This window comes from Dermacentor albipictus, chromosome 2, assembly GCF_038994185.2.
Source record: "Dermacentor albipictus isolate Rhodes 1998 colony chromosome 2, USDA_Dalb.pri_finalv2, whole genome shotgun sequence".
Classification (NCBI taxonomy): Eukaryota; Metazoa; Arthropoda; class Arachnida; order Ixodida; family Ixodidae; genus Dermacentor; species Dermacentor albipictus.
In genome coordinates, this window is record NC_091822.1 from 159,391,205 (window position 1) to 159,458,190 (window position 66,986).

General features: G+C 46.1%; 3 protein-coding genes and 1 long non-coding RNA gene across 4 annotated transcripts in view; 3 read left to right on the forward strand and 1 right to left on the reverse strand.

Annotated features, from left to right (window-relative positions):
* The window catches only part of LOC135897447 (ubiquitin-conjugating enzyme E2 Z-like), a 729-nt gene extending 480 nt beyond the window's left edge, over positions 1-249 (forward strand). The window contains exon 1 of the mRNA XM_065426057.1: positions 1-249. This exon is cut by the window's left edge and continues 480 nt beyond it. Coding sequence (XP_065282129.1) covers positions 1-249 — 249 coding nt within the window.
* A 10,060-nt stretch (positions 250-10,309) lies between these two features.
* Positions 10,310-12,369, forward strand: LOC135897446 (ubiquitin-conjugating enzyme E2 Z-like). The gene is made up of 2 exons (XM_065426055.1): positions 10,310-10,351; positions 11,680-12,369. Exons 1-2 carry the CDS (start codon positions 10,310-10,312, stop codon positions 12,367-12,369), a joined length of 732 nt encoding a protein of 243 aa, XP_065282127.1.
* Positions 12,370-23,598: 11,229 nt separating this feature from the next.
* On the reverse strand, positions 23,599-31,602 carry LOC135897449 (uncharacterized). Its single transcript, XR_010563040.2, has 3 exons — positions 31,494-31,602; positions 30,256-30,361; positions 23,599-23,685 (listed from the first exon to the last, which is right to left on the reverse strand). It is a non-coding gene; the product is annotated as an uncharacterized lncRNA (long non-coding RNA).
* Positions 31,603-55,784: 24,182 nt separating this feature from the next.
* Positions 55,785-56,513, forward strand: LOC135897451 (ubiquitin-conjugating enzyme E2 Z-like). Its single transcript, XM_065426060.2, has one exon. It carries the CDS (start codon positions 55,785-55,787, stop codon positions 56,511-56,513), a length of 729 nt encoding a protein of 242 aa, XP_065282132.1.
* The last annotated feature ends 10,473 nt before the right edge of the window (positions 56,514-66,986 follow it).

Genomic DNA, 66,986 nt, shown 5'->3' on the forward strand with positions numbered 1-66,986 from the left:
TGTCTACGAGAAGCATCCGAGTCTCCTATGCCACCGGCTCTGACTCAGAAGGTGCTCAAGTACTTCGCCGAAAACTACGCAAAGTACGAGGACGCGGTACAGGCGCAGATCAGTTCCTGGGGAGTACTCTCGTGGATTATGGGTGTGGCGTATGGCAGTTACGAGCCGCTCCTGAAGCGACTTCGCGACATCAAAAAGAGGATCGACGAAAAGAACGTGACGGCCAACGGACTACAACATAAGGAGTGACGCAACGGTTCCGTGTACCTCCCCCCCTTTTTTGTACAATGGAACACGTCAGCTGAAGAACGAACGCTGGGGCGGTCCGGCATCAGCCCATATTTCCGCGAAACGCAAAATTAAGCGCTCTTGAAGCAGCTCGCGAAATTGGCGAGATCGACAGCAAATATTAGACCGCCGCTGCAACATAGGAAGGCGGCGTTTCTCATGGTTGAGTAAAACACTCGGATGTGTCCTGGCTTGCGCGATATGGAGAGCTCGAATCTGTAAGTGCTCATCACCTGTCCCCATCGAAACGTTTGGTTAGACAGGTGAAGTCCTAAAGCGCCGCCTAGAGAATGCCATACCGCAACATTCTTTTTATCATATTGGTTCGCTGTTAGACAGAATAGGCGAAACTGATATGTCGTGGAACAGTGCAGGCAGGAGGGTAACTTCACTGCCAAAATCGACACACTCCTTACACAGCCTCGACTTAGCTGTCCACAGGAGAGAATCATTCTCTGCCTCCTTCGATTCAATGAGCCCAGAGACCCTTTCTTTCGAATTTTTTTTTTCGCTGCTTCTAATGTATATACAGACTTCCCTAGCACAAAGAAATTGCCGGGCCATATATATCCAATATATCCAGATATATCCAATAGTCCTGAATATTTTGCCACAAAGCTTGTTTCGATAGCCTAGCGACGTCTAAATTCGGCTAGAAGAGTTTTTTTATTTATTTATAATTTATTTATTTACCTCACAGGCTCCAGTAGGAGTACGATCTGAGGAGTATCATGTATTCAATTTGTCGTGGTAGTCTGTTCTCCCCGTTTGATGATCATCCAAAGCTACGTTGTTACAGTGTTACATTTTAAACCGTGTTTTTTGTAAAAGAATATGCCTCCAAGTTCCCACATTGGAGCATTTGGAGGCGGCCTTCGCCAACCCTGTCGTAAAGTACGAGCACGTCTTTATACGTCCAGCGTGCGAGGCGGCTGTCTCTCTGGCGGTCCGGAAACAGAAGGAAACCCAGAGCGACCCACACTGCTCACAAACAGAAGCCTTTGTAGAGCAACGACAAATCTTATTTTCTTTCTCTCTCTTTCTATAAAGCATATCTCGCTTCTGTACGCAGCAGCTGAATGCCTCCTGACGTCATGACTGTCCTTTCGCTTTCGTCCAGTGATCGCATGCCGCTTCCAGAGACGAGCACAACCAGGAGACATGACGCTATTGTCTGTATCTTGGGACCAACGTCATCAAACTAAACGGTAATTGCTACACGACGTCAGGGAGTTTTGGTATGTCAGAGCGTCCCGATAATGTCGATGATGCTGGGGTAGCACTTGGTGAGGAGCTGTACTGACAAATTACCAGGCATCACGATTCCCAACTTCCACCGTATGCACTCGTCAAGTCTCAGAATATACAACGCTTGCGGTGAACGCTTACCACAGCAGTTCTTGCGACTCTTGCGATATTGTCGGCGCACCTCTAAGCGGAAACTGTACCTTGGAATCTGTCATCTACATAGGTAGGAAAGTAGGAATTGCTGTGTTCAGCATCATCTCCATTGAACCTAAAAATGTACGTTGTAGTTGCAAGACAAAATATTTAAATTATGTAAATAAATAATAATTGGTAAGTAAATAGATAAATAAATGGTAGGTAGTACCCGCACATATACGATTCAAACACTGCTCACAGGTCGTTCTTCTAAAGCGGTGATAAGTCAATTTATCTAGGGTGTTTCTGAAAGTAATCTGTTAAACACTTTAGTGAATTTTTCTTCAATAGTTGATTATGCATTTCAATTTTTGCACAACTAGTGCCCGCGTCTTTGAGTCTTCGAGTTGACATTTTCTTTAAAAAAAAGTGTTTGCTTAAGCACAAAGTATGCTGAAAGTTCTAAAGCACTGTTTAGAGGAGCGTGTCACTGCAACAATGTTTCGCATTTCTTCTCTATTAGAGGGGATAGGCGAAATTGTAATCAAGTGACAAAATGCTGCCAGAAGGCGAGCTTCACTGCAAAACCGATCCTCCCTCCAACAGTCTCGGCAGTAGTATCCCCAGAAGACTTTCCTTAACTGCCTTCTCCGATACCTGAGCCAGGACCCACGCGAAGTCATGCGTCCCGACTTCTGGTGTTCTGACCGTCACTTATGTCCGGTATTTTTTTTTTTTTCGCATCCACCAATGATTCATCATCATCAGCAACAGCAGCCTGCTATTGCGTCCACTGGCGGCCGAAGGCCTCTCCCTGCCATCGCCAATTACACCTGCCCAGTTCAAGCTGATTCCAACTTGCGCCTGCAATTTTTTCAATTTCATCGCCCAACCTAATTTTCTGAAGTCCTCGACTGCACTTCTCTTGGCACACATTCTGTAACTCTAATGTTCTACCAGTTGTACACCTTGCACATTACATGGCCTGGTCAGCTCTATTTTTTTCTCTTGATGTCAATTAAAATATTGGCTACCCCGTTTTTTCTCGGATCAACACTGCTCTCTTCCTGTATCTTAACGGTACGTTGAACATTTTTCGTTCCATCGCTTTTTGCGCGCACCTTAATTTGTTTTTGGAAAGATTGGCTGCGCTTTGTAGACGATCACAAGGAGTAAGACAGGACAGGCTTCTTCCTTGTGACCAATCTTTGCAAATACAATGAACCTACTTGATCAACAATGCATTCTCCTTAACTTCTTCTCGAGGATTTTGTCAACCTCCAAGTTTCTGCGTATATGATAGCACTGGTACAATGCTATGATTGCAGATCTTTCTATTCAATGACAGTTGTCACGAGAAATGCCCTGTCAGTGTAAGGCAATGCCTGCCGTATGCGCTCCAGCCCATTTTAATTCATATACATATTTCCTTCTTGTTATGAGGATCCAGAGTAAGTAATTTACCAAGATAAACCTACTCCTTTACAGACTCTAGAGGCTGAACAGGCGATCATGAACTCTTGTTCCCTTGGCAGGATATTGAACATTATCTTTGTCGTCTGCATATTAATGATTAGAACTTTCCAAACCCTAAAAATAACAGGACCAGGGAAAAAGAATCCTGAATAATTGAGCACAGTGCTTCTTTCTACACGCTTAATTGACAGCCGCGAAATGTCACTTCTGTTTCGTAGCTAAAGGTGACTGGAATTACACAAAGTACTTAACTGATTGTAAGCGGTAGACGGTATCACATTCTGTATTTCTTTTGGTCAACGATTACCACAGAAGCGCCGGGCTAGATTATTTTGGATCACAACAAGTTAATCTCGTAGATTTTTAGCGCTTAGAAGGCTGCCTATTATCACGGCAATAGATAAAACCTAGTGCTCACTAATAGGAAGCTTTACGTAAAGCCCAACTCCAGCGCCGCCTATTCAAATACATGAAAAACACAATGTTTTTCTCTAATAACTCATAGACCAATTAAATCAAATGCGTTGTACATGAGCGAGAAAGTTAAGGTCTACAGAATGTTGGAATCAGAATCTTTATATATGGCTTGGAATCCTGTACAGACTATACCAAAGATTCGAAACTTTAGAAGCACATTGTTTCCAAATCTGTAACTGTGCGCCAATAACACATAACGTAATTCTGTAGGATGCATCCGTCAGACCATCTAAAGCGGATAAATTTGATATATGAATTTATCTCTTAAATGAATATGTTGCGATGTTTCCAAGAGTATTGTCCCGTTTAGTGAGGCAGTCGCGACAGTCGCAATGTGCAATCGCGGCAGTCGCAATGTGCCACTTAAACGACCTCGACAGGGTGAAGTGTGTTCTAACCGCAAAAATCAGGAGGCTAACTGCGAGTCGGCCTAGTTGGAACAAATTGATGTTAAAACTTTTTTGCGCAAACAAACAGGGACAAAGAATAGAAGAAACACAAGGACGAACGCTTACCAGAACTGCTGGGTTGTTTAAGCTATAGTTCGGACAAGTGGAAAGAGTGCCGGAAGAACTAGAAATGAACTGAAGCATTACTGCGAGTCGCGACTCGTAGTTACGCTTCATAACTAGCATAACTTATGAAGCATAACTGCAACTCGCAGTTATGCTTCAGTTCACTTCTAGTTCTTCCGGCCCTCTTTCTACTAGTACTAACAACCCAGCAGTTCTGGTAAGCGCTCGTCCTGGTGTTACTTCTATTCTTTGTCCCTGTTTGTTTGCGCAAAAAAGTTTTAAGATGAATGAGGAGACGGCGACGAAGTTGGGTATCGTGATCATGCGAAAAATAGAAGGAATGTATCCGCTTCACTGGTACGTGGTTGTGACTATCTGAGCGTCGTGCGGTTCTGCCCAACACGGGTGCCTGGACGGCGTTCAATACTCCCTAACGGTATTGTTGTGGTCGATGTCTCCTGGGGAAACTTGTGGAAGCTTCGGTGCTTTTGTCAGCTGGTGAAGTCAACGACCTCTTATCATTAGCGCCATCTCATTTTGGTCCTCCCTTTGGTGCCTGCTGTGGGCGTAGAGGGATGACGCTTTTTCGAGCATGTGGGACATCATCTCGACATGGGAAAGCACGCTTGAATGCTTCCAACACTTGAGAGCTCGAAGTATCATAACAGCCTTGTCGGGAACGACGGAAATCGTCACGACATCAGAAAGTGCGCTTGAATGTCTCCCACATTTCAGAGACCGATCAAAACACCCCGAAAACAGATTATCCACGCCAACGACAATATCGCGATGTGAAAACACGTATTGGGCAGCGCTCAAAAGTCCTATTAGGGACTATCCCAATCGTCAGTGTTTTTTTTTCTGTCGGAGAAATATATCTAAAAGTGGTAACATCAATAAAAGATAGAAATAAGCACCTTATAGGACCTAACGCTTCAATGAAAGCGTAATGGACCGAGGGTAGTTGCCGGTAGCAGCTGTGCAGACCCTTATTTTATTTTGTACTAGGCATGAATGGTTCGTTTGTTTAATGAAAAATTTAAATAAGAGCCTTATGCTATGCGTACAACGACACTGCAGCGCACAAGCTTTTTTATCAAAGCGTTGTGATTAAAGAGATACTCTAAAATAATTTACCTAGCTACCTTGAGACACCATGCAGTTTTTACAATGTAGTATGTCGTAGCGCTGAGGTAGCTGTTGGCTCCACCGATACTTGCAAGCTCCGCTACGCATTCTGAAGCTGTTCTAAATTTTGCTGCTCCCATAACGGTTGGTCAAAAAGTCTTTGGGCCACCACCGCCTGTCCATTTGTCACACAGCGTCACTAAAACAGTTAAAGCTCTCCATCTCATATGAATAATGCGCACTAATTTTGCGTGATTAGGCCGAACAGAACAAAAAGTGTATCGCATTCGGCACTTCTTGGGCATCAGCCGTCTGCTATTTATCAAAAGTGTTTTCGAGGTTCGCCCACTTTGTCTGTCACGACAAATCACAAAATCGCGACAAAATAATGTCGAAATGACGTGTACGCGTTCAAGAGAAAATTAATATGCCGCACCAATCTGCGTTTTTTCAATAGCCAGAGATATCAGCCTTGTCGGGAATGACGGAAATTGTCACGACATCAGAAAGTGCACTTGAATATCGCCCACACTTGAGAGACCAATCAAAACATCGCGAAAGCAGATTGTCGGTGCAACGACGATGTCGCGATATGAAAGCACGTATTGAGCAGCGCTTAAAAGTCCTATTAGGGACTATCCCAATCGTCAGTGTCTTTTTCTGTCGGAGGAATATACCTTAATGTGGTAACATTAATATAAGATAGAAATACGCACTTTATAGGACCTAACGCATCAATGAAAGCGTAATGGACCGAGGGTAGTTGCCGGTAGCAGCTGCTCGGACCCTTATATTATTTTGTATTGGGCATGAATGGTAGGTTTCTTTATGCGTAAATTAAAAAAGAGGTGCATGCTAGGTGTACAAGTACACGGCGGGGCACAAGCGTTTTCCTCAAAGTATAAAGATTAAAGAGACATTCTAAAATAATCTACATAGCTATCTTGAGACGCTATGCAGTTTTTACAATGTGATATCTCGTGGCGCTGACGTACGTGTCGGCTCCAACGATAGTGAGGCGCTGCAGACAGTCATCCAAAGCTATTCTAAATTTTGCTGCTCCAATACTGCAATCACTATTGGTCAAAAAGTCTTCGGGCCACCTCACCACTCTATCTGTCTGTCACACAACGTCCCTAAAACAGCTAAAGCTCTCCAGCTCATATGACTTTTGCGCACTAGTTATGCGTGATTAGGCCGAACAAAAGAAAAAGTGTTTCGTATTCGAAACCTTTTGGCCATTAGCCGTCTTCTATTTGTGAAAACTTTTCGAGCTGCGCCCACTTTGTCTGTCACGACAAATCACAATATCGCATCAAAGCGACCTGTACGCGTTGAAGGGGAATTAGTATGCCGCACCAATCTGCGTTTTTTTTAAACAACCAGAGACATCCCCCTTCTCCGAAAGGGATAGGAGATGGCTGCCGGCTGATCGCTCAAGTGCTGACTATTCGCACCTGCGGGAGGGCAGGGATTTATTTGCGTGACAGTATAACGTGACAGTAAATCATTAACCAGCCTTTTTGGCGAGTACACGACGTCGCTGTGCCAACGTTTTTGTGCTGAAGATCTGTTTGAGCGGTATTCTTAATCTTGCGTTGCACGCCACCGCGATTTCCGACCAATTACTGCAAGGAGAGAAGGGGCAGCGGACCAATCGGAGACGCCGGCACCACCCTCCTCATCCTGTTAACTATCATTAACTGCGCTGGCTCAGCACCTTGGAAACTCTCTCCACTTGAATGTGCACCTCACGTCTTGTCAATCATTTCGATAAGAAAAACCAATCAATATAGGCAACGCTATTCGTTTTCAAAGCAAACGAAAGAACCTCCTATAAAGCAAGAGAGCATTTGATTCGGCTGTTCTCACAACGCTGCTGGTCACCACCCGATACTTGCGTCAGTGTTTACGTAAATTTGACCTTAGGAGATTAGAATAAAATAGATTGGAATACTTTCACGTTATAGCGCCCCTGAAAGGTTTCTGCATGATTGAACACATAACAACACAGCGCCAAAAAGGGCAAGGACAAAGCAACGTACGTACACAGGACGGCCGCACTTTCTGTCAACTTACCGCTCTTCGTCCTTGTTTATTCTTTTTTTTTCGCGCTGCCCGCTTATGTGTTCTCGACAACCAGTCAGACCACGACCGATATCTAGCTCCTTGGACTTTCCATACAATAACTTTTCCACTTTATACTCATACGTTCCCTGTACAAAACTTTCGCAGAGACACATAAGACTTCATTAAAATTTCTTTCTGTGCGAGTTGGTGCATACTTGAAATAAAAACTGTTACCGCGCAAACACATCTAACCACAAAGTATAAAGGACAGACACATGTGTCCTGTCCTTTATACTTTGTGGTTGCATGTGTTTGCGTTGTAACATAAGACTCCTTACCTCTGAATGCCAATGGGTTTCAGTCCTTTTCGTGAACAACTATTTTCGCAGCTATGGCACAGATTTCTTAACTTCATGGTTCCATCTTTCTAATTTCTTTCCCGATTTCTAGCACTTCTTAAAGCATGCACCACCTCAACCAAATATCTGCTTTGAAAAGTCATTAAAATCTATTTGATTTATATGCAAAAAAGAACCTCATCAAATTTAGTGCAGTCGTCGCCGATAAAAACAATTTCTCGTTTTCCTAGTTTTTCGATAGGAGCCCCTGAGCTAAATCTTACACTTAAAACACATGTAATATATTACTGGATTAGAGCACTATATTACAGTGCTTATTATTATTACGTTACAATATTATGTATCTCTTGTAGAGTTGAGGTTTCGAATAGAGGCGTTCGCCGCGCATCGTCTTTGACTCTGCGATTTTAACACCAGTTGTTAACCTCGTCACTAATTTTAGGGCATAGCTCTCAGGCACGAGTTCCTGCGTTTTGCCTTGGCATCGTCCCTCGGCCTCCTCGCACCGCACAAGCGAGCGAAGCAGTACAGCGAAGGATGAAAGAACAAACGTGGAGCGCAATGGAGGATGAAAGACGGCGATAGCTAAGGGAGCACGAGGAGAAAAGCTGAGAGGGAGGGGGCAGCGGAACCATGAGGCTGAAAGCGGAGGAGGAGGGTATGGCGAAAGCGTAAGGAGAAAAGCGTAGTGCCGTGAAAGACGGTCTCTACGTCAACGACCGCTACGAGATGGCCCCAGAGTATGGCACCGTCATCTGTTCACCGATGACGCAACCGATAAAGCTTGCGGCGAGCGAATCCTCCGTCAGCATATATGGACACAAAGCGCTGCATGAACCGCGGTTTGTCTGTGGTGGCTGCTGTGATTCGCAGCCACGAGTCACCCGGGTGTGATCGCCCGATTAGCGAGGCAGCCGCGCCACGCTTCCCTCCGTTTGCCAATGTGCCGCTCGAGACATGGTCCGCGCCAGCCGTGCTACTCAGTGCGTTCTCATCCTAGTGTTAACCGTGTAACGATATGATCATAAGAGAATATATCTGAAGCCACACTTTTTTCATGTATAGAGCTGCGCTTAAATTTTGCCTTACGGAGTATCGTAATCATCTGTCATTTTCTTTTTGGTCAACTGCAAGCCCGCGTTGGTTACGAACGTCAACACTACCCTAAGGCGGAAGAGATGCATGTTGAGATCTGAGCTGAACAAAGCGATGTCACCGAGATAGCATAAACACGTTCTCCATTTTAAGTCGCGCATGATGTCCACCGTTGGTTCAAACGTCGCAAGCCAATTGCATAGTCCCAAAGCCATCACGTTAAATTTCTATCAACCGTCTGCAATAATACCTGCTAGTAGTGAGAGCGCCAATCCAAGGAGAAAACTGAGTACTTAGCAAGCTGTGCAGAGCTTCGTTAAGTTGAGGTCGAAGGTTTACCTTTTTTGTGTTATGTTATTAAGACTGAGACAATCGACGCAGAAGAGAATGCTCCCATCTTTTTGTGTGGCGATGACCACCGCTGATGCCCACGAACTATAGGAAGGTCGAATGACGAAACGTTGAAGCAAGCTGCATCGTGACTACTGACCACCTGGCACTCTTAGGCTGAGACATGGTAAAGGCACGGTCAATATGGCGCGTTGGAAAAAGTATCGACGTGTTGTTTGACGGTCGATGTGCGGCCCAGAAAAAAGGCTCAGTGACCTCGAAAGAAGAAGGAAACTAGCACAGCAGGTTCAGGACATATGCGCGTTGCTTTGAAATGAGGCCGCTCTCTATGAAAGAAGAGAATACGTCACTTGGTGACGGAGTACAAGCGAAATGTCAATGAGTTCAGCGAGTTCTGAGTCAGTGAGTTCTGAGTGGAACGAAGCATACGAACATCAGGCACGTCGATAGCAATGACATCACCAAGTGGCTGAACAGGGCTAAGCGCTTCGCCGGAAAACGCTATCATTCTTAGAGAAGCGGTTTGGAGACAACTATGGCTCAAATATGATGTGTAGCAACAAGGACCGGAGTATCTTTGCAGGTCGTGAAGAGCCCCGTCGGAGTGAAAAGGTGAAAGCTTTTGGAGACTCTGCCGCAGAATACGGGAACAACGGCAGACGAGCAGGGTGGTATTGCGATGTCTTCCCGAAGGACCAGCTTACCATGAGGACAAGTGGCGGTGGTGACGGGCGCACCCGAGAGAGGCGATAGCTCGACATCAGCACAGTTGATGGCGCTGTTTATTCGTGCGAGAAAGTCCCGGCCAACAGTAACATCGCGAGAGAAGGACGGGAGAAACACAATCACGACAATGTAGAGAATCCCATGCATAACAACTCTTGTGCATGCGGATGAAGGCTGAACTGGCCGGGCGCTTGTTGTGCCGAGAGAAAACCCAGAAAGTGGCGTCGTAACTTCTTGCAGAGAGCGAGGCACGCGTTTCTTCTGTGGAGACATGGCTGATCCATTATCAGTTAGCGCAAGGATATGGACCATGTCAACATTAAAATAGACAACGTTCGAAGGTGACAATGGAGGACTTGTACAGATAGAAGGCGACGCAGTTCCAGCCTCCTGAACTGCGGCGTTGAGTTTTCCTCTTGCGTGAATGAAAGCCGCCGACGCATGGGAGACAACGACCGATGCCGCAGGGAACGTGAACCAGGTGTAAGTAACAGGCACACTCCTGGTGGCCTTTTCGACTGCCGACTTGGATAAGCGTGGTGAATAGGTTGCACGTCGGCGTGGCGAGGTGTCTGCAAAAAGCCGTTAGAGTGCAACATGCGGCGGCGAGAACGTTGTGCAACATGTCCGGCTATACCACAGGCAAGTAATATCGGCCTGTTGTCCTTCGTACGCCAAGGATTTACAAAGGCGGGAGCAATTCGACTAACAGGACGAGAAGCGGGTGGAAGCGACCGTGGAAGAATCGCCACAAGTGGTCGGCGACGACAAGCGAGTTGATCGGCAAGAAGGTGATGCTGATGCAGCATTGTTAGCGCCTCAGGAAATTGCTCTTCAATAATCAGCTGGAGCTTCGGGGGCGCGCAATGTATAGGGGGTGGTTGTGGCAGCGGCTCCAGTTGGAGAAGTTGCGTGAACGGTCGCCGAGAAACCTGACGTGCGACTTGCTCTCGCACTAATGCTTGGGTTTGTGTTAACAAGGGGAGGGATTAGGGAGGAGGGCCATAGCAGAGGGGGCCTCATCAGCCACTGCATGATGGGCGGCATGCCGATTCGCACGGCCTCCTCATCTCGTTGTAGCTTTGGCAAAACTTTATGAACTCCGCTTCGATACACGCAGACTCTACGCGATCAACACGTGAGAAATGTCGCCGGTGATGTCCTTCAATGTCTATTTCACCTTTCTGTTTTCGGGTATAGAAGCATCAACACCTTTGCAGAGGTATAGATCATCTCCAATATAACTGGTGAATGTTTGACCCAGTTTTCACCCTGTCCTTCCAAACCACTGCTCGGCGAGCAACTTGCGATCCCAAATCTTCAGTGTAATTTCTTGAACGCTGACCAGGACAGAAAGTCAACTTCTTAATTTCTATCCGCCGATAAACCAGGACCACGAAGTAGAAGGTATTGAGGTATCCTTTAATTTTGATATCTATGGTGTGACCACGTAGTCGTTAACTTCCGACGGTTAAGCGACCTTTGTATATGTCCTTGTTAATATGATTTGCACTGAATAAACCATGGCTATTCAATAAATAATATTTGTACAATATTTTCTTTAAAAGAGAGTTTCTTCATCCCTTTGTTAAATTCCTGTAAGTATAAATATTGCTTCGTGCCAAACACAAAATTCTACGCTCATTCCCTGTAGAGGGTAAGTACCATAGACGTGTTTAGAACACATCATTATCAATCACCGCTGCCGTTGAGGACCTTCGGGTCATCGACATCTGCTCTGGAGTCCTCGTCGTCGCGAAAGTTTGACAAAAATGGCCTGACCAACGCAACATTACTGGGACACCGTTAAGAACGAGCAGCCGACGCTACAGTGCCTGCAGAGGGTGCAGCGGGACCTGGTGGAGTTACACGCCGACGCTACACCGGGAGTGTTCGTCGTCCCGGAAGAGAGCGAAGTGAGCGTGCTGCACGCCATCCTCGTGGGCCCCTGGGGCACGCCTCTCGAAGGCGGCCTCTTCCACCTGCAGTTGAAGTGCCCGGCCGACTACCCTATGCGGCCGCCTCGTGTGCGTTTCCTGACTGGCGCTGGGAAAGTGTCCTTCAACTCGCACATCCGCGGCGAGCACATCTGCCTCAGCCTACTAGGCACGGCTCCTAATGGACCGAGTTGGAGTTCCGCCCTGAGCATCGGCAGCCTGCTCGTCTCCATACAGTCCTTCCTGGCCGACGGTGCTATGGAGAGCATGCGCCACCACGCGATTAGGGTCGCGGTATGTGACACGCTCGAAGACTGTCTACGAGAAGCATCCGAGTCTCCTATGCCACCGGCTCTCACTCAGAAGGTGCTCAAGTACTTCGCCGAAAACTACGCAAAGTATGAAGATGTGGTCCAGGCGCAGATCAATTCCTGGGGAGTATTCTCGTGGATTTCGGGTGTCGCGTACGGCAGTTACGAACCACTGTTGAAGCGACTTCGTGACATCAAGGAGAAGATTGACGAAAAGAACGTGACGGCAACCGGGCAACAAAACACGGAGTGACGCAATGCTCCCTGGTTACTCGAGTCCACGATCACAGCGACGATTCTGCATGTACCCAGGTGCCCTCTGAACATAAAATTATGGACTCTTGATCTGTTACAGACTTTGGCTACATATTAAATGACGATAGGTTTGGCCGCTGCCGCTACTAAGGAAAGCGTGTTTCCCAAAGTTGGAATAAAGCCTTCGGATGTTCCCTTGGTAGCGTTGTGAGATAGATTGAAAATTTTCGTGCTCATCACTGGGCCCCATAGGAAGTTTGGTTAGACAGTTGATGTTCTGAAGCACAGTGTAGAAAGCGCTTTATTGTGAGATCCTTTTTCTTCTAATTTTGTTGTCTCTTGGAAGGAATTGTCGAAGCTGATATGTGCCGCAGTGCCAGCAAGGAAACTTCACTGCCAACATCGACGCTCTGCTTACCAGAGCCTCGACTTCAGAGTCCACATAAGACGATCTTTCCCTACCTCCTTCGATACAATGGGCCAAGGGACCTCTTTTTTTTTGCTTCAAATGAAAATTTAGACCTGCTCAACACAGACCAATTAGCGGGCCATGTTAAATAATCCATATAAAGTTTACAACAGTCCTTCATTTATTACCTACTGACCAGAAATAGCGGGATAGTCGATTCCGCGGTTCTCGTGGTTGTCTGTTCTCCCGTTTTATGTCCTAGTCCAAGGCTGCGTTGTTCGATTGTTACATTTTCACTCGTGTTTTACAGGTGCATATATATATATATATATATATATAGATATATATATATCCACCTGTAAAACACGAGTGAAAATGTAACAATCGAACAACGCAGCCTTGGACTAGGACATAAAACGGGAGAACAGACAACCACGAGAACTATATATATATATATATATATATATATATATATATATATATATATATATATATATATATATATATATATGTCAAAGCCTACTTTCGAGAAAGGTTCAGTTGGAACCTCAATTGGATGGAGCCCCGACAGGTGGCATGGTAGGTTTCTTCCAGCGCTGACACTTTTTGCAAGTTGCGGCATAACGAAGCACAGAGCGGCGTCGCACGCGGTCTCCATGCATGCATGCATACATACATACCTAAACATCCATCCATACATACATACATACATACATACGTACGTACGTACGTACGTACGTACGTACATACATACATACATACATACATACATACATACATACATACATACATACATACATACATACATACATACATACATACATACATACATACATACATACATACATACATACATACATATGGGTGGATGGATGGATGGATGGATGGATGGATGGATGGATGGATGGATGGATGGATGGATACAATTTTCTTGTACGTCCGGCAAGGTTTAATGCGACCCGGGCTCAGGTCTCCCACGGGGGAATGTCAAGGCCCTGCCTCAACGCCGCCTCATGGGCTTGCTGGACTGCCCACGTCTGGATTCCGAGGTCTGAGCTGCGCAGAGCGGCGGCCCACCTCGACGACAGGGTCTCCGGAGTAACTTCCATTCCTCCTGTAACTACATTGCACTCCCATAGCATGTGTTTAGGTGTTGCTGGTCCTTCCTGGCACAATTTGCACGTGTCGTCCTGATGCTTATCTGGGAAGATACGTTTCAGACGGAATGGATTAGGGAATGTGTTCGTCTGGAGTTGTCGCCAGGTGACGGCCTGCCTCCTGTTCAATTTGGGACTCGGTGGTGAGTATATCCTTCTGGCGTTCAAATATGCATTTGTTATGTCGTTGTATCTGGTGAGCCTGTCCCGTTTTGCTCGAGAAGCGTTCGCTATTGTTCCAGAGGCATTGCCCTGTTCGGCGCGGCGGGTCATGTCTCGGGCCGTCCGGAGCGCCGTCTCGTTTAGGTTCGGGAGTGCGTCACCTTCCGTGGTGACGTGCGCGGGGAACCATATGATCCTCGAGCTCGTGGTTTTGGATCTGCCCGCTTTGGCCAGAATGGACAGGGCTTCCTTGGAAATTCGACCTTTGGCGTAATTCTTTACTGCTGTTTGCGAGTCATTAGTACGACTTCGCATTCCTGTTCTGTGAGGGCCAGCGCAATCGCTACTTCCTCTGCTATTTCCGAGTGTTTGGTGTATACACTGCATGTGGTTCTGATTTTGGACTCTGCGTCTATGGCTACAGCTGTGTATTTTTGAGCGTTCGCATATTCGGCTGCGTCGACAAAGAGCGCGTCTCTCTCCCGGATGAATGAACGGAGCAGAGCCTCGGCTCTTCCCTTTCTTCTACTTCGATTATAATCGGGGTGCACGTTTCTTGGGATGGTTGCCACCGTAATGGTCTCTCTGAATTTGTTGGGGATTTGCATTTTCTGGCCGTGCTGGTTGTGGTGCGTTATGCCGAGCGTGTTCATAATGTACCTTCCCGTCGTGGTGGTCGACAGGCCTTCGAGCTTCGAGATACGTTGTGCTTCGGATATTTCTTCTAGGGCGTTGTATATGCCCAGCTGAGGAAGGAGCTCGGTGCTCGTCAATTCCGGGAGGCCCAGGGCTATCTTGTACGTTTTCCTTATGAGGGTGTTGATCTTGTTCTTTTCCGCGATGTACCAGTTGTGGTAGGCGGCTATACGTAGGCGATGTGGCTGACAACGAATGAGTGGATCAGTCGAATGACGTTTTCTTCCTTCATGCCCACGTGTCTATTGGTTATTCTCTTTATGAGTCTCATGGCGCTGGTGACTTTGCCTTCGATATTCCTCACGGTTTCGCCATTAGCTCCGTTTGCCTCAATGATCATTCCGAGGCTTTTGATCTTGTTTACTTTGGGGATTGCGTTTCCGTCTTGCGTGTACAGGCCGATTTCCTCCTACTCCCGGGGTCCTGTGTAACTCTGTTGGCCTGCCTCTGCGCGGGGGCCGCTAGAGGAGCAGTTCGGACTTGCTCGGGGAGCATTTGAGGCCCGTTCCTTGGAGATGCTCTTCGACTTTGTGAATGGTCGTTGTTAGTGCGCGTTCAATTTGCCCGTCACAGCCGCGGCCCGCCAAAATCGTTACGTCGTCTGCGTATATAGCGTGGTGGATTCCTTCGATTTCCCGTAGTTTGCTGGGGAGACCCAGCATGACTAAGTTGAAAAGGAGCGGACATATAACTGAGCCCTGGGGGGTACCTGTACTTCCCTGGGTTCGTTCTTCGGACTCGAGGTCGCCAACCGTCAGGGTGGCTTTGCGATCGTGCAGAAAGTCCCTCACGTAGTTGTAGGCCCTTTCCCCCAGGTTAAGATTAGACACTTGTTCAAGGATCGATTCGTGAGCGACGTTGTCGAATGCTTTCTCCAGGTGTAGTCCTAGGATGGCTCTGGTGTTTCTTGTCTTGTCGTTAAGGATCTGGTTATCTAGCTGTAACATGACGTCCCGCGTGGACAGGCGGGATCGCAAGCCTATCATGGTGTGGGGGTAGGCTTCCGTCTCTTCTAGATGGCTATTGATATGGTTCAGGAAGGCGTGTTTCAAGACCTTACCACGCACTACGTGAGAGAGTTTGGGCGTAGGTTCTCCAAACTCAACGGCTTTTCGTGCTTGGGTATGAGGATAGCCTTGGACCTCTTCCGTTGCTCCGGGATCCGGTCTTCTCTCCAGCACTTATTCATATAGCCCGTGAGTTTGGTGACAGATTTGTCGTCCAGGTTTTTGAGCGTTTTGTTGCTAACCTTGTCCGGTCCTGGGGCTGACTTGCCGTTGAGTCCTTGGAGTGCCGTTCTGGTTTCCGCTTGACTGAAGTCTTCATCTAACTTGGGACTAGGACTGCCAGTGAACCGGCCGTGCTCGACCCTGGGTCGATGACATTTTTTTCCTTTCATGAACATTCCTCCCGTTTACAGGCTTCCGCAGGGGTTAGCGTCCGCGCCAACCGCAATATAGCGATATGAAAGCACGTATTGAGCAGCGCCCAAATGTTCCATTAGGGAGTATCCCTATCGTCAGTGGTTTTTTATATCGGAGGAATATACCTACAAGTGGGCACATCAATAAAGAATACAAATACGCGCTTGATACAGCCTACGCACCAATAAAAACGCAAGGAAACGAGGGAAGTTGCCGGTAACAGCCGTACAGGCCCTTTTTTTTTATTTTGTATTGTCCATGGGTGGTAGTTATTTTTTCATGCGTAAAAGAGGTTTATGCCACGTGTACAACTAGACTTCCTGGCACAAGCTTTTTCCTAAATATAGTAAGGTTACACAGGTATGGTAAATTAATCTACGTAGGTACCTTGAGACGTTATGCCGTGTTTAGAAAATGGTATGTCTTCGCGCTGAGTTAAGCATTGGCTCCAATGACCCTCGGAGTGCGATCTTCACCATAAGTTTTCCTACTCTAATACTGCAATCACGATTGGTCAAAAAGTTTTCGGGCCTACATCTCATATGACTTATACGCACTAATTATGCGTAATTAGGCCGAACAAAAGAAAAAGTATTCTTTCGTATTCCGCATATTATTGGCCATATTCGTCAAAAGTTTTTCGAGCGGAACCCACTTCGTCTGTCACGCGAAGTCACAAAATCGCGTCAAAGCGATGTGTACGCGTTGAATGGGAATTATTATGCCACAACAATCTGCTTTCTTTTGAAATACCCAGGTACATCTGCATTTTCCGAAAGGGATAGGAGATGCCTGCAGGCCGATCTCTCAAGTGCTGACTACTTAGCCCGGCGTGAGAGCATGGTTTTATTGGAGTATAATAAAACATATATCGTGACAGTATAACGTTAACCAGCCCTTTCGGCAATATGGGACATCGTCATACCAACTTTTGGCGCTGAATATTCGTTTGAGCGCTATTCTCAATCTTCCGATGCATACAACCGCGATTTCCGACCAATTACCGCAAGGGGAGAAGGGGCAACGGACCAATCGGTGACGCCGGTACCACCCTCCTCATCCGGTTACCTATGTTAAACTGCGCTCGCTCGGCCTCTTGGAAACTCTCTCCACTTGAGCGTGCATCTCATGTCTTGCCAATCATTTAGATAAGAAAAACCTATCAATGTAGGCAATGCTACACGTTTTCAAAGCAAACAAAAGCAACCTCCTATAAAGCAGGAGAGCATTTGATTCGGTTGTTCTCACAACGTTGCTGGTCATCGCCCGATGCTTTCATCAGCGGTTACGTAAATTTGACCTTAGAAGATTAGAATAAAATAGGTTTGAATAGTTTCACGTTATAGGGCCCCCTGTGAAGTTTCTGCATTTTTTAACACATAACAACACAGCGCAAGAAAGGGCAATGACACAGAAACGTACGTATACTGGACGGCCGCACTTTCTGTCCACGTACCTCTCTTCGTGCTTGTTTATTTTTTCTTTCGCGCTGCCCTCTTATGTGTTCTAGACTAGTAGTCAGACCGCGACCAATGTCTTATTCCTTGGACGTTCTATAAAATTAAGTTTGCACTTCGGCAGAGACACTGAAGGCTGCTCACTTGTGGAATTCCAATGGGTTTCACTCCTTTTCGTGAACCGGTATTTTAATAGCTGTGGTACATATTTGTTAACTTCATGGTTTCGTATTTCTAATTTGTTACCCGATTTTCTGCACTTCTTAAGACATGCACCACCTAAACGAAAAATCTGCTTCGAAAAGTCATTACGGTCTATCTCATTATATGAAGAAAAAAAAACCCATCAAATTTGGTGCAGTGGTTGCCCATAAAAACGATTTCTCGTTTTCTTAGTTTTTACATACGAGCTCCTGTGCTAAAGGTTACTCTTAAAACGAATGTAATAAATTACTGGATGAGAGCACTGTATATAATATATCTCTTGTATAGTTGCGGTCTCGAATGGAGGCGTTCGCCGCTCATCGTATTTGACTGCGCGGTTTTAACACGAGTTGCTAACCTCAACACTAATTTTAGGGCATAGCCCTTAGGCGCCCGTTCCTGCGTTTTGCGTTTGGCGTCGTCCCTCGGCCTCCTCGCACTGAAGAAACGAACGAAAGAATACAGTGAACAATGAAAGAGCAAACGCGGAGAGCAATGGAGGATGAAAGACGGCGATAGCTAAGGGAGCACTAAGAGAAAGGCTGAGAAGGAGGGGCAGCGGAACCATGAGGCTGAAGGCGTAGGAGGAGGGTATGGCGAAAGCGTAAGGAGAAAAGCGTAGTGCCGCGCAAGACGGTTTGTGCGGTGACGACCCCCACGAGATGGCGCCAGAGTAGGGCGCCGTCGTCTGTTCACCGATGACGCAATCGATAAGGCACGCGCCGCGCGCATCCTCCGATACCGTATATACACCAAGCCCTGCGTGAGTGGAAGTCTGTTTGCGGTGGCTGCTGTGAATCGCGCCCACGCGTCACCCACGCGCTGCCTCTCGTGGTGACCCGATTAGCGAGGCAGTCGCGCCACACTTCGCTCTCTTTTCAATGTGCTGATCGAGACACAAGGCCCGCGCCAGCCAGGTTACTTTCAGAATCCTCGTGCTAATATAAACCGTTTAGCTAGATTATCATAATAGAAAGAATTGGCACGCAGACTTCTTTCACGGATACAGCCCCGCTCAAATTTCGCACTAGGGAGTATCGTAACTGTCGGTGATTTTTCTTCTATTTTTTGGTTAGATTGCAGGCCTACGATGGTCAATCAATTTGGAGATGCGTGTTGAGATATTGGGTGAATTCAACGATGTGATCGATGTTGCATAAACACGTGTTCCATTTTAAGTGGCGAAACATATTATCTTTCATTAGTTCAAACGTTGCAGCGCATTGCGTATGCCGAAGGCCATCAGGGTAAATTCGTATAATATGATGATATCTAGTGTTTACTGGCGCAAGGGCCAAGTGTGGCCAAGGAGCGCCAAGGCAGTCGAACGAAGTCGGAGACTGACTACAAGAAACATCCGAGCCTCCTACACACTAAACAAAAATAACGCGAAACGGGAGTAAACCGCTCGTCCTGTATCGCATTCCCGTTTCTGGGTTTTTTTTACTACGTACCAGTCGAGGTAAAAATTTACTACCATGCTGACCAAGGTTTTTGTATGTAGAAACGAGAGTAATTTTTTAATCTGTGGGAAGGTTTTTAGGGACGATAGTGGGACTATATTTTTACTGCCATCACGAAGTTCTAGAGGCTATTCCTGAGAGTTATTTTTCAAGCCCATTCGCGAGTTTCTTGGTTCTGATGTGGGAGTATTTTTTTACCTCATTCATACAGTTTTCTATGCTATTCCTGGGAGTTATTTTTAGGCCTATTCTCGAGTTTGTTGGTACTGATGTCGGGGTATTTTCTTACCTCGTTATCAAGGTTTCGTAGCTCTACCTGAGAGTAATTTTCCAAGCCCATTCTGTGGTTTGTTGGAGCTGATCTCGGAGTATTTTTTCACCTCGTTCATCAGGTTTTCTCGGTTCTTTCCGAGAGTAATTTTTCAAGCCCGTTCTGGAGTTTCTTGGGCCTGATGTGGAAATGTTTCGAAGACAATTGAAAGATTACAAAGACGATTTCATGGATCCCAAGCATGAGGGATTGTTTATTAGTTCTGACATGTTTCTCATAAAAAAAGTCAGGCATGAGTTAATCATCACAAAACTATACCCTTATAAGATACTGTGATAAGCATAATAAATATTTGTACTAACACACAGACTGGGGGCCGGTAACTGCCCATTAGATCTCTCATAGCAAAATAAAATACATCACAACACATTCAATGTGCAATCCCACTAAAGTACAGTGAAAACAAGCAACATACAATATAAAATCTAACTGATAAATATACAGTCAGTACTAGAGACGTTCACATAAAACTCACTGAATATGCAGGCCATTCCTTCAAACAGGCAGTTGTCCAGAACATGGGTGTGCAGTGCATTCAATGGATTAGTATGAACATAACTATGCAACATAAAAATATTGCACTTAAGGCCAAATGGCATCTGCTGCTAATGTCCATTACTGCGCTAGACAAAATGAAACAACCATGTGGTAAATACAGCAAGCATTCGTACTATCATATTAGTGCCGGCCACTGCCCACCATATCTCTCACTGCAAAAGGAAAACTATCAACGCATTCACGATGTAGTGAAACTAAAGCACAGTGAAAACAAAATGACACACAATACAAAATCTAACTCACAAATACAGAGGCAGTACTAGAGATGTTGACATTAGACACACTGAATATGCAGATCATTCCTTCGAACAGGCAGTTGTCCAGAACATGGGTCTGGAGTGCATTCAATGGATGATTATGGACAAAACTATGCAACATAAAAATATTGCACATAAGGCCACATGACATCTGCTGCTAACGGCCACTAGTGCCTCAGACGAAATAAAACAACCATGTGGTAAATACAGCAAGCATTCGTACTATCACATTAGTGCCGGCAACTGCCCACCACATCTGTCACGGCAAAATAAAAACTATCACAACACATTCAAGATGTAGTGAAGCTAAGTCAGTAGTAGAGATGTTCACATTAGACCCACTGAATATGCAGACAATTTCATCAAACAGGCAGTTGTCCTCAACATGCACGTGCAGTGCATTCAATGGATCATGAACAATACTATGCAACATAAAAACATTGCACTTAAGGGCAGCTAGCATCTGCTGCTAATGACCATTAGTGCCCCAGCGAAATGAAACAATCGTGATAAATACAGCAAGCATTCATATTATCACATTAGTGTTGGCAACTGTCCACCATATCTTTCATTGCAAAATAAAAACTATCACAACACATTCAAGATGTAGTGAAACTAAAGTACAGTGAAAATTAACAAGTGACACAATATACAAAACTCTTCAGTATTGCAACAAGCAAATGAGAGGGCACTAGAGATTACCATTAGACCCATCGATAGCATACTGACCTTCAAACAGCTAGTTGCCCAAGACATGGGTGCGCAATGCAATGAATGGATAGTTAGGAAGAAAACTGCAACAACCATGAGCAACATGTTCTATAAACTTTCAAACTTTCTAAAAAATGACCTCACTCAGATAAGGAAAATGGTGATTGCTAATACACACGACAAAACATATATATGAAAACAGCCATTAACTGATACTAAAGCCCCTCCATACACGTTTCCGCCGACCAGGTTAAGTACCGCCAACCTACCCTCTTCCTCCACGCTCCTCTGCCACTCACCCCCTTAGCTTCCGGTGTCAAGCGGAATTTCCGTAGCTGCAGCTTCCTGTTCCGAGTGGAAGTAACGCTATGTTTTTCTTAACGTTGTTTACTTTCGCGTCGATGGAGAGGCTTTAATTGCACCAGTTGCGGTTTAAACTGTGAATGCGATTCCATCCAAGTACCACCGCCTATTGCAATCAGCGATCTGATCGTGTTCGCTGTTTCGCGTCAACCTGCGACGGCTTGAGCCACGAGAGACAACGTACAGTGGAATGTAGTGCCTGGGCGCTTGGAGACCACTGCAGTTTTTCGTGCATTTAGAAAACAGCGACCACGAATTACTACTTCAGCGGAATACAACAGCTTGTCGCCTTTGCATTCTTCTCATGGTGACTCCCACAGCTCTGCTAAGCACGCGTGGGCGTCTCACCATCGGCAGTCAAAGCGGAAATTCCCGCAGCACAACTTCAGGAAGCGGTAACGCCGGAACCGGAAACTTTTAAACTGGAAATGCTGGAACCGGATTTGGTGTGAGGGGAAAAGGCGGCGCACAACAAAGGTTGTCGCTACTTAAGAAAGCGGCAGTGGCACGTGGATGGAGGGGCTCTAACTGATACCACTCCCCCTTGTGCTCAAAGAAAACATATGCAGCCCGTTTTCCACACAAGAGGAACACGTTGCACAACTGTATTGCAGTACTTATGGGTACAAGCCAGATTTCAATTTCGTTGCCTAAAAATTGTAGTGCTTCTTAGATAGACTAAAAGGGAATTGAGCGTGTTGCCCTTGTCCGTTTCTAGGCATGCAGTTGTGATGGATGCCACATGCTTGTGTGACAAATTGAACATGGTGCTATAGGTACGACTACAAGGATGTATATTTGTAGCTGCCCTCAAACCCCTTCATGTTGCCAGTCAGCATCTATGGTGTATCTTTGTATTGCTCATCTAACACTGTTTACACACAGAAGGCATGTCTGAATACCAAACCACCTTATTCTTCACAGTTACTTTAAAGTGAATGCGTTGTGACAAAGTGTAATGTGAGAAGTCCATGATAAAGAAAAAAAATTGCTAATTCGACTCCCTCCTGAATTACCAATTTCTGGGCCATTAAGTTTTGCATAATACACTTGTGATTAACACAGAGCCACGTTGGCCTAACCCTAGTGGCACAGGATATCCTTCAAGTTATCAGTTGGTACAGAATCATTGAGCATGCTGCTGGTGCTTTTGCCCCCGCTGAGAATACCTGTGGAATACTAACACACATTTTGTTGCTGAAGGTCCATTACAGAAATACTAAAGTGAAACAGTAAATCATTTTAGACTGATAAAACAATCTTTCAGAACTGTATTCATGAACATTGTGGCAATAAGAGGATTATTAGAAGAGAAAATGAAGATTTAACTTTCATTTTTCAAGTTTTATGCAGTGCCCGCACATCCGTGTGGAGTCATACTTCAACTAAGTATATTCTTTGACACCTTTACAACATAATTCATCAATATTGGCCAGTAGAACATTAGCTAGACCCGAACAGACACCGTCAAATTCCATATCACAGCGAGCTGGTGCAGGAACTATAAGGTGGTGGTGGCGACACCAGTTTTCGTTTTTGCAAGTTATCTGGCTTATCAAGCCAATTCTCATGGTGGGAGTTGTTTTTTCGGTGTTGTAGAAGAATGATTTCATAAAGCTCAAATAAATTTTCTTTTTCGTGTCCCTTTAAAGCAAGCACTGTGCTACATGGCTTGGGCAACCTGTCAGCCACAGAACCCACGAATGCTTTTGTTAGGCAAAATAATTTTGACAGAAACTTTCTTGAGGATATGCATCTGAAAATTTTTTTGCCTAGCAATAGTTCTTGTAAAAATTGACTAAATCCAATGCTTTCACCTGCGGCTTTGTGTAGCAAAAATCCAGAAAGCAGTGCTCAATAAATGTCAAAATCCTGTGGGCCTTTTTCGAGTAGATAACGTGGAAGACCCAGAACAAAGCGAAAAGGCAGGCCAGGCCTGCCAGCAGTGACGCTGTCACAAACAATCGCTGCGCATCCATGTGTAGCGCCTCCCTTCAACCTCTTCTTTTGTAAAACGAGCCTTAAGGAGGCCACCCGCAAACTGAAAGCCCGAGTTGTTAGCATCCAGGCGCAGCCTCTTCAGCAGGCCCTTTTCAACATATACACCGTCGCCGATGTCTACCTGTGAAACAACAGAACAAGCACAGATTAATTTTCTACACTTTTGATCAAGGAAAGGTTAGGAAATAAGGTAAGGTTTGCAAAAACGGAAGTAGCTGCTTCTTGTTGATACGGTTTAAAGAACAAAGTACCCTTACGTATACCATACATGCGTTGTGCTGAGCTGTGTACTTTCACCTAAGACTAGAAAGTATTGGGAACTTCAATGCAAAAGAAAGACATTCATCTGCCTAGCTCTAAGCAAATGCGTTCCACCCCTTGGCACAGAATGAAATCTGGTGCTGTTCTAGCGGTTAGCACACATTGAAAGCTTCAAGCCTGATTTAGTATTAGGCCAAGGGTCAAGCTGTGCTCGATTATAGTCGGATACAACTTTAGAAAAACAGGGGCCTTTACTCCTCCGAGGCGGATGCACACGAGCATCCACTAATGGGTGCGCACTCTGGACTGACGTCATGCGCCGGACGGCCGGTGGCCCGCCGTCGAAGATGGCCGCCCGGGCTTCGAACTGGGCCAAGTCGCGTCAGCTGTGCGTGTCAATGCCTCGTCACAGTGAATTCCCAATCTGTTTGTCATTGTCTATCATGCCGGAAATATTACTGCGAGCTTACAATGCGACATCTGTGCCGCGTGCGTTTATTCTAAGCCGTGATCCGGCGAAGAAACATTGCAGCGAGCATCGCTGATGCTGCGCTACGCTTTGTCTGAAAATAGGATGCCTCGGTGATTGCTGCAAACACACATCCTGCTTGTTTGTTTCATGTCTTTTTTATTTCGCTCCTGAGTGAAGTTAAGACAAGAAAAGTTTGCCAAAGTCTGGTGCCCGCTGTCAGCGGCAGTTGAGTTCGTGTACCATGTCGCTGCATTTTTCGTCGGACGGGGTAAAGTGATGGAGCAAAACCATTCTGAGGAGAAATTAGAAAAGTGTGCGCGCGTGAAACAAACCTACGAGCGTCTCAACAGAAAATACAGTGAAAGCTCGTTAATTCGAACTTCATTAATTCGAATTTATGGATAATTCGAACTGTACGATTTGGTCCGGCCAAGCTCCACAGAAGTCTATGTATAAAAAAGTCCGTTAATTCGAACGCGAGAAGGTTCCCTCACAGATAATTCGAACTACGCTCGCATGGCACACGGCCAGAGAAATGCGCCTACGGCCTACACACAAGGCTGCGTTGCCTCCTAAACGGAGAGAACGGCGAGAGAAGGCAAAATCGGAAAAAAATCTAACCGACGCGGGGTCAGCCAGAAGGCAGCGGCGGCTGCCGCCTCTCCGTTCTACGTAACCCCCGAGACTTCTTGCCCGTTGCGAATCTCGGAGGCTTTGCAAATCTTGTACAGCTGCTAATGTTGTGCGAAGATGGCACGGCAAGCGCCAAAACACAGTGAATCAAGTACGTCGCAACTGCGCTTGCAATCAAGAACCAACGCATCAGGGCCTTCGCCACCTCCACATGTTCGGCGTCTTCGTCTCGGCAGTCTTCATCGGTTGTGTACCTCTGTTTTCAGCTTAGGAGGTATCGGCCGTCGCGATTCATTGTGATGGTGTTAAGCCTCGGCTAACATTCGTTTCTGTGGACATCGGTGGTGTGGCACAGTCGGACCCAGAGCTTCGACTTGAAGATGGCGTGTGCCCGCGGCACACGCCATCACTTTCTGACATGCCAAATTTCTGACATTCCCTACTGCTTCCAAATCGCAGTGTACTGTTGCTCTCCTTCACTTTCGTTAGTTCGAACTTTCGTTAATTCGAACTGAAGCGGCTTTCCCATGCGGTTCGAATTAACGAGCTTTTACTGTATTTGACAAAGAAGCCTCCAATGCAAAGATTTGTCGCCGTCAACTTAGCGTGAGTGATCGTTGTCAACAGTGAGATAGCCGAGCGTCTAATGGCGGTGTTCGAGCATTGTGTATAGCACCGTTGATTGATTTCTTTCCACCAGTGCTCACAGCGCACGCAAGCTGTAGAATGCGTGCTGTGGCACAGTCACGCATAAGTTGTGTTGCCAGCGTTCCTGCTACCATGCGTGTTTGCACTTACTCATATTTGTCCTTTTATTTTATATTAGCATTTGTTTTTGATAGTTTTCGTTCAGCAAAGTCCTTACACATTTTCATTAGACAATCTCATTCAAAGCACTAACTCCTGTACACTGCAGGACTGGCCTCTTCCATCTCATTAAAACCTTTCTCACTGGTCTACCTCGTCTTCTCAATCTGCCTACTCGCTGCGTTTTCTGTCCTTGTTTCTTGTATTGTTCCTGCAATGTGATTAACCAACTTGCTCAAAACATATTTTGATCGCCTATCAAAACAGAAAGGTTTAGAGATACATTTTCTTAAAAGCGCCATGTGGGTTGCACAGCAACTTTGCCTCTTACCTCTGCTCACGTTTATGCATCAGTGCATGTGGCAGCTAGCCAGAAGTGCACATGAAAGGCTGCATATTGTGAAACACCTTGCTATGCTGTTGCATTTTTCATGCATTCAGTCTTAGTAAACAAACGGTTTCGCTGCCTATCACATATGATGGCGAAAATTTTCAGCACGAATAACAATGTGCAGCGGGGTGTGATTTCTGTCTGACGCTTTCGCCGTTGCAAAGACATTCTTCAGTGAATGGAGCCCAGCAAAGCAGTGCACTGAGAGCTTTTGCAACTTTCACCATTTATTACTTCACAAATGACATTGTCTGAACCTGGCCGTTGATCGACATGCCGATGGCTTGTAAATTAAATAATTGCCTCAATAAAACAAATTCAACTTCACTCAGCATTTTTTAGCACAATGCTAGCAGAGCTATTCAGGGTGAATAATTGTGCTTACATTGGTGTTACTAGCCCGGTCAGATAAATAAATACAACAATGACTGCGGTATGACTGTGATTTGACGTGCAGACTGCTAATGGTGCCTATCAAACGTGCCCTCGACTACTGCTATTAATAGCTACCCGACTGAGTATATTGGGCCTAACTAAGCTAATGATGTTTGATAATTGTTCTTATTCGCATTACTTGCCTAGGCCAGGTAACCAAAATAAACAATGCCACCACATGAATGTGTGTTTGCATGCAAGCTGCCAACAGTGGCTGTCACTGTCGCATTGGTTGCTGCCGTTTCACCAACAGTGGTGACGGCTTGACAGGGCTTTGACGTGCAGACTGCTAAAGGTGCCTTGGAAGCGTGCCCTGATGACTGTTATTTCATCACAGGGCCCGTCATGCTCATAGGTGGCTGCCCACTAGAGTATTTTGGGCCTTCTGACATTGGCATTATTCATCTCAACGGGCTGGAAAAAACAGTAGGGGCAGCACAACTGCACGCAAAGCACAATGTGCTTTGGCGTGCAGGCTGCTAAGAGTGGCTGTCAATTTCATTCAGGTTGACTACTGCTTTTTCGTGTGAAGCTGGACAGTGGCTGCCCGAATGAGCATTTCGGGCCCCACATAGTTATTCAGAGTTAATAACTGCATTTGCATTCAGATTTTCCGGCATTTCAGCACGTTTCCATGCCAACGCTTATATTGAGCATGATCTGTGCAGGACGTTGCTTTTTCAGAATTGGGCTTCCATTAGAAGGAATATGTCATCAAATGAACCGCTTATTTGAGAGGTCACGGGAGAATGCTTGGCTGCTGTGCTTGACACACAGTACACCGCTTCAGTGATGGGAGATCCATTGTTGCGTTTGCCGAGGTATGTGTGGCTGGCAGGAGGTCTGGACCTCGCTTCACGCAGTCAGAGACGAGGAGAGTTTTCTCTGCGAATAATTCTTTATACAATGTTTACATGTTGTCGTCATTATCAGGACAGAGACCAACAGAGCAGCTGCAAGCTGCTTAAATAACACCCCTCAGTCCAAAGATCCCCCAGACAGTCCCCAAGGACGAAACAAGGCCGTAAGAGAGAGGGGCTGGGCAGCCTCCGGGGTCCTAACGCCGCTCTCGGTGGCCGGCGCTTCCTTGAACCGTGCTGCGGCGTCAGGACGATTTGGCAGTTGGTCAGAATGGTGAGCCGGGCAAGTTTTATGGCCCGCATAGGACAAAGGGAACCAACTGCAAGGCACCGGGTCGAAACACAGCCCTCCTTTGGAAACTGTCCCAAACACAGCGGGAGTCGTTTGTGGTGTGGGCGCCGCCGGAGAAAGGAGGGGGGGTTTGCATTGCTGCCGGGACAGGGAGGGGCCGAATAGCAGTCCGTGATCCGCTGGCTGCTTCCATCGTGGACGCCGTGCAGCCGCGAGGAAACACGAGCCGTGCACGTAGTCGTGTCCGAAGCAGGCAGGCACCGTGCGGGGATGAATGCTGCCTCGACGGTCGACAAACCATAGCACTGGCCTTCCGTCAGGCAAATCCTAGGGCACAAACATAACACAATATACGCTTCGAGAACTCGTTAGTGATCTTCTCGATCGTCGGTATCTCGTTGTGGTGAAAGAAATCGTGCACACGACCTCAGCGCACACGTGTCCTACTTCGTGCTGCTTCTTTTTTTCTCCACATTTTGTGGGCGTTTTCGTGAGGGCGTCATAGTTTGCCACCCAAAATATGCGAAGCTTTGACCTCCCTCCTCAGCTTTAACACGGTGCTTTCGCTGACACTGAGCATCTTGGGCTTGTAATGGTAGCGATAAATACATTGTTTTATATAAGTACTTGTTCAGTAGCAGCTGATTCATTTGAAGCTCGGAACAGGAGTAGTAAATGTGCCGTGTACATGTAAACAAGCACAAGTGCCATGCAGAGTTGCTCTTTCTACTTTTGCCACTTGCAATGAAGCTAAAGAGCAGACGACGGGCAGCGTTGTGGAAGGCACGGGGTTATTTTTCTGTTGCGATCTGGCATGTGCTGTAGCACATGAGAGCTCCACTAAACCAGTCATCAAAGTCTTTATTTATACTGGGAATTGCGCGTTTCCTAAGCACGATTTTTTGAGGGATTATTTTAGTCGCGGAGGCAATCGGACGTCGCGCTTCATTCACCTGGGCGGGGCCTCCCCTTTTTTCTAAATTTGTATCGGACTATAGTGACGCACAAGTGCTCGAGAACTATTGAACAAGACGCAATTGTTTTCGATTTGCTGACTGCACTTGGGTGTAAAACTTCTGTCTGAGAAATGAATAAACCACATACACAAGCAGCATTTTCTTAGTTAGCGCAGTCTTTAATAGGTACTGATACCTTCAATTTAGAAAGCCCTGTATATTGGGCCTCATCAAACTAATTTCATAAAAGGTTTGGCAAGGTAGAAGCATAGAATTTTAGTCATTAGAAGACAGGTGAAATGAGTTATTTATTGCAATTATTACTCAAATTTAAAATTCAGACCACTCATCCCAATGAGAAATTGATGCAAGCAGTTTGTACATGCCACATAAGCATTTAGATATCAAAAATACGGATTAGAGAAAACCTTTTCTTGGAGGTTCATTATTGCAAGCAGTCATGCCCTCGAGGAGAAATAACTTCTTTTTCTGTAGGCAGAAATGAGGCTCGAGTATTTTATTGACACATATATATGCCCATGCATATATGTTATCTCTGTTGTAAACCTTTTTTTCATGTATATGCAAGGTGTGTGTGTAACATCTCATTGTGCACAAAATCAAATCCATAAGAGCCCGACAAGAAGCTAAACAAACAAGAGAGCAATCCCAGTGACAAGCTATGTTAAACCAACGAGGTAGCCATCTCAGTAACAAACCGTATCAAAAATTTTACTGACATGAATTCTGACCTTTGAAACATAACATGTGTATATGAATACTATCTACATTAGAGCAATGGGCAACTTTAAGCAATGGCTACGCCAACATCAGAACGATGTGGATGAGAAAAGAGTGGCATCAAATGCTTTGGCAGAGCATGCAGCAATGACTAAACACAATAGTGACTGGATAGTGTCTAGCATAATCGGCCAGGAAAGAAATTGGAAGCCATGCCTGTACCCGGATTCCCTGGAGATGCAATCAACAGGACACACGTTTATCTGAAACCAAGGAGCCCACGCCCATCTTATGCTAAAACTCACTTAATTAAATATGCACTTCCACTTTTTTTAGCCTTATTGTGAACAAGGCTTCCATATGGAAGCCAAAATGTATTGCTTTTAATGTTGTATTTGGTTGGTCTATGTCTGTCTTTGTCATGTTTCATACTGACCACACAGGCTTCTCTGAAACTCTTGATGATACAACTTTTGTGCGAAAGCATTGCTTAAGGTACTTTTCAGTAAACCATGTCTTTAGGTGGTAGAACGCATTTTTCTAGACACTCTAGAGTACATTATTCAAGGCACGAAACCTCAATTCATGGTTCTTAAAAAGGCATTTTGGCTAGATTAATATAGTCTATATGGAGTTATATAAGGCATAATTACTCAAGCACCCAATTGTATTTAACTCAGAGGAGGCTACTTTAGGTAAATTCATTAAACTGAGGGCACTCCACCAAAACATAAAATTCGTGATCAGCCACTAGAAATCCTGAAAATGGCAATACAGTAAAATGATTGCATATAACACAAATGTATCCTACAACTCGAAAGGCAGCACCAGTTTTGTACGCACCTTTGAGAAAGCGCACAGATCACGTGCTTTATTGTCGTGCTGTCCAGCTTCCAGCAGTGCAGCAGGTTCCTGCTCGATGCAGGGATGCCTCCAGAATCCGCATAGCCTTCAAAAGTAGGAAATGTTTAATTTATTGTGCTGTGAACCTGGGAATTTGTGATTTACCAGTGTCATGTGGAATTGCAAAGAGAGCCTCACACAGCCAGCTGCATGAATTTGCGCCTGGTTGCACAAATGTCTCTTTGTTATATCTAAGGAGGTTACACTGATATTTTGTAACAAGTGAAGTTTCAGGAAGGAACGAAATCAGCAACAACAGGCTACCAGGACAATCAAAAACAAAACTCATATATGCAGTAAAACGTGGCGCATTAGATTAAAAAAAAATATTGAGCACATGAAAAGCATTCTGAAAGCTAGATCTCGATTTTGTAGCGATGCTATTCCTTTTCGTTATTCGTTAGTGGTCTGACCGCCGCCCCGGCCCGTGCTACGTACTGGAACAGCCGGCCGTTTGCGGTGGGCGACAAGAGTGCTATAGAATCGAGGGGTAAGTATCGCTACAAAATCGCAGTCCTTACTTTATTACGCACTACCGTATAACCTACGATTGCAAGAGCTGGCATCCCGTTCGTAAGAATTGGTTGGTCTATGTCTTTCTTAAAGGCCGGTGTCTGAAATGTCTGGATTAAAAATAAACTTCGTTACTGTAATATCGGCCTATGTCGGGTTTGCAACATAGAAGACAAATACGCGAAGACACTCAAAAACATAAACAATACACAGGTTCTCGCGACGTGGTCCTCCAAACCAAACTGTATACATACAAAAATCTTCATACAAGCTTCTATCCGCTTAAGCGTCAAACATAGGAATCGCGTGCCAACGCGCGAAGCCCATGATACATCGACGGATACATTACACATGTACCGTACTTGCGGGAATGCATATATAACGAATAACTTCTTGCCCGAAAACTACCGAACGAACAGCAACTTTCAGTGTTTTCATAATTGTGTGCCCATTCAGGCATAGCAATCAAGGCGGGTAGCATATATTTTACAGCAGAATGCAAGTACGCTGTAACATCAGAGGAAGCCTTCGTGAAATTGCTTGCTAAATGTGCACAGCAAGACGGCCAACCTACGATCAGAAAGCGCTTTGCTCTAGCTAGTTACACAACGTTCATTACGTAAATCATAAGTTCAAGAATGCGCGCAAGGGCCAAACTTGCTTACCTTTCAAAAAGACTTGGCCAACGCTCCTTCGTCTCAAAGGTACCGAGGCACCGACGTCTTTCTGGCGCAAACACTGTAGAACTTCCGATGAACTCCAGCTCCACAAAAGCACAACCTTCAACAGCCTTCCATACACTACGATTCGAAGCTCCAGTACCAGACTTCACGAGAGCGCTGGCAGGCAGCTCGGCAGAACAAAGGCAGCTCGGACGGGCGCTGTAGTAAGACACTCACTGTCGACACTGATAGATCGCACGAAACACACGGCGAACTAACGGCGTTACACGAGTCCGGAGGGTTTGCGATGGTTACTGCACACGACAAGGAGCACATTTTGTCTAGGCACTTCTAAAATATACCTCAAGTACCGCCTTACTGCATTCACTAGAACCAACGTGGTACGTCGACCAAACGAATACTGCAGTGGCGCCACTCTGCGGTTTTTAGAAAAATCTGTCGTAAATGAGAAAATTACGTGTGTTTTCCTAACAACAATCGGTAGGGACACTTTAACAAATTTCTTGAGTCCAAATATGTTAACTTTGTATAAATATGCACTTTTTTATACGAAGTTTAAGAAAATGTACTGTATATGTATAAAAAAAAACGAAGCGGATGTCGCCTTCAAGATTCGCAACCGCTTCAGTCGCATGCAGTTTGCAAAAGCACGGCCTTCGAAATCAGACTTTGTCGCTCAAACGAAATTGTAGCTGGGAGGAGGGCAGGCATTTAGACCCCAATTGTTGGGTTTACAGTGCCTAGGTAGGCTTCCTTATTTATAAAGAATATACAGGGACTAACGCCGAACCATGAGCGAGCTTTAAGCAGGGGACACACGGTACGATTCGGCGTCCGATCCAACGTGCGTGTATCCGAACGGTCGAGCGGCGCGTAAGCTCCGCCCAGATCTAGCCCCCCTCCCTCCTCCCCAGCTTGAGTTTAGATTCACGTCGAGAAACGCAATATAAAAACTCTGCACAACACTGCTTCGCTTTACGTGAACACTGTCAATAACATTATGCCCCTTCAAGTGACAGAACACTTCACGACGGCGCGTTGTCCACTGACGGCTCCGGTAACAGCCAGCGATACGGCCGGCAGGCATAGCTATGCGGACGCTGCGGCCGACGGCGCTTGTTTCAGCCCGAGCTCGATGAAGAGGGCTTATTTTTGCCAAAACAATTAACGGTGTGCACTTAGGTAGCCCGTAATCAAATACAATTGGTTTACTCGACGCAGTCGTTGCGAAGGGCAAACGTGCAAGCGAAGCGAGCAGCCTCGCTCGGACGGTCGGTGCATAGAGATCGGTGTGTGCTGTTTGTCCGCGGAAAGGCCCTCGCGTCGCGGCTCCCGATTTCGACGGTAGCTTAGTGCTAGTGTACTAGGCGCTGTTTTGCATCATAAGCACATGTTCGAGATAACTTTATTGAACTGGTAACTATTTCGTGTCGGCAACAAACTGCAGCAGGCAAGGGAAAAAAAAAAAAGACGGCGAGAAACCGGCCTGCCAGCGCCGCCTCCGTGGAGGGAACGTCAGAGAACGTCACATCAGCTGCGGCCAAACGACGCTGCGGAGTGTGCGGTTGTCGGACACATCGGACGATGAAAATTTGCCCGGTTTGTCGCACGCCGGACGTCCGATCCGGCGCTTCGGCACGGCAAAACACCTCGATTCCGGCTGCCGTTCAGGCGCGTCGGACGCCGGATCGGACACCGAATCGGACCGTGTGTCTCCCGCTTTAGTTGGCGAACACGAGCCCATCAGCGCGCCGTCCGTGCACCTCCGTCTGCTTGCAATGGTGGATGGCCTACGGGCTTCTTTGACGCCTACTGAGCACAAATTCATGATCACCGCTCGTATACATGCTTCCTACAGCGCTAGCTGTCGTGTTTACGAGATTATGTGCCCTCACCTTGAATTGGCGAGACCGCTCGACATGATCGCATCTATTTCTAGTGCGTGAGGCTTTCCATTGACTGTCACTACAACTAACCAACGTTTTGTTTATTTTGTGCTACAGTGGGTCGTGACGATTCCGTTCACAGCTTCAAAGTGGACAAGAGACAGTCGTTTTCTCCCTCGTAGAAGCATGAAAAAGTGGGCTTGTGCTTGGCAATGAACTTTGACCGACACGCTTGCTTCTGGCCGGAGCAGCAGACGCGACAACTCGCCGTTTGTAGGCTGCCGGCCGATGGCGGTATCCCTCGCGAACGGCAAGATATTTACCTGCCGTAGAGAGGATCGGTCCAGGAACGATTCTTGAGGCGATTTTTGTCGCTGAATGCGAGCATGGCCACGCCGGTTCGCCGTGCAGAGCGGAATCGGAACATTATTTTTCGATGAGTTCGCACTGACGCAATGCTGTCGATGGGCTCGTCGGTCGTGCAACGGGCGGCGCGCCGGCAGGAAGCCGCGTCCATTTGAGACACCTCTTACGCGACGTATGTAGTATACATACGTTCCAAGTTTCCAACGTTCTGCCGTTCCGGTGGTGGATGCACCGCCACGGCATCGATCTTTGCCATTCCTGCCGCGGCCGTGCCTGTCACCGAGCGTAGGCTTAACCGGATTGGGCGGAGCTTGCAACGTTGGGGAGTAAAGTGGTAGTATTTAATCACGTGACCTTCAGGTTGGTTCCAGATCACGTGGTTTTAAACTCTCAATAGATGGTTTTTGGTCACGTGATCTAAAACTCTGTACGTCGTAAAGCCGGCTCATGACATCCTTTTACTACGTTTCCCAGAGATGGTAGTAAAACGATGTAATGTAACGCATTTTACTGCCTCATGCCAGAGTAATTTTCTGGTGCAAGGTAGTCTTCAAAGCTCATGAGCCGCAAAAACCCCAATGTCGGCTAACTTTTGCTTACAGTGTATGCCACCGGCGCTCAAGCAGAAGGTTCTCGGGTATTTTGCGGACAACTACGCAAAGTACGAGGGCGCGGTTCAGCCGCAGATCAATTCCTGGGGTCTACTTTCGCGGATTTTGGGTATGGCGTACGGCAGTTACGAACCGCTGCTGAAGCGACTTAGCGACATCAAGAAGAAGATCGACGATAGGAACGTGACGGCCATCAGACTACAAAATAAGGATTGACTCAACGGTTCCATGTACCTCTTTTGTTTTGCTTTTTTGTATTGCGGAACACGTCAGCTGAAGAACGAACACTGCGTCGGTCCGGCATCTGCCCATATTTCCGTGAAACGCAAAATTAGGGACTCTTGAAGCAGCTCGCGAAATTGGCGAAATCTTAAGCAAATATTAGACGGCCGCTGCAACATAGGAAGGCGGCGTTTCTCGTGGTTGAGTAAAGCATTCGGGTGTGTTGTAGCTTGCGTGAAATGAAGAGCTTCATCTATAAGTGCTCATTTTTTTTTGCTTCTAGTGTAAATACAGACCTGCCGAACACAAATTACCGGGCCATATATATCCAATACATCCATTTATATCCAATGGTCCTGAATAATTTACCTCAATGCTTCTTTCTATAGCTTAGCGGCGTGTCAATTCGGCTAGGTGAACTATATTTATTTATTTATTTATTTATTTATTTACAATAACCTCAAAAGCTCCATGCAGGAGCATGATGTGAGGAGTATTATGCATTCTCCGATTCTCGTGGTTGTCTGTTCTCCCGTTTTGTGTTCTTCGTACAAACGACGCTGTGACAGTGTTACATTTTAAGCCGTGTTTCTGTAAAGCCTTGAGCCTCTAAGGTCCCACATTGGGGCATTGTGAGGCGGCCTTCACCAACCCTGTCGTAAAGTACGAGCACGTCTTTATAGGCCCAGCCTGCGAGGCGGCTGTCTCCATGGTGGCGCGAGAGCAGAAGGAAATCAAGAGTGACCCGCACTGTTCACAAACAGAAGCCTTCGTAGAGCAACAATAAAGTTTACTTTCATTATGTATACACATAAAGCATGTTTTGCTACCTTACACAGGAGGTGACTGCCTCATGACGTCATGACTGTTTTTTTGGTTCCGTCCAGTGATCGCTGCAGCTTCCACAGGCGAGTACAACTAGGAGACTCGCACAAGGCTCTATTGTTTGCATTTCATGACCAACGTAACCAAGCTAAAGGCTTATTGCTGCACGACGTCAGGAAGGTTTGCAATGTCAGAACATCACGATAATGTCGATGATGCCCGGGTAGCGCTTTGTGATAAGGTAACTGTTTTCCATTAGTGACCCCGTTAAATATTGCCACCTGCAGTGCTCTTCTCTTGCCAGAGTGGAAGAGAAGAGGCAGGAAGGAGAAGAAGGAAGCAGGGCACGTGCTACCCCGCCCGCTCGATAGCCAGGTCCCACTGCCGTGTTTTTCAGGAATCAGCTGCCATCATTAAACGTCGCCAGTCCTCTTTGAAGACATGTGACACTATCATGACGTCATTACTTCCGCTTTCTACTTCCAAGTTCCCAGGAATTTCGCGAAAGTCTTGCTCACGTGGCGAGCTCTAAAGTCTACAATTTTGCGCTTTGGTGAGCGGTAAACAGTGATTTCTATTTAATGCAAACTATTACAGACACTTGAGTATCTCAACTTGTAACTAAACTCATACTCTGATATCATATCTATAATGAAACCCATGAAGTTAGTGCTGTACTATTTCTTCTACATTTTTCTGATTTATTTTGAATTTCGTCTGTGGTCGTGTCAGTGATTTCTAATATTTAAATGCGAAGTATTTCTTGGTGAACATTTGCCACTTTGCCGCCAACGTATTGGGGTCTCATGGTCGTAACATTAACTTGGTATGTGCCGAAATGAACATGGCATGACAAAAGTGCATGACGAACACAAATGATTTGTCATAACGTGAAGATAATCACATGTGTGTCACGTAGGTCATGAAATAGCCGTCTACTTCGTGGTGCTGTCATGGTCGTTTCGTAAACTTTGTATGTACCAAAATTGGCATGGTACGACAAGAGAGTATGACGAAAGTAGAGCATAGGTCATGATATGAATGCTACGGCAAGCCTATCATGTAGGTGGTGGAACAGCCACCTACGTCTTGGTATACACAGAAATTGGCATAATTTGAGAAGAGTGCATGACGAACATAAATTAGAGGTCATGACAGGAATGTCAAGACATACGTGTCATGAAACAGCCGCCTATGTGATGGTCATTTCATTAGCTCAGTAGGCTCCCAGCACAATTCTTCGAATAACATCGATTCCCACAGGGTGTAGGATATGACGGCTTTTCCTAATATTTCTATTTATTTATTTATTTATTTATTTATTTACTTATTTATTTATACACTACTGCCTCCAGATGAGGCTGTAAGCAGGAATGGGTGACATAAAGAAACAAAGCAGAACAAAGTGTCCATGCATAAAAGAAATCAAGAGACGACAAGCGTGTTACACAAAGTGACAAGAAGTTAAAAAACGCACTTACGGAAACACCTGCTACAACGTTCTGTCAAAAGAAAAAAGAATTAAACCACACGCGCAGCGTTTGAAGCACTGACGATTGCAAGTGATTGCAAAAATTAATATACCAGAAGCGCTTGCACAAATGTACCTTAGGCATTCCAATATGCTGGATGGTAGTTGGTTCCATTCAAGAATGGTCCTCGGAATGAAAGCATTTGTGGATGTTTTAGTACGACAGGAATATTCCTTTAATTTTTTTTTATTATAATGCAATCGCATAGTTCATCGGGACACTGGCTCCATGCATGTGGGTTTGCGTATACCATGTTTGCCGTTCAATATCAAGTGCATGTACGTCAATCGGTCACATTGGCATCGCTTTTCTAAAGAATCTAGACCTTCTTTTTTTTTTTACATGAGCATTCGCAGAAGTACGCCAACTATATGAACGGTATACAGGCCCAGCCACTTTCTTTTTGGCAGATTATAGGTTGTTTATGTAGCCTCGAGTGCGGGGATTCCAAACAATTGATCCATATTCTATTACATGGTGAACTAAAGGTTTATGTGCAATTAGTTACTCTCGTGTGTGCACTGTTGCAGGGTTCTTCGTAAGTAACCAAGTTTCCGCATGGCCCTATTCACAAGTTCTGATATCTGATCATTGCACCTTAGATTCGGTGTTACGATTACACACAGATATTTATAACTGCTTACGCCTGCGAGCGGGTTGCCACCTATGCATGTAATAAACTATCTAATGAAACCCATGAATTTTGTTCTGTCCTATAATTTTTTTCTTATTTGATCTATTCTGAATGTTGTCTCCGGTCGTCTCACGGATTCCTAATTAATCCTAATTATTCCAGACACTTCAGTAACTCATCTTGCCACAAAGCTTATGTTCTGATATCATATCTACAACGAAATTCATAAACTTTGGACTGCACTGCTTTTTTTTCTATTTTTTTCTGAGTTATATTAAATTTCCTCCCCGGTCGTCTCAGCAGGCGAACGGGAAGTGCTGCGCAAGAAACTAGAGTGTCACTCGATGCTCGTGCCACTAAATAAACACACACAAAAAACAAAGAAGTCCAAAGCTCGATGTTGTTTTCACCTTAGTGTCAGCGAAGATTGCTCCAGCTGCGTATGTATGTGTTGACGGCATGCGTGTCACGTGATCTCTGTACCGGCACACGTGGCGCAGTGTGCCACTCCGGCGGCCAAGCCAAATCTTCATTTTCTCATCAAAGCCAGTAGTGCTGCCGTTCTCGTAATCGCTCCTATGCGCAGATGTATTGGAGGTCGCCGTGCTTCCAGTAGCCTGTTGTACAGAAGCAATTGCCTCGTATTTCTTTGTCTTTTCTTTTTTACGGAAGAGGCAATTACGCTGTTTTCACGACCATCGCTGACACTCGACCCCGGCTGTCGTCGTCGTTGCGTGGAGCACGGTGGCCGGGAGCGTCTTCGGCTAACTCGGTTACGTCGCGTTTTCCATTAGTTCTAGATCGTGCCTGCACCGTTAAACCCGTGTTTGAGAGCCGAGTAAGACATCGCTTAGGTCCCCCGTCACGTGGTGCGTTGCAGATGAGCCAAGCTGAGCGAGTAATTCGATTTCGCCGAGAACGGAAGCACGAAAGGACGAAACGTTCGCTCTCGTTTTCTTACCGCACAGCTTTGGTAGCAGATCGAGTCTCATTGAACCTTGATGGAGCAAAGGAAACACCGCAAGACCATTTCGCTACGTTTGCTGTCATCAAGTATCATGAGGATTGCGTTGTCGTTGTTGGCGCTGCTGTCTTTTGGTTTTGTTTTGTTTTCTTTGCTGTCGTCGTCGGAAGTCCTCCTTGTATCGTTCGGTGTAGCATAGACGGTGACCCTTTAGCTCTTTCATCCTATCGTCCCGAAGACGCAAAGAGCGCTACGAAGGACTCTCCGTGACATGCTGGAACTTCCTCGGATGGCATTTCGGATGCCATGCTGTATCAGCACGGCATCCGAGATTTCGCAGGGGCACGCGGCACGCACCATTTGATCTCAAAGGCCGTGGTATCACGCGACACTGATAGGCCAACGATAAAGCTGTTCAAGTTGTCTTTCAGCATGTGCTTTAAAAGGAAGCTTTACCTCCCAAGCTCCTAGATAAATTCATCGGAATGGGCAAATCGTTTTGCTCGAGGATCCACTGCACCGAATTTGATGAGGTTCGTTCGCTCATACAGGCTACCTTTATAACGAAACGGGATATAACGAAATATTTGGACATAACGAAGTAAGTGAAATTCCCCTTCAAATGCCTATGAAGGCACGTAGTCCAGTACATGCAGTAATAGATATTCCGAAGTGATGGATATACTGAAGTAATTCTGCAGCTTTCCCTTCTACTACGTTACGACATTTTAATGGGCGAATTTCAAAGAAGTTATTATCTACCTACTTATGCGACGAGGTTCTTGCTTCAGGCCATCAACGATGCTTTCCTACATAAAGAATGACTAAAACTGTAAAACTAAATAGTAAAAAGAAATTTGTGGCGACTTAGCCGTAAATGGGAGGCAAATGCGTCAGCATTAGGTCGCGTTTTTTTGAGGCCCCATATGGAAGATTTCAATCGCGTTGTAAAGTGTTGTTCAGGAGCTCACTCTATACAATGTCTGCTTCCTCAACGAGCTAAATGCAACTGATATACGTATATATGTACGCGTACATACATACATACATACATACATACATACATACATACATACATACATACATACATACATACATACATACATACATACATACATACATACATACATACATACATACATACATACATACATACATACATACATACATACATACATACATACATACATACATACATACATACATACATGCATGCATGCATGCATGCATGCATGCATGCATGCATACATACATACATACATACATACATACATACATACATACATACATACATACATACATACATACATACATACATACATACATACATACATACATACATACATACATACATACATACATACATACATACCAGTGGCGTAGCCAGAAATTTCGTTCGGGGGGGGCTCACTTTGCAGCTCGGCCTGCTCCTTCTAATATTAGTCGAGGGATCAATATATATATATATATATAAATATATATATATATATATATATATGTCTGTCTGTCATTCAACAACCTTGTTTACATTTTTGTACATATGCAACGACCAGGGGAAAATCTCAATGACGCTTTCCTTTGTTAGAATGTATTGCGCAGGAGCAGCTGGCACCGGTTGTTCATTGCGAGTAATTGCTCCGAAATTACAGTCGCAACAGAGAGCACATATAAAAAGCAGGAGTTCTGCAACATATACGAGGGCGAGTCAAATGAAAGTGAGCCAATTAGAATATATGACAAACGGGGTATTTTATTTAAAAGTAGTCACCATGAGTATTTAGACACTTGTTCTACAAACAAGTCGCGTAATTCCCGTCTCATAAAACTCCTTGGGTTGCTGCCTCAAAAATCTGTAAATGACTACAGGTCATCTTTCGACACGAATCTGGTTCCCTTGAGCAGTTTCTTCAAATTTTACCAAATGTGGAAGACGCAAGGCAACAGGTTTGGGCTGCATGAGGGATGTTGCAGCGTTTCCCGCTTGAACTTTGCCAGTTTTGTATTAACCACATCAGCGACGTGGGAACGGGCAATGTCGTGAAGCAAGATGTCTGCGATGCTCAATTTTCCACGTCGTTTGTTCTTAATTGCGACACGCAGCCGATCCGATCTTTCACAATATCTGAAACGATTTAGAGTCTCTCCAGGTTTAGAAAATTCGATCAATAGTGGCCCCTAACGATCTAAAAAGAAGTCAACGCTTTTTCGGCATAACTGTCGGCCTTTGTTTTCCTTGGGAGCGGTGAATTCAAATGTTTCCACTGTAAGATTTGCCGTAGTGTTTCAGGCTAGTAGTAGCGGCACCATGAGTCATCCCCGGTCACAATTACAGACAAAAAGTCGTCACCCTCATCTGGGGTTCGTTGACGTGCACCTAAATCTAAGTACACGGGTTTTTCGCATTTCGCCTCCATCGAAATACAGCCGCTGTGACCAGGATTTGATCACGCGACCGCGTGCTCAGCAGCCGAACACCATAGCCACTGAGCAACCACGGCCTTTTCAATTGTGTTGGGGGTGATTGCACGGTGGCTTTGGCCCGGCCATGGATCGTCTTTGTAACTTTCATGTGCTTCTTTGAACAGTTTGTTACAACGCTTCTTAGTGGCCAATGAAACGCAATGTTCAACGCATACGGCAGCCATACGGCGAATAATTTCTTTTTGGGAAACATCTTCATTTGTCAAAAACCTCACGACACCAAGCTGTTAAACTTTTGAAGTGTCCATAATGTCACGCAACCATGTTAAACCCCGTGTATGAGAGCATTAAAGAACATTTAACCTCACCTCTGCATGTCACTTGTAAATGAGATGCGTATGTGCTACGCGCATGCCTCGAAAATAATGAACCGAACCATTATTGCACCGGGCGGGTTGTCTCACTTTCATTTGACTCGCCTTCGTTCATTAGAAATGCGAAGATACAATGGAATACACAAATGTGAAGATACAGCTTGACACAGGGCAAAAAATTGTCACTGGAAACAATGTTCACTGCGCATATGCACGAAACCTCGCAACAAGATATTTAAATATACGCATAAGTCACCAATAAATCTACGTACCTAAGAAAAAGTCACTATATATAATGCGTCGAACAAGGCAAATAAGCAGGTTGCGCAACCACAGATTCACAGATCACAGCACCTCCCCCTCCCCTTCCCTCCACTCCCAAAATGTATCGCGTGCGACGGAAGGCGGCGCGCTTCCTTCCCGCTTTTCTCCCTTGCGCACACAAGACTCAGCCACCATCGTCGGCTCGCCACCTCCCCTTCCCCCCCGCACGCTTTCACTCGCACATAGAGCATGCGGAGCGCGGTCACAATGTTATCGCCCTTGGCCTTTATTTATACGCAACATGAGGGCAATGACAGGAATGCGCCTGGAGTCTTCATAGAGCTGCTATCGCAATAATAAAATAGTATCCGGCAACTGAAGCGTCCCGTCGCCCATTACTTTTTGCAAAAGAAGTAACAAAATCGAACTTTCACCATGCGAAAATTCGCTGCGCCGCAGTAATGTCTTCTTCTTTTTTTGTGGGCGGGGGGCAGCGAAATAGTATAACGCAAAGGAAAGCATGTTGGGTACAATCGAATGCCTACTTTGGGCACCTAGTGTGGCTACCGAACGATTATCGAAGAAAACGTGTGAAGCTTGGTCCACAGAAAACCATACGCGTACTGCTCGGTATCCTACACCGGCGAGACAAAATTTTCCGGAGAGGTTGCGCTCATGCGAACGCGTTGCAATCCATCGAGTCCCCGCAGTGCTGGCGGCGAGCGACTATGCATTGTTTCTTTTTCTCGTCTGCTAGCCGGTAAGCGTCCAAAACTCTGCTAGGCGAAAATGCAGTCGGCCAGAGAAAAACAAACGCGCATCCAAGTGCGCCGCGCGGTTATCGATGCAGCACGAGAAAAACGCATGCGCTCTGGCTGGATCGGCAGCCCGCGGGTTGCGAGAACAAAAAAAAAAGAATGAGAAAGAAAGGAGAAAGAGGCTCAATATATCCTCGCGAATAAAAGTCTAGGTAGAAAAATAAATAAGAACTTAGTTACAATGGCGGCTTTAGTGTCTTGACATGGATGCTTTGGCGCAGGTGAAAAAACAAAATGTTTATATTCTTTTCTGTGACCTGATGGCACAAATGAATCACCAGAACGCTTTCTCTCATGGGACCTCGCTTCGTGCTTTGTCAACTTGTCTGATAGTATGTTGATTTGGCTTGTCTCGTTGTATGGCCCGATGTACGACTTTAGAAAAGTCGATGCACCTTTGGCGTCAAATGTTTACAACAGCATTAAACCCAAAAAGTTCCGGAATAGAAAATCTAAAGCACGACTTTGAAAATGTCAATGGACCTTTCGCATCAAAATGTTATGAGAACTTCACACCCACAACGTTTCAGAATTGAAATCCAAGCGCTCCGTAGATTCCGCGGCCTCCGCGAGATGCCGAGACGACCCCGCTCGCCTTCAAAACGTCCTTGAAATTTTGTGCCCGGTGGGGCTCCTTGCGTTACGATATGTGACTCCCTATGCGTGGGCGTTGCCCCGAAATCCAGCCCGATTTAGCAATGTTCGCGCTAAAATGTCTTTTCGGGCGTGAATTAATGACATTCTAGACAAAATCGAGCATGATTTCTGGCGCCGGGAGTTGTTTTGGTCGGCGGCACATGACAGCACGAAAAAATTTCGGGGGGGGGGCTGAAGCCCCATAAGCCCCCCCCCCCTGGCTACGCCCCTGCCCGGTGGGGCTCCTTGCGTTACGATATGTGACTCCCTATGCGTGGGCGTTGCCCCGAAATCCAGCCCGATTTAGCAATGTTCGCGCTAAAATGTCTTTTCGGGCGTGAATTAATGACATTCTAGACAAAATCGAGCATGATTTCTGGCGCCGGGAGTTGTTTTGGTCGGCGGCACATGACAGCACGAAAAAATTTCGGGGGGGGCTGAAGCCCCATAAGCCCCCCCCCCCTGGCTACGCCCCTGATACATACATACATACATACATACATACATACATACATACATACATACATACATACATACATACATACGCACGCACGCACGCACGCGCACACACATGGACACACGGAAGCACAGGAGCATTGACAGGATTACGCAAACACTCCCGCTCACATAGGTTCTGAACGTCGTTTTGTACACGCGGGATACATTCAAAACTGTCGAAGCCTAAAATAAGCAATATGACCTCAGGAATGGATTCATTGTGTGCCAGCAACGCAGGTGCACGAAAGTTAGTCTGGAAGCAAGAGAGAAGTGGAATTCTAGAGCAGTCTCCCAATGCAAGGCTATTGTCACGAGCTGATATTTCAGCCGGGGTATCCCACGACTGCGAAGTAATAGGACGGACGGATATGTAAGGTGTTCCGCCATCTGCTTGCAATATGCTGATAGCCTCTGCTGCTGCTCCTATAAATATACGGCGTGGCTTCTTTACGCGTGCATCAATACAAAGTCAGTGGCGGTGGAAGCGCACTTCGCCTTCCAAGCTTTATTTTGCCTTAGCTACAAAAATGCGTTCGCTTACCGTCAGCGTAAGTGCGAAAAACCGCCGCACAACAGGTGTCAGGAGCCTGGTGGCCGCGCACTGGCGTGCCATGCGCCGCAGCCGCCAGAGTAGAACACCCCCCTCCACTCCTACCCACGATGCCTTGCGCGCGATGGAAGACGGAGCGTTTCCTCCCCACTTTCCTTCCTTGCTCACCGTCAAGAAACATTATCGTGACGGCGAGAGCACAAATGCGCCTGGAGTGAACATTATGTCATGAACAATTTAGATTGTTCAATGATTATCTTTTGTCTGCTTATGCCTGCATGCTTGCTGAACTGTATCTCGAAGCAAAAGCCTCTGTCAGGCTGTATAGCCTATTGCTTTTGCTTCGATTTCTGTGGATGTACAGAAAGAACGACCGGCTAAAACCTGTGCGACGTGTCCAGTCTTGACTATCCGATTGCTAGCCGTTTACTGCTGTCGGTTAAATACTCCCCGTAGCATCATTTTGATGGAGGTGCGGCGTGAAATTCTCCCCGTAACAATATAATTGATATCGCAATACAAGCAATAATGCCCAATTAAACGCCGCTGAGCGGTCCTTCGAGTTATGAACTCCTAAAGGGCAAGCGAGCGCGTTGAGTCGCTTGGCGCGTTTTGATTTGTCCTTACAGAGGTGCAGTTCGAACGCAGGTGAGAGCTTCCACGCCAAAGGAACGCGCGGAAATAAAAATATCACCAAAAGGATCCTACGTTTTCGCATTCCCGCACGTAAGCAGTCTTGTGTCTGCCTAAATTTCATTTATTTCTACTAGACTAATCGTACCTGTTTCTCTCATGTTAGTTACAGAGGTGTCGCGATAAAAGACGCATGCGCCGTGTTTAGCTACATTTCATGGTAAGATAATCTTTTGCAAGGTCTTGAGAATCAGCGAAATATCGAAAACAATTTGCGTAAGTAACCAGAAATACTACGCAGGTTAAGTAGAGTAGCATCTGTGCAGCACTTGTAGCGTTATTGGCTCCATTGGCGGTCGACGATTAGAACATGTCCGATTGCTACAGGCTATAGGACGCTCCTGTAGAACCCCACGGCCTCGTTGACAACATCTCACCTAGCGGTTTCCTAGGAAACGTGAACCACACTTCCGATTTCGGATTAGGACCCGCGCGTTACGCCGGTGGTGCTGATTGGCGCAGCATTTGGTTTTGATTCTACTGCTCAACCACGTGCTGTCTTAGTGAGGAATCGATTTATTTTTAATAAGATGAGTATTTTAGCGAGCGATCTTTACAAGCCTCCATCGAATCTTTCCTAGCATAAGAAGCCAACAAGGACAACATAGGGGAAATTACTCGTGCTTAATAAATGAAATAAACCATAAATATAATGGAAATGAAAGTGAATGAAAAAACCAACTCGCCGCAGATGGCGAACGATCTTACAACCTTAGCATTTCGCCTGTGATGCTCTACCAAATGAACTACCGCGGCATCGTTTCCCCATCCACTTTCTTGGGTATTTATGTTTTCTAGAACACTGGGAGTGTTAGCCAGCACCACCACTCACGAACCTTGGCGGCAGATGTGCTGCATCCTTTCTGCCGCAGGCGTCACAAGAACGTGATCTGTTTGGGTGAAGGCAACCGGTAAATAAGCCCACACATGCTATCTGAAGGCATCATTGTTGCTGGATTTGAGACCCTCGTTATGTCATAAACGAGAAGAAAGGGGCCAGGGGGGGGGGCGATTTTATTAGTCATATCATATGAAGTCAACAAACACTGACACCAAGGACAACATAGGGGATATTACTTGTGCTTAACAAATGAAATAAAGAAACGATAAATTAATGGAAATGAAAGTGGATGAAGGAACAGTTACATACATACATACATACATACATACATACATACATACATACATACATACATACATACATACATACATACATACATACATACATACATACATACATACATACATACATACATACATACATACACACGTACGTACGTACGTACATACATACATACATACATACATACATACATACATACATACATACATACATACATACATACATACATACATACATACATACATACATACATACATACATACATACATACATACATACATACATACATACATACATACATACATACATACATACATACATACATACATACATACATACATACATACATAAACTTTTACCGCCTTGACACTTCTGGTGCTAACGCAATGATAAAGAGGCAGCTAAATAAGAACATACGCGCAAATGACTCTTCGTTCAGTCACAAGCATTCCTACAGTCCAGTCAACTTCAAAAATTACAATAGGGTTTTGCGGCCTTGTGAACGCAAGAATGCTTCAACCAAGGTTCCAGGATCTTTGCCTTCGAAAGCGGTCTGTAATTCACGCAGCTCAGTAGACAAGGACAAAACATTAGCGCCGTCTGCCATCGTCATAACGCGTCAAGTTTACAATTCTGTACCGCACAAATAGATAACGATGTCACAATTCGGCAAACTGCGTCTACAGCTACATCTAAAGCGGCCTAAATTGCTGTTTGCAGAAAGTTTTATTCAGCTACGAAGGTTTCTGAGAAACCCGTGTGGGCTTCCTTCATAGCTTTGTGCTGCAGTCAGGTGGATCACAAATTTTCCCTTTCATGAACTTTCATACGCCCTGTGAGCTGATTTTCTAATGTTAGTTGCTATAACACGGGCAGCAATGATGAGATGGTTTCTGCAGAATTTTGTTTCTATGGATATCACATGGTTTGTACTCTATCGGATTGCGCGTATACGAACTTCGATTGCCGAGTGACACCGTCATCAGGCACCTTCCCCCGTTCCTGCTATAATTGACTATTGCCAGTCTGGTGTCACAGGTACACACTGCCGAATGAGTCTTCAAAATTTCAGTTATGGGATTCATCACTCGAAAGCAGCACATGCACTGCCTGAGCGTTTAAACTTAATTTCCTGAGTAGTTCTCTTATTTAGTTTCGCGTCGGTGACTCGCCGAATAGACATTGTTGAGCATCGCACAGTTGATGCACGAGAGAGGAAAGCCCAAAGAACCACGGTAAAATTACTCCGAAAGGGTTTCGAAGGGATGCGCAGCGGCACTCCTTCATTCATCGCATATAGTATTGTTCAGTGCGACCGCAAACGTCGCACAAAGTGTAGATGAAATAAACGCCACTCGTAAAGTTTCCAAATTCTCAATATACTGTCAGGACCTCCACTCCCGGACTTAGCCGCGGCCGCTCAAAAGTAAAACAGATATCAACGGGAGCATAGAACGACCATTTTTTTTTCTCTCGAATGCGGCAACGTCTAGCTCATTGCGATCGCTCACTTGCCTGGGAGCGCGCAACCTCCGACGTCGCAACCTCGCACCGCCCGAGGTCCAGCGGATGATCTGAGATTACACACGTTTTGCATTAATCTAAAGACAACGCGCCGTCGCACTAGTCCCTCAAAACACACTGCCCTCGTCCGATCGTGACGGCACGATGCAGTATGAATGCGCTACCCGCAGCGGTCGAAGTCTGATATGCGGAAACCTGGGGTGCGAAAAAAATTGTGTTCTACACAATAAAGTAAATGGCAATACGCAGCCTCAGATAGCATTCGTGAAGGAAACGCGCGCTCAATAAAAACTAGGAGATGCTGGCCAGGTGCGAGCCGATGCTACAAGTCTGTAAGGTTTGCGGAAGGACATTTGCGGAGCGCGCGCTCTACATACTCGATATAACAGACGTACGAGGACCCCATGAATGCCCGCGTGCGTGGGTATTGTGAAGACGACAACTGTTCTCAGTAGACAGGTGTCTCCTATGGGCGTACGAGCGGAGCACGGAACCACGGACATCGCCACGACTATACAACACTACACGATTCGTATTCAACTGCGTAGCTATTCGTAGCGCATGCACGGGGGAATGACTGGATGAGCTCGCAGCCTTTTCAGCTCCAGCAGGTCCTTGGGCCGCACTAAAATATCCCTAGACTATGACCATGTACTCTGCCCTTTCCGTTACTTCCACCACACTTTGCACGTGTCTTCTTTTGTTATCTCGGATGATCTGAAGAGTTCTAATAGATATATAAATGAATAAATTATTTTTATCCCAGTCGTAACATTTTTGTGTTATGTATTTGCTAAGTACTTGTTATGCTTCACGCAACCAACCTATTCAACGCACGTCCCCCATTATGGGTACGTGCCATGTTTAGCTTTCCAACTTCTTATGACCATCATCGTCAATCGACACATCAGTTGAAAAGCTAAGGTCATCAACATCTGCCCAAACGTCCTCGCCGCCGTGAAAGCTCGACAGAAACGGCTCGCCTAGTGCGAAATTCTTGGGACGCCGCTAATGCCTGCAGAGGATGCAGCGTGACCTAGCGGGACTCCAGGGCGACCCTCCTCCAGGAATGTTAGCCACCCCGGAAGAGACCCGCACGAGCGTGCTACACGGAATCATCGCGGATTCCTGGCGCACGCTTCTCTAAGGTACCCCCTTCCTACTGCCGTTGAAATGCCCGCGCGACTACACGATGCAGCCGCCTCGCGAGCGCTTCTCGATGGGCGCGGGCAAGGTGGTGTTCGATTGGCACATCCTCGGCGAGTCCATCTGCCTCAGCCTTCTAGGCACGGCTCCTAATGGACCCGGCTAGAGCTCGATGGTGAAGATCGGCAGCCTGCTCATCTCCATACAGTCCTTCCTGACCGACGGTGCTATGAGAACATGCACCACAACATGAGCGGGGTCGCTGCGTGCCAGACGCAGGATGAATGTCCGCAGGAAACAGCATCGCCTCCGATGGAGCCGGCTCTGACAAAGAAGATGCTCATGTATTTCGCCGAGAACTACGCCAAGTGCGAGGACGAAGTCAAGGCGCAAATCATTTTATCGTGAACACTCTCTTGGATTATGGGTGTGGCATACAGTGCCACACCCATGAAGCCACTTCTGAAGCCACTTTGCGCTATCAAAAGGAGGGTCGACGAAAGGAATGGGACGACCACCGGAGAACAAAAGAAGGAGCCACGAGATGATCGCTTCTCCCTATGCCCGGGAACGTGGAGCGCGGTGGCATGAGAAATGACAACCATTTCATTCTGTAAACATGGAATGGCAGCGAAAGCTGACGAAAGTCAAAGTTCTCAAACAAAAAGCTAAGTGCTTTCTCTGCCATTCCATCTTCTTAGAGTGGAATGGGTGTATTTTTCTTTTTTGGGTTGCGAGTCTGGTGTGGTCGCTCATTCGGAGGTGCCCGGGCTCGCGATTCTCGTTTTCGTTCAGCATCGCGGGAACATTCTTCGTCGGTGGTCGTTTCGCACCGGCGCCGTTTACATCCTCGATGCTGTTCCCTCAGGCACTCCTCGCACGCATGTTGTTCTTCGGCTGTACGAACCATACGTGTCCGCCACATCGATAACACAGCTGATTTTAGCGCCGATTCTACTGCTGCGTATACACTGCGATAACCTTGACGTCACACTATATTTCACGGCGAGCTTTCTAATCTATTCCGCATTTCAGCATCTGCGCCGCAGCAGTGCACCCGTACGTGGTCATACACAAAGCAAGCAATGAAACCCATTGTGTATGGGTTCGTTAGAAACCGCTAACTCCGACCGCTAAGTTAGACGCCGAAAAAGCTAAGGTAGGTTACTCAAACACAGCTTTCGCTCTAAAAAGAACTCGCTGTCGATTCTTGTCTCCAAATTTACGTTCCCGAAACGCAGCTTTAAGGACTCAGCAGCTGCTGCAGACATTGGCGAGGCTTTTGACATAATTTAGGCGGCGGCTACGACATATATGAATGTGGTGGTTCGCACAATTGAAATAAAGCGTTTGGATATGGCCTTAGTTGCAGTGTGTGCGGGGCTCGGATCTATCAAAGGGCTCATCAACGGGCTCCATCAGAAATTTCGGCAATATGCTGGAAGTTCTAAACCACTTTCTAAGGGAGCGTTTCACAGCATCAATGTTTTTGATTTATTCACTGTTAGACGGGAGGGCCAAGATAGTAGTATAGTGTCAACAATGCTACCAGTAGGTGAGCTTCATGGTCAACATTGTCCCCCTCCCTCCAATAGCCTCGACAATAGCGTCCACAGAAAACTTTCTTTCCCTGCCTTCTCTTCATACTTGAGCCGAGGGCTCGCGTGACGTCATGAGTCCGGCCTTGTGATCTTCTGACAATCATATTCTCCCCGGTCCTCTTTTGTTTTTCGCGTCGAAATGATTGAAACCCTTGGGAGCCCTGCCAACGTCACAATACCCGCAATAATTCAGCACAATTTATGCTTGTTTCCACAAGCTTAATTCATAGCAACGAAGCATCACTTCAATATTTACTAGCTAAAGCTAACTGGAATGACCAAAAGTACTTAAATGACCTCGGGCGGTATAGCGGAATTGCAGTCTTCATTTCTGCTGGCCAGTTATTACAACAGAAGTGCAGTGCTAAATCATTTTAGATCAGAACAACCTGATCTCACAGACATTTAGTGCTAGAAAGGCTGGGCCAGTATTACGGCACTAAAGAAATCCAAGTGCTTATTAAGAGGAATCGTTACCTCGGGCCCAACTTCAACGCCGGCTATTGAAATACACGTAAAACGCAGAAATGTACTTCTATGACGACCCATGGGCCAATTTTAATCAAATGTATGGCATTTCAGGGACAAAGTTAAAGGGTACTGAATATGGCAAACATAACCTTTATTTGTGGTTTGGTATTTGTTACAGACAATCCCGAAAACCTGAAAGTTCAAAAAAAAAGAAAAGTACAGAATCGCAATGTTTAAAAATCCGTAACTCTGCACCAATAAGACATATCGCTATTATGTAACCTGCAACGGCCAGAACATGTAACCCAGATAAATTCGATATATGAATTTATATCTTAAGTGAATATGTTGTTTGCCCAGTAAGGAGCCGGTTTGATGGTTTCCGTTACACTCAACACAGATGGGGTGACATTCGTGGTCCATGGGTGCGTCTTTCATTCCACACTTGGGGCAGAATGTGTAGGTGGCGTTAGTGCTGACGCCTTGGCTGTGACCAATCCCGCGGCATCGGGTGCAGGCTTCTACCTTCTGCCTGAAGGGGCGGCATCGAAGTGCACAGCCGTCGTAGTAGAGGTAGAAAGGGATGATTTTGCCTTGGAATATGACTATGATCGTTTCAGTATTGCCCAGGCGTCGTGCACTCCCAATAGCCAATGTTGGTTTGCCTTTGCGGAGGAGAGGCGATGTCGTCTTCCGAGTAATCTGGGGGCAAGTGAATGCGTCCTCTGGAGTTGTCCATGGCATCAGGACATTGGTGGCGACTTCATAAGGGCTACCATTGAATTGCAGACACTGGATGTTGTGGTAGAGATCTGCACGACCCGTGGCTGGTGTGGTGATTAGAACGGTATTCTTGACGATGTTGACTCGAATTCGGTCAGAAACAGTGCGGTAGGAGATGGGGAGGGGAGCCCCGCAGCCTTGAGGATGACTTTTGTGAGGATGCATGCATGGATTCAAGCGCAGCTAAGGCCCCCGCGAACTCTTAGGATGATAATATAATCCCTGCGCGGCAGCGGCGGGGGCTTCGGCTCCGCTCTTGATTGAGTACTATGAGCCACTTGGGGGTGTACTGGTGGCGAAGGATGCTGACGCTGTCTTGAGAGGTTATCGTGGATCTCGCACCTGGTGCGCGCGCCATCGACGCCAGCGGCGTCGCGCTCCGTTCCTGCGCTCATGCTAGGCGGAGTTAGGCCTAGCAGCGAGACGATGAGCCGAGAGCCGTAAAAAATGGCTGTGGCTTAGCTAAGGTTAAGCCCAGGATGCGAAGCATACTAGCGTTTATTTTAACGCGACAGCGTTAAGGAGCTCGTGTCGCAGAAAAGCCGGTGTCGTCGGCGTCGGCTCAGGCGTGCAGCGCTTGCTCAGGCGCACATTTCGTTGTCGCGCCGAACGCTGCGTTGCTCGACGCTCACCGCGTCCGATGCGGGAGGCGACGCCGCGAGCGACGGCACGAGTTGGAGCCCCGTTTCTCCTCTGTCGTGACGTCACGGTGTCACGTGGTGTTGAAGGCGACACCACCGCGCCTGAGGAGCTGGTTTGAGCTCTAGTATTATGCTTCGCATAAAATGGCTGCGGCTCGCGTAAGGGACGTCGGAGTTGCTAAAAAAACTGTCAAAAAGTGCAGACAACACACACATAGGTCCAGGCAGGAAATCATGGCTCTTGAAGCCATCGGGTAGGCACCAAAAAAAATGTAAGAGCCGAGGTAACATGCGACCGCTAGCAGCGTCGTTGTCTTCGTTTTCCCCTCGAACACTTGAGAGACCGATCAAAAGACCACAAAGACAGATTGTCCGCGCCAACCACAATATCGCGAAATGAAAACACGTATAGAGCGGCGCTCAAATGTCGCATCAGGAAGTAACCAAATCGTCGGTGTTTTTTTCTCCGGCCGCAGGAATATACATAAATTGTGGGCACTTCAATAAAATAAACAAATAAGCGCTTTCATTATACGACCTAGCGCATAAACGAAAACGTAAAGGATTGAGGGTGGTTGCCGGTAGCGGCGACGCATGCCCTTATTTTATTATGTAGATATGCCATGGATGGTACGTTTTTTTTTCCTTCGAGCGTAATTTAATAAGAGGTTTATGCTATGCGTACGATTGCACTGCGCGGCACAAGCTTTTTCCTCACAGTAAAAAGAATAAAAACATATTGTAAAATAATCTGTGATGGTACCTGGAGACGCTAACCAGCTTTTACAAAGTGACATCTCGTGGGCCTGACTTACGTATTGGCTCCAAAGACCGGGAGACGCCGTTGGATATTGTGAGAATATAAACTTTTTCAAACCACCACAATACTGCAATCAGCCCTTCACGATTGGTCAAACAGATTTCCGACCGCTAAGTATGTGTGACTGCGCAGTACAAAGGAAAAAATATATTTCTTATTCGACGCTTTTTGACCGTTAGGCGTCTGATATTCGTCAAAAGATTTTCGAGTAGCGTCCACGCTGTCTGTCTGTCCCGCAAAGTCACATAACCACCACAACTCATCGCGTCAAAGCAACGTGTACGTGTTCAAGAGGAATTAATATGCCACCCCAACAGCTTTTTTTATTAGCCAGAGACATCCCCTTTTTCCGGAAGGAACAAAAGATGGCTGGCGACCGATCGCTCAAGTGCTGACTACTCGCACCAACGGGTGAGCGTGCATTTATTTGCGTATAATAAAACATTTATTGCGGCAGTTAAAGGTAAACCAGTCCTTTCGGTACGCATACCAGGATCCATTTTAGCAGTATTCTTAATCTTCCATTCCGTGCCACCGCAATTTTCGACCAATTACGACAAGGGGAGAAGGGGCAGCGGAACAATCGGAGACGCCGCCCCACCACCCTCCAAATCCGATTATCTATCTTTGACTGCACTGGCTTGGCCCCTTGGGAATCCTCCACTTGAGCGTGCTCCTCACATCTTGTCAGCCACTTATTGAGACGGAGAGAAAGGGATGCATACAAAGGCAGGGAGGATAACCAGGGGCAGTTCCGGCGGGTTACCCTGCACGGGGGGAAGGGTTAAGAGGGATAAAAAGAGAAAGAGAGCGGAAGGGGTAGATAGAAAGAAATAGAGACGAGCACGTGGAAAACGCTTCTATTACAGAGCGGTAGGGGCGGCATTCTTACAGTCTATCGTGAAGCCCGCAGACCGCAGGAACCTTAACAACGCAAGTTGGGCCTTTAGCGTGAATGTTCTGAGGGAGCTTTGAATTCTAATAGTGGACGATTGTCCAACTGGTCCAGTATTCTGCACAACACTTAACGTAAGAGCCACTTATTGCAATAATGATATCACCTAGGTGCTGCACACGGCTAAGCGCAGGAGGCCATTTCTGCTTGGCGAAACGGTTTGGAGACAGTTATGGCTAAAATATCAAGTGTCGCACCCAGGACCGGAATATCTTTGCGGGTCATGAAGAGTTCCGAAGGAGTAAAAAGGCCAGACCATTCGGCAGACACCGCCGCAGAATATGGGAACGACGGCAGACAAGCACGGTGGTATTGCGAGCTATTCCGGTGTGAGAAAACCCAGAAAGCGGCTTCCTAACTTTTTCCTAGAGAGGGAGACAGGCGTTCGTTCCGTACAGACATGGCTGATCCATTACCAATTAGCGCAACAATATGGACGCCGTCAACATTAAAAGAGACAACGTTCGCAGGCGACAATGGAGGACTTCTATACAACGATGGCGACGCAGTTCTTGCCTCCTGAACTGCGGCGTCGCGTCTCCCTCTTGCGTGAGTGACGGACGCCGACGCATGGTAGACAACGAGCGGCGACGCGGTTAGTGTCAACGACGTGCAAGTATATGTTACTCAATGAGTGGCCTGCTGGACTGCCGACTGGATAAGCGTCGTGGAGAGGTTGCACGTCGGCGTGGCGAGGTATCTTGACAAAGCCGTCAGGTTGCAGGATGTGGCGGCGACAACGTCGTGCAACATGTCCCGGTATACCACAGGTAAAACATATGGGCCTGTTGTCTTGTGCAGGCCAAGGATTTACAAAGGAAGGAACAGGTAGATTAACAGGATGGCGAACGGGTGGAAGCGGCCCTGGATGAATCGAAAATAACGGTCGGCGACGAGGCTGCGCGGTGACGGATTCTGCGAGTGGAGCGGAAACAAGGTACTGCTGATGCGCCATTGGTAAGGCCTCAGGAAATTGCTCTTCAATAACCTGCCGGAACATCGGGGCGAGCTGTGCAGGGGGCGGTTGCGTCAGCGCCTGCTGTTAGAGAAGCTATGCGAGGAGTATCAGAGAAAGCTGACGTGTGACTTGTCCCCGCGCGAATTCTTCGGTTTATGTCAGCAGGAGATGTGATCAGAGAAGACGGCCACGGCAGAGAGGGCTTCGTTAACTCCCACATGATAGACGGTATGCCATCTCGCGCTGCCTCATCATTTCGTCGTAACTTTCCCATAAAATCATGAACTCTGCTTCGGTATACGCTTACTCTACGCGATCAACATGTCAGTAATGTCTCCGGTGATGTACTTCAATATGTATTTCACCTCGCTATTTTCGGACATAGAAGTATCAAAACGTTTGCGAAGGCCCGGATCATCTTCAATATAACGGGTACACTCGCTTTACAAACCACTGCTTGGCGAGTAAATTGCGAACGGCGCGGTGACCCAAAGCTTCAGCGGAAATGGTCTTTAACGTCGACCAGGACTGAAAGTTGACTTCGCAATTTCTATCTGCAAGTAAGCGAGTACCGCGAATCAGTAGATGACGGTATTTAAGTACCCTTCGATCTTCGCATCAATTCGGTGACCACGTAGTCGGTACCTTCCGCCGGTTACGCGGCACTATGTAAATGTCTTTCTTGCCATTATCTGCCGTGAGTAACGCGTTAGTATTGAAGAAATAAAAAAATAGAATATTTTCTTCCCCAAAACAGTTTCCTCACCCATTTGTTTCATTGCTGTAGTTATGAATAATGTTTCTAGCCAAACACACAAATCCATGCGCATTTCCTGAAGTGGGTACATACCATATACGTGTTTACAACCCATCATTATCAATGACCGTTGCCGTTGAGGACCTTCGGGCCATCGACATCTGCTCAAGAGTCGTCGTCGTCGAGAAAGTTTGACGAAAATGGATCGCGCAACGCAAAATTACTGGGACGCCGTTAAGAACGAGCAGCCAACGCCACAGTGCCTGCAGAGGGTGCAGCGGGACCTGGTGGAGTTCCACGCTGACCCCCCGCCGGGAGTGTTCGTCGTCCCGGAAGAGAGCGACATGAGCGTGCTGCACGCCATCGTCGTGGGACCCTGGGGCACGCCACTCGAAGGTGGCCTCTTCCGCTTGCAGTTGAAGTGCCCGCCCGACTACCCGATGCGGCCACCTCGTGTGCGTTTCCTGACTGGCGCAGGAAAAGTATCCTTCAACTCGCACATCTACGGTGAGCACATCTGCCTCAGCCTACTAGGCACGGCTCCTGATGGACCAAGTTGGAGTGCCGCGCTGAGCATCGGCAGCCTGCTCGTCTCCATACAGTCCTTCCTGGCCGACGGTGCTATGGAGAGCATGCGCCACCACGCGATTAGGGTGGCCGTATGCGACACGCTCGAAGACTGTCTACAGGAAAGAACCGAGCCTCCTACGCCACCGGCCCTCACGCAGAAGGTCCTCAAGTACTTCGCCGAAAACTACGCAAAGTACGAGGACGCGGTCCAGGCGCAGATCAATTCCTGGAGAGTACTCTCATGGATTATGGGTGTGGCGTACGGAAGTTACGAACCACTGCTGAAGCGACTTCGCGACATCAAAAAGAGGATCGATGAGAAGAACGTGACGGCCAATGGACTACAAGATAAGGAGTGACGCAAGGGTTCCATGCCCCCCCACCCCTGTTTTTTTTTTTACGACGGTACAAGTCAGCTAAAGAACGAATGCTGCGGCGGTCAGGCATCAGCCCATATTTCTGCGAAACGCAAAATTAAGCGCTCTTGAAGCAGCTCGCGAAATTGGCGAGATCTAAAGAAAATATCAGACGGCCGCTACAACATAGGAAGGTGGCATTTCTCTCGGTTGAGTAAAGCATTCGGATGTGTCCTAGCTTGCGCGATATGGAGAGCTTGAATCTATAAGTGCTCGTCACCTGGCCCCACCAGAAGATTTGGTCCTAAAATCCTAATGTGCCGTCTAGGGAATGCCTTCCCGCAACATTTTTTTTATCATATTGGTTCGCTATTGGAAATAATAGGCGAAACTGAAATGTCGTGGAACAGTGCCTACACGCGATCGATGAACTTCACTGCCAACATTGACACTCTCCTTACACACCCTCGAATTTGCTGTCCACAGGACACAATCATTTTCTGCCTCCTTCGGTTCAATGAGCCCAGGGACCTTTTCTTTCTTATTTTTTGTTTGTTGCTTCTAATGTAAATACAGACCTCCCGAACACAAAGAAATTGCCGGGCTATATATATCCAATATATCCAAATATATCCAACAGCACTGAATATTTTGCCACAAAGCTTGTTTCTACAGCTTAGCGACGTCTAAATTCGGCTGTACAAATTATATTTATTTATTTATTTATTCATTTATTTATTTGGCGGAGGTTTCGTGACAAATTATAAAGCTGATGCTTATAATTTGTCACCAAGATAATAAAGCTCCTCAGTAGTTGCCACACCGGCGTCATCGACATTATTGTAACGCTCTGACATACCAAAACTTCTGACGTCGTGCAGCAATAAGCCTTTAGTGCCAATTTACACCGTATGCACTCGTAAAGCTCAGAAACTACCACACTGCGGCGAACGCTTGCTATAGCAGTTCTTACGACTCTTGCGATATTGTCGGCGTACCTCTAAGCGGAACCTGTACCTCGGAATCTGCCATCTACATATGTAGGAAAGTAGGAATTGCTGTGTTTGGCATCCTCCGCATTGAACCTAAAAATGCACGTTCTAGTTAAAGAAAATATATATAAATTATTTAAATAAATTAATAAATGGTAAGTAAATAAATAAATGAATGGTAGGTGGTACCAGCACATACACGATTTAAACACTCATCACAGGTCGTTCTTCTGAAGCGGTGATAAGTCCATTAGGGTGTTTCTGAAGGTAATCTGTTAAACACGTAAGTAGTGAGTTTTTCTTCAATAGTTGATTATGCATTTGAATTTGTGCGCTACTAGCGCCCGCGTCTTTGAGTCTTCGAGTTGACATTTTCTTTACCAAAAGTGTTTGCTTAAGCACACAGTATACTGGAAGTTCTAAATCACTCTGTAGAGGAGCGTGTCACTGCAACAATGTTTTGCATTTGTTCTCTATTAGAGGGGATAGGCGAAATTGTAATCAAGTGACAAAATGTTGCCAGAAAGCGAGCTTCACTGCCAAATACGATCCTCCCTCCAACAGTCTCGACAGTAGTACCCCAGAAGACTTTTCTTAACTGCCTTTTCCCACACCTGAGCCAGGACCCACGCGACGTCATGCATCCCGCCTTCTGGTGTTCTGACCGTCATTTCTGTCCGGTATTGTTTTTTTCGCATCAAATGATGATTCATCATCATCAGCAACAGCAGCCTGATATTGGGTCCACTGCCGGACGAAGGCTTCTCCCTGCGATCGCCAATTATGCCTGTCCTGACCAAACTGACTCCAACTTGCAACAGAAAGTTTTCCAATTTCGTCACCCCACCTAATTTTCTGCCGTCCTCGACTGCGCTTCTCTTGGCCCACATTCTGTAACTCTAATGGTCCACCAGTTGTACACCCTGCACATTACACTGCCTGCCCAGCTCCGTTTTTTTCTCTTGATGTCAATTAAAATATTGACTATCCCCGTTTGTTCTCGGATCAACACGGCATCTCTTCCTGTATCTTAACGGTACGTATAACAGTTTTCGTTCCATCGCTTTTTGCGCGGACCATAACTTGTTTTTGGAAAGATTGGTTGCGCTTTGTAGACGATCCCAAGGAAGACGACAGGACAGGCTTCTTCTTTGTGATCGTCTACAAAGCGCAACCAATCTTTCCAAATACAATGAACCAACTTGCCCTAAAACGCGTTCTCCTTAACTTGTTCTCGAGGATTTTTGTCAACTTCCAAGTTTCTGTCTATATGATAGCACTGGTAGAATGCAATGATCGCACATCTTTCTATTCAATGACAGTGGTAAGTTTCCAGTCAGGATTAGCCAATGCCTGCCGCATGCGCTCCAACCCATTTTTATTCATCCGTAAATTTCCTTCTTGTGATGAGGATCCACAGTAAGTAACAATAAAAATTCAAACAGCGCATAAACGACGGGACCAGAAAGAGGAGGAGACAGACTTTGTCTCCAAAGGAGGAGACAAAATTTACCAAGATAAGCCGACTCCTTTACCGACCCTAGAGGCTGAACAGGCGATCATGAACTCTTGTTCCCTTGGCAGGATATTGAACATTATCTTTGTCTTCTGCATATTAATGATTAAAATTTTCCACACCCTAAAAGTGACAGCACCAGCATAAAAGAATCCAGAATAATTGAGCACAATGCTTCTTTCTACACGCTTAATTGACAGCCATGAAATATCACTTCTATTTCGTAGCTAAAGCTGACTGGAATTACACAAAGTGATTAAGTAATTGTAATTAAGCGGTAGGCGGTATTACATTTTGTATTTCTTTTCGTCAACGATTTCCACAAAAGCGCCGGGCTAGATTATTTTGGATCACAACAAGTTAATCTCGTAGATTTTTACCGCTTAGAAGGCTGCCTATTATCACGGCAATAGATAAAACTTAGTGCTCACTAATAGGAAGCTTTACCTAGGGCCCAACTCCAGCGCCGCCTACTCAAATACATGAAAAACACAATGTTTTTCTCTAATACCTCATAGATCAATTTAAATCAAATGCGTTGTACATGAGCGAGAAAGATAAGGTCTACAGAATGTTGGATGAGAATGTTTATATATGGCTTGGAATCCTGTACAGACTATACCAAAGATTCGAAACTTTAGAAGCACATTGTTTCCAAATCCGTAACGGTGCGCCAATAACACATAACGTAATTCTGTAGGATGCATCCGTCAGACCATCTAAAGCGGATAAATTTGATATATGAATTTATCTCTTAAGTGAATATGTTGTGATGTTTCCAAGAGTATTGTCCCGATTAGTGAGGCAGTCGTGCCGCACTTCGCTCCGTTTGCAATGTGCCGCTTATACGACCTCGACAGGGTGAGGTGGGTTCTTCCATCAGGAGTCTAACATCGAGTCGGCCTAGTTGGAACAAATTGATGTTCAAACTTTCTTGCGCACACAAACAGGGACAAAGAATAGAAGAAACACAACGACGAACGCTTACCAGAGCTGCTGGGTTGTTTAAGCTATAGTTCGGACAAGTGGAAAGAGGGCCGGAAGAACTAGAAATGAACTGAAGCATTACTGTGAGTCGCGACTCGTAGTTATGCTTCATAACTAGCATAAATTATGAAGCATAACTGCGACTCGCAGTTATGCTTCAGTTCATTTCTAGTTCTTCCGGCCCTCTTTCTACTTGTCCGATGTATAGCTTAAACAACCCAGCAGTTCTGGTAAGCGCTCGTCCTTGTGTTTATTCTATTCTTTATCCCTGTTTGTTTGCGCAAAACAGTTTTAAGAGGAATGAGGAGACGGCGACGAAGGCGAGTATCGTGATCATGAGAAAAATAGAAGGAATGTATTCGCTTCACTGGTACGTGGTTGTGACTATCTGAGCGTCATGCGGTTCTGCCCAACACGGGTGCCCGGACGGCCTTCAATAATCCCTAACGGTCTCGTTGTGGTCGATGTCTCCTTGGGAAACTTATGGAAGCGTCGGTGCTTTTGTCAGGTAGTGAAGTCAACGCCCTCTTATCATTAGCGCCATCTCACTTTGGTCCTCCCTTTGGTGCCTGCTGTGGGCGTAGAGGGGTGACGCTTTTTCGAGCATGTGGGACATCATCTCGACATGGGAAAGCACGCGTGAATGCTTCCAACACTTGAGAGTTCGAAGTAGCATAACAGTCTTGTCGGGAATGACGGAAATCGTCACGACATCCGAAAGTGCGCTCGAATGTCTCCCACACTTGAGAGACCGATCAAACCACCACGAAAACAGATTATCCGCGCCAACGGCAATATCGCGATATGAAAACATGTATTGAACCGCGCTCAAAAGTCCTATTAGGGACTATCCCAATCGTCAGCGTTTTTTTTTTTCTGTCCGAGAAATATATCTAAAAGTGGTAACATCAATAAAAGCTAGAAATAAGGACTTTGTAGGACCTAACGCATCAATGAAAGCCTAATGGACCGAGGTTAGTGGCAGGTAGCAGCTGTGTAGACCCTTTTTTTATTTTGTATTGGGAATGAATGGTACGTTTTTTCTTTTTTTGTGCGCAAGTAAATAAGAGTGTTATGCAAGGTGTACAACTACACTGCGGGGCACAAGCTTTTTTTCTCAAAGTATTAGTATTAAAGAGATATTCTAAAATAATTTACGTAGCTACCTTGAGACCCTAGAAGTTTTTACAATTAGGTATCTCGTGGCGCTGAGGTAAGTGTCGGCTCCAATGACATCCGTGCTTTGTGGCTTCGCCGCTTATACTACATTTTGCTGCTCCAATACTGCAATCACGATTGGTCGAAAGTCTTAGGGCGACCCCCGCCTATCTGTTTGTCACACAACGTCACAAAACAGCTAATAATCTACGTAGCTACCATCAGACACCATGTAGTTTTTACAATGTGGTCTCTCGTGGCGCTGAGGTAAGTGTACGTTGCAACAATACCGTTGCACCTCGTAAGGGAATACAAAGCTGTTCTAAATTTTGATGCTCCGATAACGATTGGTCAAAAAGTCTTCGGGCCACCACCGCCTGTCCATTTGTCACACAACGTCACCAAAACAGCTAAAGCTCTCCATCTCATATGACTTATGCGCACTAATATTGCGTGATTAGGCCGAACAAAAGAAAAACTGATTCGCATTCGGCACTTCTTGGCCATCGGCCGTCTGCTATTTATCAAAAGTTTTTCGAGCTTCGCCCACTTTGTCTGTCACGTCAAATCACAAAATCGCAACAAAATCAGGTCAAAGCGACGTGTACGCGTTCAATAGCAATTAATATGACGCACCAATCTGCGTTTTTTTATTAGCCGGCGATATCCCCCTTCTCTGAGAGGGATAAGAGATGGCCGCCGGCTGGTCGCTAACGCGCTGACTACTCGCACCTGCGGGATGGCACCGATTTATTTGCGTGAGAGTATAACGTGACAGTATAACATTAACCAGCCCTTTCGACAAGTACACGACATCGCTGTGCCAACTTTTTTGTGCTGAAGATCTGTTTGAGCGGTACTCTTAATCTTGCGTTGCACGCCACCGCGTTTTCCGACCAATTAGCGCAAGGCAAGAAGGGGCAGCGGACCAATCGGAGACACCGGCACCGCCCTCCTCATCCGCTTACCTTTCTTTAACTGCGCTGGCTCGGCGCCTTGAAACCTCTCTCCACTTGAGCGTGCATCTCACGCCTTGTCAATCATTTACATAAGAAAAACCAATCAATATAGGCAATGCTACTCGTTTTCAAAACAAACAAGAGGACCTCCTATAAAGCAAGAGAGCATTTGATTCGGCTGTTCTCACAACGCGGCTGAACACAGCCCGATGCTTGCGTCAGTGTTTACATTAATTTGACCTTAGGAGATTAGAACAAAATAGATTGGCAAACTTTCACGATATAGCGCCCCTGAGAGGTTTCTGCATTTTTGAACACATAACAACGTAGTCCAAAAAAGGGCAATGAAAAAGAAACGTACGTACACTAGATGATCGCCCTTTCTGTCCGCTTATCTCTCATCGTTCTTGTTTATTCTTCTCGCGCTGCCCGCTTATGTGTTCTTGACCACCAGTCACACCACGACCGATATCTAGCTCCCTGGACTTTCTATAAAATCACTTTTTCACTTTATACACGTACGCTCCCTGTACAAAACTTCGGCAGAGACACTGAAGACTGCTTATCTGCGGAATGCCAGTGGGTTACAGTCATTTTCGTGAACAGTTATTTTCACAGCTGTGGTACATTTTTGTTCACTTCATGATTTCATTTTTCTAATTTCCCGATTTTCAGGACTTTTAAAGCATGAACCACCTAAACCAAAAATCTACCTTGAAAGGCCATTAAAGTCTATTTCAATTATATCAATCAAATTTGGTGCAGTCGTGGCCGATGAAAACGAATTCTCGTTTTCCTAGTTTTTAGATAGGAGCCCCTGAGCTAAAGCTTACGCCTAAAACACATGTAATATATTACAGGATTGCTATGTCACACATGTCACACATGGTTGCTATATCACACATGATTGCTATGTCACACAAAAAGATGGGATCATCCTCTTCTGCGTCGATTGTCTCAGCCATAATAAGATAACACAAAAATGTATACCTTTCACCTCAAATCGACGAAGCTCTGGACAGTTTGCTAAAAGCTCAATTGTTCTCCTTTTATTGGCGCTCGGAGTACTGGCAGGTCCCGATGTCAGCAGTTGAAAGATCTGGAACCACGTTCATTACTGCAGCCGGTTTATAGCAATTTGAGCGTGCGTTGTCAACGGGCTTGCATATGAATTCGATATCAGGCTTTCAGATACGGTCCCCCCTCCTCCATTCCTGTATCTAGACTTCGCCTAATATAGAAGTGTGTCGCGCAGTTATTTGGCGGTCGTCAACCCGACCTTGCAAGACGCAAACGAGGCGCAGATCACGCGGAGCTGCTTTTTTTTTCGTCCTTTTTTTAACGTCCGAGGCCCTTCCGAGACTGAAACATGCATACAGACGTGCATACAAAGCTGTAAACCGCAAACTCCTTTGACATTTGAATACTCGATATGCAGTTATAATTCTTTCTAGGTGAAGCTTATAAAATAATAAAGCAAACGTAAAGAGCTGACACTCCTCGTAGGCGCCTGTGCCCAACTTTCGCTTTCAGCGCACCTAGCTGAATGGGCGAAATGCACCAATCGCAGAGGTCAGGATTTCATTTTCATTTCTTTTAATACTTCTTTTTTTTTGTTACCAATAGCGTCGCGTATAAATCGGGTGATTTCATGCAGGCGCTGGTGCCGCTGTTTACACGTTGCGACGACGAGGGCATAAAGGTGTTTCACTTCAAGCTAGTTTTATTTAAATTCATATTTCTGATGTTTCAAGCTCTAATTTAGCGCAAAGATCGTGTCAACTGCTAGTGCGAAAGCATTACTTGATCATTTGTGATATTGTACTTCTAATACCTCACACCAAAAGGAGTACCGTAAATAAATGTGCCATTTGTCTTTAATATAGATCAGCTTGCTGGACAGCAAACTCTCCAGCAAAAAAATGTCCAGCAAAAAAGATTAAAAAGAAAAGGGGACAGCACTGAGCCTTGGGGCGTGCAGTAGCTACATAAAGTGTACGAAAAGGATTGATCTGTGCCCATGTGCATGGTTGCGGTACGGTTGGCTAAGAAGATACATATGTAGTCATATGTCTTTCCGCCAACCCTAATGAGATTAAGCTCTCGGAGGATGGCGGAATGTGAAACGTTATTGAAGGCTCCGTGGAGGTCCAGAGTGAGAATTACTTGAGTATCCGGACTGCTATTGGGTGTAATGATGTCATGCGTCATTCAAAGCCTGATATCTTGGCATGAGAGAGATTTTTGAAAACCTACCATTTCTGATGGATAAAAATTGTTGTCTTCCATGTATTTACTGAGTCAGTTGAGGATGACGTGTTCGAGAGTTTTAACTAGACAAGAGGTTAGTGATATAGGCCTGAGATTAGGAGTGTTGAGTGGTTTGTTTGGCTTTGGGATAAAAATTACGCTGGCATCTTTTCATGAATTAGGGAGGGTGCCTGTGTCAAAGCAGTCATTGAAGTACGTCGCGATGGCTGTGACGAAGTTGTCGTCTAGATTGCAGAGTATTTTGATGTTAATACGGTCGGGGTCTGGTGCTGACATTGTGCGCAGGGTGGCGAGGGCAAGACGAACCTCTGCTTCAGTGAGAGCGGCGCTTGGTAGCTCATTGGGTTTGCCAGTGTACTTGGGCATGTCATACTTCTGAGCGGGAGGCAGATGTTTATGGCGGAGGTCGTCGAAAAGTCCGTTGAGATTATTTTTGTGTGCGTGTAGCAGTTTGTTCATGCTGTGGTTGTGGTGTGTGCGCGATGTGGTAAGGTATAATAAGTGTCGCAAGAGCTGCCATGTGCGCTTGTTATCGAGGATGTCATGCATGCTTTCACATACCTGGCCCCACTGCTGGCAGGCCAGTTGTGTGGCGTACTTCTAGATCTGGAGGTCTAATTTGGCAATTCTGAATCGTTGTCTTCGGTTGTGCCGTCGCCTCTTCCACTGTTTGAGAAGAGACTGTTTGGCTTCCCACATCTGTAGAAGCTTGGAATCAAGCGTAGTGAGAGCGGTTTCGGGGGCAGAGTGCTAGTGTGCGTCAGGGCGTCTGAGTGCAGTTGCTGAACCCATTCTGAAATGTATTGAATGTTTGTGGGAGCTGATATCTGGCGGGCCTTTGGAAAATGGTCCCAATTAGTAAGGGTGAGGGGTTTGGGTGCAAATAGTTTGTGTTTGAATTGTGTGATGGTAATGATGTAAATGTCGCTGCCAAAGTTAACTTGTGGGTTGTGCCATGTGACGTGTTGGCTTCTGTGTGTAAGCGTAAGATCTGGGGAGGTGTCCTTAGCTACACTGTTGCCTAGCCTGGTTGGTGCATGCATCGGTGTCCTTCTGTAATGTGAGTCTGTGGTCTTGTACGTGGATCCATACGGCTCTGCCCTTAGGAGTAGAAACGGAGTGACCTCACAACCAGTTGGGTGCGTTGAAAACGCCTAGAATTAAAAGGGCGTGGTGTGTGGCAGTGCCAACATCTTTTGCAAAGAGGGAGTCAAAGCGGTGATGTTAGTCTTGTGGACCACTATAGATATTGAATATGTAAAGGCCAGATGCGTTATTTTTGCCAGGAATTATTTCTAGAAAATCATGCTCTATATCGACGCTGTCGAATTGGGAGTGAATGGCAATGAGGTGCTTTTCCGTAAGAATTGCCATGTCAGGCCGGGAGACCCTATTGGTCTCATGGACATTATAACCTGGGAAGCTGATTAGTCCGTGAGTTTCCTGAAGCGCAATGACAGCTGGGAGATTAGAAGAGGAGGCTAGAAACTGCTGGAGGTGTGCTTTCTTTTTTCGGAACCCCCTAGAGTTCCATCGCCACGCTTCAAACTCGGAGTGTGCCGGGTTATTGGAAATTCTTAAGCGGATCATGTGGGCAGGCGGATCGAGCAGGTGCAACTATATTAGAATGATTCCTGGTGACTCCAGCAATTCAACTTGTAGTTTGTTGTATATGTGCTTGTACGAAGTTAATACATTTGTCGAGCTTTTCATTCCTGGCTGTGTAATCTGTATTAAACCTTTTTCAACTGCAGTGAGTATATTATGAAATTTAGTCTCTAAACCGGTTAGCCTGTCGTTGTAATTTAAGATTGTCTCGTCCATCGTGTCCTCTGATTGCGGAGTGCTCGCAGTTTCACGTTTGCTGGGGGGAGGGTGAAGCGGTTCCCGTTCAGTGGAGGGGCTAGGGTCCATGGGGCGGTCTGAAGAGGTTAAAGGCAGGGCTGATGGATGATGAGTCGAAAGGGTGGTGTTCGAGAGAGGGGCTTCAGAGGTTGAAGCAGAGGGGTGACGACATTGGAATTCTAGTTTAAGCCTGAATTTCGGCTTTTAGAATTGTATTTTCATTAAGGAGGGATTCATCATTAGCAGTCTGGTTCGAGGAGCACCTGGAAGAGGCTACCTTAGCCCAGCTTACCTGGGGTGAGTTGCGCGAATAGTTGACGAAAGGAGGCCTTGGTGATAGCGCTGGCCAGGCGACGTCTTTGGTTGCGGAGCCAGGCCTGCGGTCCTTGCTTTTGCTGCGACATCTTCGCCGGCTTGAGTTGTGAGTGCGGTTGAGACTAGGAGTTCGGTTGGTGGGTGAAGTGTTTTGTTTATGCCTGGGATGTGTAGGGTGCAGTTCGAACCTTTGTTTTTCCAGTGAGGAGCCGATTTGATGGTTTCCGTTGCACACAACACAGATGGGGTGACAATCGTGGTCCATGAGTGCGTCTTTCATTCCACACTAAGGGTAGAGTGTGTCGGTGGCATTAGTGCTGATGCCCTGGCGCTGACCAATCCCGCGGCATCGGGTGCAGGTTTCTACCTTCTGCCTGAAGGGGCGGCATCGAAGTGCACAGCCGTCGTAGTTGACGTAGAAAAGGATGACTCT

Excerpts from the sequence above, each read along its gene's own strand:
- LOC135897446 (XM_065426055.1), top strand. The coding sequence starts at position 10,310 with ATGGGAGACAACGACCGATGCCGCAGGGAACGTGAACCAGGT. Across the intron at positions 10,352-11,679 it reads GCAGGGAACGTGAACCAGGT|AACGAGCAGCCGACGCTACA; the intron begins GTAAGTAACAGG and ends GACACCGTTAAG.
- LOC135897451 (XM_065426060.2), top strand. The coding sequence starts at position 55,785 with ATGGATCGCGCAACGCAAAATTACTGGGACGCCGTTAAGAACGAGCAG.